The 72,089-nt window shown below is 34.4% G+C and overlaps 1 protein-coding gene and 1 pseudogene across 1 annotated transcript in view; both read left to right on the top strand.

Moving 5' to 3' along the window:
* Nucleotides 1-4,330, top strand: part of LOC107917303 (cytochrome P450 71D9) — a 12,814-nt gene extending 8,484 nt beyond the window's left edge. The window contains exons 3-4 of the mRNA XM_016846669.2: nt 3,231-3,622; nt 3,704-4,330. Of these exons, the coding sequence (XP_016702158.2) occupies nt 3,231-3,622; nt 3,704-4,330 (1,019 nt within the window). The remainder of the gene's footprint in view (nt 1-3,230; nt 3,623-3,703) is intronic.
* Nucleotides 4,331-22,460: 18,130 nt separating this feature from the next.
* On the top strand, nt 22,461-45,666 carry LOC107917304 (premnaspirodiene oxygenase-like; annotated as a pseudogene).
* Nucleotides 45,667-72,089: the final 26,423 nt, after the last annotated feature.

The following is a 72,089-nucleotide window of genomic DNA, read 5'->3' as shown; positions in this document are numbered from 1 at the left end:
ATATAAAATAGAATAGTACTTACAGCCTTGGTGTCGGGGATTCAGTGTGCCTATCTCATCAATTTTCAGATAAACTCAAAAGATTTAGAGTTTTTGAAATCCATTTTCGAAACATTTGTGTTAAAAAAATCGGAGATTATCTCCTTTAAACAGGAAATTTTCAAAAGTCAGATTTTTCCAAAAATACCTTTTTTTTGGCATAAAGTTTTGAAAACCCTTTTTGGACCCGATCCACAGCCGAGTTGTTGCAACCTAGGCTTTGATACCACTAAATGTAGCACCTCAAACCCAGCCCAGACGTTAAGGCCGAATCCGACGTGCCACTTTGAAGTCAAAAACCCGTGTTCCTTTTTAGTGTTTTAAAAAGCCGACTTTTGTCAAACTAACCAAGTTAATGGAAGCTGGGCACCAGGTAGGTATCCATAACAGAGGAGATGAGCCATGAAGGCTGCTTAAGTACCAAGCTCTCCGATTGGATCCAATCCTAGACATGTCCACATCCATTGCCACACTTGGTTATAACAAGTTGAAATTTCTTTGGTAAATCGAATATTCGTGACGTCATGTTATTTTAAAAAAAACAAGTATCGTTTTGAAATCACGCCCTAAGTCTAGCCCATTTGAATTAGTATCCATCAATTTAAAGTTGTTTTTAATAATATAATCCCAGAAAAATCAAATAAGAAAATAAAGTTAAAATGGCCTTATTACAACGCAAAAATTAAATAGTAATTAAAAATAACTTAAGAAAACCAGTCTCTTTTTTCAACCCAAAAGTATTCACCATGGCCACTCTGAATCCCCTTCGGCTCCAAGTCACCCACAACAAGGCTCACCTGTAAGGTTAAAGAAGGGGTGAGTTTGGGGAAACTCAGTGTGTAAGGAAAACCCATTCAAAGCCCAAGTCAGCTCAAGCCCATTGGGCCTAAGCCCATTCAGGTAATAGTGGTACTGGGCCAGAGCCCTTTTCAGATTATAATAAACTGGGCCTTAGCCCCTTATTCAGATAACCGTATGGCCCATAGGCCCATTTCAAAATACATGCAACATTAATAAACATATGCAAGCCCATTTGGGGAGACTACTCAACCCACCAACCACTACACTCCACCCGTACCAGCCATACACTCCATGTGGGGAATAGCTCAGCCCACCCAGCCCAACACTCCATAGTTGCAGCCTTGCTGCTCAGTTAACAGTAAATTGAGGCAAAGCCTCCAGTACGTGGACAAGCCACTTTCAGTACTTCCTCCGTCAATATCCCAGTCCCATGCATCAGATAATAACAACATGGCATGCAGTAAATAACAACAGTCAAACATGTATTTAGGTCAATTTAACCCTAAGGGTATTTCGGTAATTTATCTCCTAGGGGTAAAACTGTAAATTTTCCACTTTTAAAAGTATTTCAGTAATTTATCTATTTTAGGGTTTTTCATGCATATTCCTACATTTCACGTACTAACAGAATCACTACCGAGGGTTCTTACTGAATTGGGCCCGTTGGCCCATCATTCCAATTTTGGCCCATTAAGCCCAAAAATATCGAGGGCACAGAAATCATGCACTTTGCAGTCCAAACATTGCAGCTTACCAAAAACATTAATCAATTTAACTCATAAGCATTCGCACACTCGCAAATCTACAAAATACCGGTTTTCGGCATTTCGGCTTTTCGACTTTTGTCGATTTAGACTAAGAAAGAGGGTGTTAGTTACACACCTGTTTGCGACGATATGCTAACGAGATCCACACACGAACCGCCTACAATTGGATTACTAACCCGTTAATCAAACTATTCAAATACAAACTACGTATTAACCCCTTATAATATACGGCCAACCACACCTACAGATCATAGTAATCTTATAAGAAATCAATAAGCAACTCATTAACAAATTTTTGTTAATGTTTACCACATAATCATAATTTCACTGCAAGCTGTCTTCCTGAGCAATAGTCACTAAATCATTTATAATTGGAGCTACGAAACTCCAAATCAAGTGCCGTTAATTTTCCCTGAAAATAGACTCATATATCTTCTATCCATATAATTTTCAGAATTTTTGGTATAGCCAATCAATACCAGATTTTTCTTAAAGTTTCCCATGTTTCACTGTTTGACTAATCTGACCACTCTTCATTACAAATAAAATTTCTCATTGTACAGAATTCAAAATATTTTCTCATTTATTTCATTTGAAACTAGACTCATTAAGATTTAATTACATAATTTATTCAGCTTCTAATTCATCTTCCACAATTTATGGTTATTTTCCAAAGTCACGTTACTGCTGCTGTCCCAAGCAGATTTATTACCAAATCACTCTTTCACACCTAACTTGCATGCTTGTTATTTAAACATGTATATCACCAATCAATCATCACATATCTATGATTTTACTTAAGTATAATCTCCATTTCATCATTTTAAAGCACAACATGTTAGCTGATTTTTCCCCTTAGCATCTAAGGCACATGCATGCTCATTTGTTTGGCTCAACTTCACCTATCTTCCATTTTTCATCAAAAGAACATGAAACAACAACCAAAAACCAAAATATGCTTCATGAGTTAGGGTAGAATCAGGAAGAACTCATGAACATCAAGATAGAAGCAAAGTACCAAGAATTTACCTTCAATTTTTCCCCCTTCTAGTGACCGAATATTCAAAGGTTTCCTCCCCTATTTTGCTCTCTCTCAAATTCGGCTATAAAGAACAAAGAATGAACAAAAACCTTCATTTACTTCCTTTTTTTATTCTTATCACTGAACATTTTATGACACATAAATGATATACTAATATTTGTGCCAAACTCATGCCATAATTCCAATAAAAATATGCCCATAATGCTTACCATGCCCATCATCCATTAACTATTAAAATGCTAATGCCCATCATCCATTAACTATTAAAATGCTAAAATGCATACATTATCAACTATCCATCACCTTGGCCGGCCACTACATTAAAAGTGGGGAATTTGACATGCAAATCCTCCTACTTTGCACTACTATTTATTTGGCCACTACAAATTAGCCTATAGCATTTTAAAAAATTTTCACATAGGTCCTATTTCATAATTTCACTCCTTTTTTCTTATGGAACAAAAATTAACTAAAATTACCGAGTTCTATCTTAAGCTTGGGCCTTCTAGAGGCCCACTAACATAATTAAACCTATGCCAACATTCACAGAATTCACGAAAATTGGGGCGTTACAAATACAGGATTGGAAATCAACCTTGGAGAAATGTTATGCAACTCATCATATAACATCACTCTAAGGACTGCTTTCGCCGCAAGATCCAAACCACATGATGCATTCATTTCAATTGCGAGGAACCTGGTGGAAGCTGCGGGTGGTTTTAGTATTACTGATCTGTTTTCTTCCATCAAATTGCTTCCCATGATTAGTGGGATGAGAGCCAAACTTGAGAGGTGGCACCAGGATTTGGACGCGATGCTTGAAAGCATTATTGAAGAGCATAGAGCTAGGAATACAAATACGAAAGATAGTGATGACGTAACAGATGATCTCGTTGATGTTCTCCTGAATCTCCAGGATCACGGTGGCCTTGAATTTCCTTTAAGAACTGAAAATATCAAAGCTGTTATCCTGGTTAGTAGATTCATATCTTGCGTGTTTATTTATGTGCATAAAGATGTTCTGTGGTTTTAGCTAAGCAGAACTTCTTTGCAGGACATGCTCATTGCTGGAACTGAGACATCTTCAACTACAATAGAATGGGCGATGTCGGAAATGATAAAAAATCCTAGAATCCTTGAAAAAGCACAAGCCGAGCTGAGGCAAGTCTATGATAGAACGGGGGATGTCAACGAATTAGACCTTCATGAATTGAAGTACTTGAAGTTAGTTATGAAGGAAACTCTAAGGTTACACCCTCCTGTATCTTTGCTACTTCCAAGAGAAAGTAGAGAGAGATGTAAAATTAATGGATATGAGATACCAGCCAAGACCAAAGTGATTGTTAATGCATGGGCCATTGCAAGAGATTCCAACTATTGGAATGAAGCCGAGAGGTTCTATCTAGAGAGATTCATCGATAGTTCAGTTGACTATAAGGGGACCAACTTTGAGTTTATTCCATTTGGTGCTGGAGGGAGGATATGTCCTGGCATGTCATATGGTATGGCTGTGGTTGAGCTTTTCCTTGCACAATTACTTTATCATTTTGATTGGAAGCTTCCTAATGATATGAAGAATGAGGATCTGGATATGACTGAGATCTTTGGTGCTACTGCTAGAAGAAAAAGAGATTTGCGCCTTATTCCTATTCCTTACCACCCACCATCATCTGTTCAATAGTTAGAATAATATCTTATGTAATATTTCTTAATATTTACCGATGTTATCATAATTTGAAATTTAATTGTTTAATAATATTTTTAATTTAAAAATAATTATATGTTATGAATATCTTATTAACTGAATATCCATAAAAATCAAGATAAGTTTTGACTACTTCATTTATACTTCTTATACCTATAAATAAAGATTTTGGAAAAGCTTTGTAAATATCTCGATTGATCAATAAAAATAAGTTCTCTTTTTGCTCTCATGTTCTCTTTGTTCTTTATTTTCTATTTTTTATTTTATAACACGTTATCAGCATGATTCATTTTTAATTATCTTAGTTGTGGATTAAATCAGCGGCAATTTTGCGAACCATTAAGCCTCATCCATAATACCAAAATTCAGCCTTCGACCACTAAAATTACTCTTATTTTTATGTTTTGTTGGCTCCTTTGCTTCTTCAAATGACTATTTTTTGCTCATTTACTTCCCTGATTCTCTATTACTTGCTGCCTTTTGCCGCAGCTGTTTGCAACTTTTTGTAGGAAGTTTTTATCTATTTAATGTTTTATATCTAGATTAACTTTTAATTAAGTGAAATTAACTTGAGATTATTTTAATTAAGTTGTTTACTTCTTATTGAAGTTGGTAAAATAGTATTACTTCGAATGGAAGGTTTGAGTATACACTAAGAGCCTTAACACCAAGATGGACATTGTAATTTGTTGCTTTGGATGGTAAAAAAAATTTTGATCTCAGCATGGATTTTGGATTTATAGAGCACAATTTAAATTGGTAAGGTGCTTCAATTATTTTTTGAGGTATGATTATTATTTTATTTGCTTTAAGCCTGATCAAATTATTAAGTTATATTATTGAATATCGATGGGTGCATAAGGTTTACTAATAAAACTTTATAATGTATTATTTTTAAATGATTGTTTAAATATGTAACACCCCAAATTTTGGGGTTAGAAAATTTTGGGTTTTGTGGTTAGGGTCAGAGAGAGGGGTGTGCTATTGTGTTTAGTCATGCATTTAAGTGTCAAAATGGGCTTGCTAGTATGGTGGTTGAGTGATTGTTAGTGAACAACAAGGTTTTGGGTTTGAGTCTTTGTATGGGCGTTTGGAGAAACATTTTATTACGTTTTGTTTTAAGTTAATAATTTCTACTTATTTTGTTTTATTTTATTTATTTTTATTGTTTCTGGACGTTTCTTTCCCTCTCTTAGCTTCTCTTTTCTTTTGCTCTTCTTTATTTTTTTTGTTGAACGGTTTTGCTTGGGGGTTCTAAAGAACTTCGATTTCTTGGTCCGTGAGTCAGATTCTAGACATCTTAGATCGCAAAATAGGTGTGGGATTCGAATCTTATCTATTTTTATTTTGTGAATCATTGTTTTGACATTTCTTGAGTGTGCTTTAATCCGTACATTATGGGTATTTAGTTGTTGAAAAGTAAGGAGAATACTGCATATTCTGACATACTCTTGTTATTGTAAAGATTGGGGACTGTTTTGATGGCTAAAACAACGTTTTTGGCTTGTTCAAAAGTGGTTTCGTGACCACATGGGTGGCCACACCGGTGTGTGTCGGTTCACACGGCCATGTGCGTTTAGGATTTAGGGTTTTTCGGCAGGTTTTGGCGCCAAACAGTTGTGTGGCCGATTTGGGGATTTTTTCATTTTTCACACGATCATGTCCCTTGGGTACACCAGCGTGTGTGATTGAGAATTAGGGATTTAGTGATTTGGTGCCACACGACCGTGTGGCTAATTTGGGGATTTAGTGTAACAACTCAATTTTGGGCCTAGTCGAAACAGTGGTTTCGGGACCACGAATCCGACGTAGAAAAACTTATTTTATTTTTTGTTCGAAAATTTTAACGTTTGAGCACTCAATTTAGCAAAAATGACTAAATTATAAAAAGTGAAAAGTTGAGTTCTACATGCCAGAGGTATCTAATTTTTATGAAATTTAAAATTGAAGGTCCTTAAATAGTAATTATGCCATTTTATAAGTTAGTGGACAAAAATAGACATGGATTAGGTGAAATTTCATGTTTTATAGAAAAGGGCATTTTTGTAATTTGTCAATTAAAGACAAAATAAGTAAAATAAAAGAAAATTTTAGTCCATCTTCTTCTTGCTTCACCAAAAATTGAAGGGACAAGACATAGCTAGGGTTTGGCCACTTTTAAGCTCGATTGTAAGTCCATTCTATCCCCCTTTTTAATGATTTTCATGTTTTTGAGATCCTTGTAACTTGATCTATCTATTTCTACAACTAATTTAAGAAATAATCAAGGTCTAAAATTTTATCCATGATGGATATTTGTGTATTTTGATGCCTAATGATAGAAAATTTATGTTTGGTGAATGATAAACAACTTTTGCTAGGTGATTTTTGATGAAAATGTCGAAAGGACCAATTTGTAAAAAGGTTATAAAATGTGTGTAAAAGTGTGATTAAATGAAAAACATGGGATATTATAAGCATGAAAGAGGTTCGACTAGGCTTGGGAATCAAAAAAATTGAATCCATTTCATTTTACGAGCCTAGGGACCAAAGTGTAAAAATGTCAAAGTTTAGGGGTAAAAATGTAATTTTTGCCATAATGTGATTTTTGGATTGAATTGAATAATGTGAATAATAAGTGAGTTAAAATTTTCACTATAGATAAAGAGAAACGAGGTTCGGACCTAGATCGGGGGAAAAATAAAGTGTTTGACGATTAGGTCTCATTTCTACTATTTTTGCACCGAGGTAAGTTCGTATGTAAATAATGCATTGTTATATTTATGCTTTAATTACTTTAATATCGTAAGAATGGTGATTTACCCTTTGAGCGTAATCGATGAAGTTTGACAAGCGAGAAATCCCGATTGAACCTTAGGAATAGATAGGATACAAATGTCATGATATTAGGGTTATTTGAGATTATGTGTAAAACCATATCTGGGATATGGCATCGATATGAGACTTAATGTAAGACCATAACTAGGCTATTGGAATTGATACAAGATCCCATATAAGACCATATCTGGGATATGGCATTGGTATGGTATTGTGTGTGTAAGATTCCTGAGTATCCTTTAGTATTCCAAGTGATTCAACGGGAATTTCAACAGGAATGTTAAAGTTATGAAGGGTTATGGTATGTTGTAAATTGGTACAGGAATGTACATAAAACTCATACGTAATGAGCTTGATATGAGGTGAACCCTTGGTAAGGTTGCGATTGAGTAAGTTTGACTATGAGATTTATAATAACATTTATCTTAATTTACCTCATGTTAATTGTATATTAAATGTGTGTTTATGATGCTTATTATTTGCATAGGAACTTACTAAGCTATAGCTTACTCCATTTTCTTTTCCCTTGTCTTATAGTGTCACCAAGCTAGCACGGGGATCGGAGATTGTCGGAAATCCACTCACACTATCAACTTATTATTTTTGGGTACCATTGAATTCAACATTTTAAGTTATGGCATGTATATGGACTTGGTTATTTTGTTATGTGTCGTAATTGAATTGGTCTAATGTGTTGGCCTATATTGGTTGGTAATTCATCTTGTAAATGGCCATTTGAAATTGGCTAATTTTGGTATAAGTATATACATATAATGATGTTTTTCATGGATGTGGGAATTTGCATGATTTGAATTGATATGTGTGTAAAGTTTGTGTATGATAAATGTTAGTATGTGAATAAGGTGTTGATGTCTTGATTATGGCTGAATTGGTTGTATGTATATGCTTGGATTGGTGCTAGATGTTGTTGTGTAAGTATGTACATGGAAGGGTGACAAAATGGCTTGGTAAATAGCCTTGTTTTTGTCTACACAGATAGGTACACGGGCGTGTGTCTAGGCCGTGTGTGACACACGCCTTGCCCTATGGGCGTGTGTTCCGGCCGTGTGTCCCTTCCACCTTAATTGTTGCAAAACAGAATGATTAGAATTGAGCACATAGGTAGAGATATGAGCGTGTGTCTCAGCCGTGTGGATGACACGGCCTCAGGCATGGGCTTGTGCCCTAGGCGTGTGAAGTCTGCACCTATTTTATGAAAAATTATGAAAATTAAATTGACTACACGGCTTAAGCACACGGGCATGTGCCTTGGCTGTGTGACTTCAATTTACTCTTAGATGACAAACAGTGAGTTACACGGGTTAGGGACACGGGTATTTGTGACCACACGGCCTGCCCACATAGACCCGTGACCCCTGTTTAGTGAAAATTTTTTCTAAATGTTGTAAAATTTTCTAAAGTTCTCAGTTTAGTCTCGAACCGCTTCTAATGCATGTTTTGGGCCTAGTAGGTTCATTTTAGGAGCGATATGAATGTATATGAAAAGTTTTAAATTTGGATGGAAATTTACATCTCGGTTTTATATGATTGCTTGTGTATAAGTCTAGTAATGCCTCGTATCCTATTTTGGCATTAGATACAGGTAAGGGGTGTTATATTTAAAGATCCCACACGGGCGTGTGTTTTGGACACACGACCGTGTCTGGTGGACACACGGGCTTATGAGATCTTCACATGGCCGTGTCTGTCCTGTACTCTATTTTAGTACAAATGGATAGTGAGTTACACGGCCATGTCCCTGGTCATACAGGTGTGTTCCTTAGTCACACGGGTGTGTGCTTCATCCACACCGCCATGTGCCCCTCTTCACATGGGCGTTTGACCTCCCACACGGCCTAGGAGTTTCACACGGCTAGAGTATAGGGGCGTGTAGCCTTAAGTCACTTGTATTGATTTTGTGTACGTTTTGATCTGGAATCGTGTTTTTATTTGTTTCGACTCTTGGCTGGGCTTTAGTGAGGGGAATAAGACTTTGCTACAGGTTTCTGTTCATGTGTAATTTGTGACTGATGTGTGTGAGATGTTTGATTCTAAACCCGGTTAACTGGATATGTATGTGTGTGTGCATATCTGTTATGTCTGACTGTCTGTTAAGGTGACACTGTTCTGTGAGATTATATGCATACGAACACTTACATAAAGTAATGTTTTAGGTGGGATTGCGAAGAGAAGGGAGATTGATTCTGATCTGATCTGGCAGTTTAAACTGTAACATATCTATACAGCGGGTTATCGCATTGCACTGTACAACACAAACGCCAGCTCTGCTGCATATTAATATCGGAGTGGCTTGGTCCACATACATGGTGTGTAGGGTTGGATAGGCCTTTGAGGTCCCATGTGGTGTGTTTTGGTTGGATGAGCTTAAACAGCTCTTATAGAGTGTGATCGGGGGACGAAGAGGTGTGTTGGCTAGATAGGTGGGTTTTATTACTTGTCTGCATTTCATACGCATCTATTTGTGTGTTCTGGGTACTAGACTATCTGACTGTAATCTGTCTATCTGTGTGTGATTTGATGTGCTTGAGTGTTATGTTCTGTTGGGATGTTAGTTCCAAGTTTACCTTCTAACTCAGTGAATATTTGTAAATTTGTTGCGCTATTGAATTGAATTTCGTAATTCTGTTTTTAGTCTCGATTAGAACTCACACTAAGCTTGAGTAGCTCACCCCCTTAGTGTTTCCCTTTCAGGTACTTTTCTGAATTCTGACGCTGGACTCGATATGCGGAGGTCTCGAATAGTCTCAGTGAAAAATAAATTTTAGTTTGTACTTTCAGTTTCCATTTTGTCAGTCGGTTTTGAACTGTAAGGTTTTGTAAACACGATGGTACGAGTTCTGTTTTGGGTTTTATATCGTGAATCCTATTTTGTTCATAAATTAAACCTAGCTTAAACTTTTCTATTACTAATGAGAACTTACAAGAGATAAAACTTATATATGAAAAATATTCATTGGTTATGTATTTGTTGTACACTAGAAAATAAGATCCACTCTCAAAATTTTCTATTAATAGATTTTGATTGGATTCAAAGTCTACTACTGGAGTTTTATTTTCTTACTTCTTGATAAAATTGTCAAGACTCAACGCAAAAAAAAAAGGTACATCTTTAAATATTAAATCGACTTGATATATGGTTTAAATATTTAAGATAATCTTTTTTTTTAAGTTTTGATTACATGGGTTACATATTGTTTTTAGCATTTCATTTGTTCATGAAAATAAATATTAACTAATTTATTTATGTAGCTATAGTAGGTTTTATAATTAAATAATATTTTTGGTTAAAATATATCTAGTATGCAAATTTGTGTTAACAAACCAATGAACTTTATGGTTATTCGGATTTGATTTAGTTCAAAGAATTACTAAAAGTAGTAGTTCATACGTTTTATATTATTCTATTTGTTAATTATTTAGAGAAATGACATGAACAATTGTAAATGGAGAGTTCTATAAGCTTGGATGGTTGGATTTTGAATTAAATTTCATGCATGTTTATGATGATGGTTATGAAAAAAATTGTTAGTTTTTCATTATGTTATATTTTTATGTTTGATATGTGACGTTTATTGATATATTTAATATATGTTTGTTTCTATACATGACCTAGGCAGTTATTCTTGGTAGTTAATTGATTATGCAAAACTCTTGTTAAAAGGGTTTTAAAAATATTTTGAATCAAACTTGGGACTTCTCGTATCCGAAGCAAGAATCATACCACTAAACCAAATGTCCCGCATTTGAAGATTTTGAGATTATTCTTGAAGTGAATATTGCATATAATTATTTGGAAATTATATTTATTGACAAAGTGACATTATAGACTTCACATTGATTTAGACATTTCTAGTAGTAAATGTCATAATAGATACATGTGGATACAAAGTAAAAGGAATGATAGTAAAAGTATCAATTTGTTACAGTTTAGTACAATTGAAACACATATTAAAGTAAACCAAAAGTTTACTGATACAAATACATTTACTACTTGGCTGACCAATTAGACAATCCTAAATCATATATGATGTGAAAATTAATTGAGAATTCATATGGAAATTTACTAAAGAGCCAGAAGATTCTTTAATTTAAAGAATTCTCATTTGTTGCTTGTTCTCAATAAAAATTGATTGTTAGAAACTCACTAGTTAAAGTTGAAATTTAATGTCTTGCCTTTCTAAAATGAATATGGGTTCATCCATCCACCGTGTGGATGATTTTGATATTATATGATTTTGGTAAATGCATCTATAAAATAATCACATATGTGTTACCGACTTGCAACATGTTATTTGCAAGATTGCTTGTTTAAATAATTAATTTCAAATCATGCAATTAAGACAATTCATCTTGCTAATACTGGTTAGTTTATATCTCAGTCTTTTACTGATTGAGTTTGAAATTTTTTTTTTAATTTTGTTATTTATGCGCATAATGGTTTAGAGAAATTATTGATTGAACACCTTTGATTAATGTCTAAACCATAACTTATGAGAACTAAACTTCCTCTTTCAATATGGGATTATGTTGATTTATGTGTTGTACACATCAAGCCAATAAGTTATAAATACTCCTTATTACAATTGATTTTTGATCAAGAGATAAATATTTCCTATATTTGAATTTTTGTATGTGTGTATTGTTCCAATTGCTCCACCACAACGCATAAAGATGAGTGAATCCTCAAAGAAAGTTGGGAATATATATTAATTACAAGTCTCTTTGTATTATTAGATGTCTTGAATATATTGGAGATTCAATTATGACATGATTTGTGATTACCATTTTGATTCGATAGGTTTCCAAACATTAGGGGGAGAGAAATTAAATAACTTGTAATGAGTTAGGGGGAGTGTAATTTGAACCAGAAGTTCAACAATGATAACTCATTACAAGTTAATTGTCAGATGTATTTACACACTTAATGAGAAGAATCAAATGTATATACCATATAATATTTTGAACCAAAGCCCTAGTAGGACAATAAGTTAAAATAAATAATAGATTGATCGGTTCCAAAGATTAAAAAATTCTTCTAGATGGTTATACAATAGAGGCGAAAGAGACCTAATACATAACTAATAACTAAAACTCCAGAAGAGATTCAGGTACCTGGAACTAAAGATTAAAATAGTGAAAATAAGAGAACTCGATAAGTTATGTCAATTTGAGAAAATGTGGAACCAGTAATAAAAGTGGTCGACAATGATTTTGTATGTAATATTATTATTGAAATGAAGAAATAAAAAGAGGATATTGAATAAATCTATTGAAAAATATAGATATGGAATATATTGGTCAAATAGAAAGACACAACTCAAGTATAATTAAATTTGTGGAGTTTTTGGACCAGTAATCCAAATATCTAAAGATATAAAGCCAGTGAGGGTGCAAATGAAGTAGCTTTGCAAAAGCGAGATAAAAATATGAAGTTTTTCGCTAAGTTCTAGAATTGATTATGAAAAGATATAATATTCTTTTGTGGTGGATGTAATAACCTTCAGATATATTATTAAACTAACAATTCATAAAAGATTTAACTTTTGTCTGATGGTTGTTGGTACAACCTTTTATAAATCACTAAATAGTAAAGTTTATATTAAAATTCTTGAAGGATTTCAAATGCCAGAAGCAAATTGAATGAAATTATCGGCAAATTGTTCATTTATATGAATTGAAATAATTGAACACATGTGGTAAATTTGACTTAGTCAATAGTAGCAGAAAGAGGATTATAAAATGATCCAAAATACCTATTTGCATTTTTATAGAGGAACCATGATTAAAGTTTGTTATGATTATTGTTGAAACTTCTGAAGAGATCAAAATATCTTTTCCCCAAAATTGTCTCTCACTCACTACTTTCAAAAGAATGTTGATATAAATGCTTAGCAAATACATTCAAATGGTCATTTGAAAAGCTAGTATTTAAGATTGAATACATAGAATATGAGATATTATGTGATGCTTTCACGTATTCTAATTATATCAGTTTTTTGTGCTTCAGCACGCTTGAACCCACGTCCTATTATACTGTCAATCTAGTTAAGACTCAATCAGTAAAATAACTATGTTGAAGTAAATTTTTATTATCATTTACATTAAGAGATTAGATTTGATGCACTCTCAGTACATGAGTCCTATTTACAACTAATGCACCATAATATGTCATCTCATTAATTAACAAAATATTACAAAGGTGAAGGACTTTTCAATAAATACTTAAAAATTTATTTTCATTATTAAGAGGTGAGTGAAGCCTTTTAGAATAATTACTTTTTTTAATAAAGAATAATTAATTTTATCGGTTGTATTTAACATATTTGAAGGGTAAAGAGTATTACCTTATCGTGTTTAATTTCAATTCACTTCAGTCTCTAATTGTTGTTTATTTTTATGAGTGATTATTAATTGGAAAAAAAATTATGATAAAAAAAAATGATATCTGAAGTAAAGATATCTGTCACTTGTAATTTTAAACAAGCAAAGAGATCGGTTAGTTGTTGTAATTTTAAAGTTGAATTGATATGATAAAATCATGGTGGTATATAAAAAAATGAGATTAAAAATATTTAAGGAAGAGAACTTGTAAAGATAAAATTCTATAACAAGGGCAATATGATAAAATTTGTTTTTGAGTAATATTATATTTCGTCAATCAAACATATGAATCTTATATTCTAGTCAAAATGAACCAAATAATATAATCTTACATTCCATCTTTGATATTATTACGAGACATATCTAAAATTTGGTGAACTAAACACACTCTAAGCGTTAACTAATTCGTTAAGCTCTTAGTAGTCCACATGCTTTCTCCAATACCTATATTTCATTTTCACAAGAACAAATGTGATGCAAAGGATTTATATATGTCTCGTTTGATTATTAGTGTCATAATATGAGGAAAATACTTATTTATTACATATGTATTATAATAGTTAGACATAAAATAAAGAATAGCTAGTACAAATTTAAACTTGAAATTAGAAATAAGAGTAAAAACTCTTGTAAAAAATAAGATCTCTTCGAAATAAGCAAAAAAATTTCCCTTCTCTTTACTAAAAATAAATTATGAGAGTGACTAAATATTACCAATTAAAATAATATATTCGTAACTCATACTTAAACATGAACAAAAAATAATACTCCAACCAAATGTAATATTAGTGTTATCCTAAATGATTCTAGCCTCATTCATTTCTTCCACAAATATCCTAATTTTTTTTTGGCACCATCGCGTGCCTGTAAGGTCTAACCTTTACAACTTGAGACTCACATTTTATATGGATTTGATGATCTTGAACTTTTAGGTGGTGGAAACCCTTGTGACATCCAAGAAACCCCCTTACACAAGTCTTGTGCATACATATGAGCTCACTCTATTATCCATTGACACTAGCACTCTTCTGTTATACCCCTATTTGAGTTAAGATACGCAGTGAGCTAGAAAGGTACCCAAATAGTAAGCCTACCACAAGCTAATTAGGAGCTCACTTGCACGTTTTGCCTTTTAGGATGACCATTCGAACATGTACAAATAATAAGCTGACATGACATTACAAATATGATAATATGTTTGACACATCAAATTTTTGAAATATCAAAACTCTACTTAATGAATTTAATAATCACTATTCCATAAAGATTGGAATTTTAAATTTTAAAAAAGTTTAGGGACTAAAAATGACCAAATGAAAGTACATAAATTAAAAATCCATGGGTTAATAGCAGAATTTAACCTAAAAAGATGAGTTAAGTTTATGTATAATTACTAAATCATATTACCATACATCATTAAAAATGAAATCAAATTAATGTAATTTTAAATTGGCATAATGTTAAATTTAGCAGTTAAGTTTTTATTTTATTTTTTAAACTAAAGTTGACCTTTAACCTTAAAAAAAAGAGTTAAATTTGGCCATCAACCTTTTAAAAAGTGTAAAATTATTTTTTTAGTAAAATTACAAACTAAAATGTTAAAATTTTAAACATTGCACCTTGCATAATAATTCACATGTACTTCCATATTTCTTTTTAAATTTTTATGAACTTTTTATACATCCTTTTTATTTTTTAAAATATTTTTATAATTTTTAAATTATTTGTTAACGTGGCATATAAAAAATTGTGTTATGTCAATATAAACAATACGTGTGTTGCCTTATTGGTTGCCATGTCAACTGGATGCGCTTTCCTTCAACAGTAAAAAAACCAATGGCTTTTTGAATGTTGGCACTGTAATGGTAAAAAAATTAAGGGGGGTAACGGTCACTTTTTTTTAACCTATAAATTCTCAAATTTCATTTCTTTCATTCACATTATTCTTTCAACTCTCTCAAACTCTTTCAACTCTCTCAATCTTTTTGTTCTAAATTCATCGATATTCTCATTTAAAAATATTATTATTATTAATTACATCATATTTTATTCGTTTGGATTAATTCCTCATGAATGACCGCCTCTCTAATTCTTTTTGACGACAAACATATTTCCGCCACCCAAGCAGCAATGGTAAGACAAAATTTTAAATTTCGTTATTTTAATTATGTTAAATTTAATTAAATTTTTTTATAATTTGAAATGATTTTTTTTTGTTATAAATAAGCGGATGATCGTATTTTGGAGGGGTTCATACATAATATGGGAAAGCCTCCGATCCCTCAAATTTGTGGCTACTTGCAAGAGGTTGGATTTTTGCATACATCTCGCATGCACGGGGGTTGCAAACTCGATCCTACACTAATCAGCGTGTGTGGGGAAAGATAGAGGACCGAAGCACACACTTTCCACCTTCCATGTGGTGAGTGTACAATCATACTCGAGGATATTGTGTTACAACTCGGTCTGCCGGTGTTGAGCCAATCATCACGTGATCAATGATCGTTCCTGGTAAATTTGACCTTTGCAAAGCAATGTTGGGGAAGGTCCTGAACAAGTTTGATGGTGGTTGGATATTGATCAACTAGTTGGAGGATAATTTCGAAGAGCTTATTAAAGACCCAACATAGGAGGTCATAGAACAATATGCCTAAACATTCATCGTAAGATTAATCAGGGGCATTTTAATGCCCGATAAATCTTGAAATTTGGTGCATGTAAGGTGGCTACTACATCTAGTGGACTTCAATCAATAAGGAAAACTAAGTTGGATATATGTTGTCTTGTCCACATTATATCTGGAGCTGTGTTGAGCCACGATACCGAATATGATGTTGATCGGTGGTTGCCTACTCCTGCTGAAGTCGTGGGCTTGGTGGCGACTACCGTTTTTATGTCTTAAAGTGATTGACCCATACGTGTTCCTGTTGGTGATGAGATAAACATCATTTATTAATAAATACGTAGTTTGTATAGTAAATATTTTTATTTATTATATGTTTCGACTAACATATTGCCTGTACAGGTGGAACCATGAGTCGAGTTATGTGGGATTGTCCTAGGAGCTTAAAGATTTTAGGCTGCTGTTAGATCAACGCTCCGAAACCGAGGTTAATTACTTATTCTTTTGAACCTATATCAATTATGCAATGATTATTAAAAAAAATTGTATGTAACGATAATTACAATTCTGCTTTTCATTTTGAATGGATGTTGTATGCCGACACCGATACCATACCTTGCATCCTGCCAAAAGTGTTTGCTAATCGGGAGATATGGGATGCGAAGGTATCGTTGATAGTGTATGTGACGGTAGAAATTTACGAATTAGATCGGGTGTTATGATAGTTCAGGTGGAGGCAACAGATTTCACCGCCACCACGAGACATAAAGGAGATACACAAGGTGGACATTCGAGGGAAGAACGATAAGGATTGGGTAGAGAAGCACAAGGAGCACATCAAGGCTTGGAATCGTATGATGGAATCCTTACCCATCTGCGAACCATTTTACTCAGTAGAAATGGAGACATATATCGATTACATGACGTGGTTTAAAGTCGCCGAGAAGTTGTATTTGCTATCGCAAGAGGTGAGGAGTAGAAAAATTCAATTGAATAGGTAATGATGACTACTACAGAGCAACGTAAGAGGGGACTCGATTTTACGATGGGTTTCTCATAAACTCTGATAGAAGAAATGCCACTTACGTTTACACAATATCACGGTTAGTTCACTTCACTTATTCCTCTTCATTTCACTAACCCTATGTTTTATTTTTCACAAGCATCGCACTATACACCACCACCGTACGTGGCTGGTTCTTTTATTCCCATAGGTAAATATTTTAGGGTAATGACATCCCCTGTATTCTTCATCGCCATGCTGACGTTGATGCTGACCCAAATGTCTGGCTAGATGCCGACGCATGCATCACCACTAACGACGACACCGATATAGACGCCCATGCAGCAGTCGATGCGAATTTTGATGCCGACGGCAATGGTGATGTGCCCGGAGTTTGGGGTACCTTATGGTTACATGTTGATAGTGACACAAACACCTTCCGCATCATTATTTTATCAGGGTGGCTCATCGACGTAACCATCGATCGTGGGAGTAGAGGATACACGATGAGAGGCTAGGACAACACAATAGTTAACCATAGAGGATGATGATGACACTGGCGTAGCAGGAGAAAAAGCTCAGGGCCCATTTCTAGGTGCGGGTGGAGGTGTTGACGATGCTGACAAGAAAGTCTATAGGCCCGAACCTTCGATCCCCTATAGAAATCCTCCACGCAACCGTCGTCCAATACCTTGTGGCACACATTTTCAACTACGCGATTGATGTATTTTTTTCTAAACAAAGCGACGTAAATATATATGACATAAATAAATCGAGGTTTTTCATTCAAACATCACATTTGTCTTCATTATTATCTAACGTGAATTATGCATACATTAATAAGAAATAAAAAATTTGGAACACCTAAATAATAGAAACATTGTAATGAATATATTATTTGGAAGAAAATAATGCTATCGACATTAAGGCCCCAATGTACCCTTGTATAGAGAACATGTTGTCTTTGTATGCCCTGGGTTTCTACAATACCCACATAATCTCGGTTGCCTATCCCTTTCCCGAATATCCATAATGTTCCTTATCTAGGAGGAATTTGGGTAACCTTTGGGGATGCCATGTAGGTCCTTGTTCGGCACCAACTCGTACGATGCACTGGACACCAGCAGCCACATACTCTCATATGGGACAAGTGGGAATTCAGGAATCCACACTGTAAATGCGTTCTAATCGATAGATGTCATTGATGTAAGGCGCGTACTTAATTTGTACATTCCCACATGCCGTAATTACATGTGCACATGAGAATCAAAGTGCTTGGAATCTCTTACAATTGAAAGTCCCTGTTGTGAGTTTCACACGATATGATGCCCATGACATGTCGTGGTCGTGCCTAGCATATTTCGTGACTAAAAAATTGAGATTTTGACGCAAGTGGGGCACATGCTCTGTGACTTGAAATCACCACCGACTGATAGGTTGATGTTCATTATGTAGGGGAAAAAGTTTATATGCCCTGGATTACGGATCTGGATTCGGAGCATTGTTCAATGCATCATCATTAGATCCGTAAGGTTCCAACTTCGTTGGAACTAGCTCCGATTCAGAAAATAGTACCACTTCTGAACCATCTTAACTGTGCTGCTGGATCAGCTCAGGGTTTGACTCTACCCAATCAACTGCATCTACTACCCCTTATTCCTCACCTGTACATTCTTTGTAGGGCTGCATCTTCTTTCTCATCTACTTCTTTATTATCACCTTCGAGCAGGGGGTTCTGGTCCCAATCGAAATAAGTAGGTCACCGGTTCTCCTACAACCTATGTGCTCGTCAAAAAATGCACTAGTTTGATGTCCGATGCATGTCAATGATCCCTTTATATACCTTCTTCCACCCAATGACATCAACTTAGTGCCGAAGTTGAAATTGAAGCATTGATTGAATATTAAGCTCGAGTGTCCAAATTTGGGTTATGCTTAAACCCTGATCTGTATTGGCCACCAAATTTTAGATTCGTGTCGGAGATCAATTAGTGTCTGCCCATAGGTGTTTCGGGAACATTGTAGTAGCCGCTTTGTAATAGGGCGGTGAACCCACTACAAAACCGTGTAGTAGGACTTCCTACTTCAACTTCGGCTCCTGTATTCACCGCAATGATGGTCAAAGATGGGCCAGATCCATCAGCCTCGGCGAACTCGACATATAAGTCCATTACAACATTTCTACTTGAGTAGTGCAATGATATCACCTTCTCAAGATGGACCTCGCTAGCCACGTTGAATATCTCATACCTATAGAGGTCAATAGAGGCAAGAAATCTACATTGCAACTCCAAAATTGTTTCCCAAGTCGGTCCTCTGACTTTCCTCCTGATTCTGGCCTATAGCTTACATAATTAAATGGTAGGATTGAATGCCAATTCCACAGACTTCGCTCCTACAAACACCACCCCGGCTTTGTGCTATAGGTTTGACTGTCGTAGTAAATAATGGATTTCATTCGTTAGCTCATTTTAATATCGGTCACGAATTGAATTAACAAAAGCAAAAAAATAAGTAGAGGAATGTCCAAAGAAGTACACACAACTCTCACAACACAACTATTCGATGTTTGATATTAATTTCCTGCGTGTCTAAGTTATGAAAATTGCGTCTGTTGTATAGGAAAATAATATAGGGAGAAAGGGAATATGTGCTTCAAAATTCATTTATGAATGCATGCATTCGTTGAATTTTGTATGATGTAAGTGCACTGGAGTATTCAAAACGTGTTCAGAAGTCATATAATTTCATCCCACTCGTGCTCCCCTAATATTTTATGCCTCATAACGTGCTCCTCAGGTATTTTGCAAAGTTACTTTAACATTCAGTAGGAAAGCAGCAGGAAAGCTCCCTCAGTTCAGTGTGCTTTCTCTAACATTTTTCTTCTGCCAAACATTAAAAGTGCCCGTCACTTCGTATTTTTTATCACTTTAACCACATTTTTTACTATATTCATCAACTCGTTTAGCACATTTTCAACGACAGAAAATTTTTACTTTGTAAACAAACCCTTCCTTGTGCCTAAAAAAGAGTCTCACACACCGAGCTTTATTGTCCCTCAAACATCTTCATCCCTCTTCTCCATCCCTCCTCTATAAAATATTTTCTTAATATTCGAGGTATTATTAAGTCGTCAGTAATGCGATATTGCTCCAAGATGCACACATTTCATATATCCTGCTGAGATGAGACTATTTCTTCTAAAACCTATCCTAGGGAAGTTGGGTTTCGGGTGATTTTACTTTATGTGTGGAGGTCTACATAGAGGTCTCAATCGACTATTGTTATATGGTCATGGATCCGAGAATAACGGGGGAGCTAGTTGACTATCTTTATACGACACGAACTCAATCTTTTCAGATACCCAAAAATGATTCCCTATAAATACCATACAGAAGTTTGAGGGCATAATCATACAAAAAAACTCAAGGGATTCCCGCGATAATCAACATATTTTTTCTCCATTTTCAAGCAACAGGTATCTTTAACATTCCTTCTTATTTGAAGGCCAACATCGTTGTGGACGTAAGAGGACTCTCAGGCGAGGGGTGATTGTTGCGGTGCAGTAAAGGTGATGCTCCTTTTGGGGCGACGAAAGTTGTCGTTATTAAACAACCTATTAATAACTACAACTGCTATCATGCCAACCCGAGTTTGACCTCTACTGTGCCAAACATCCGCTCTCCACCTGAGAGCCCTCTTGTGTCCACCTCAGTGTTAGCTTTCAGATAAGAATGAAAGGTTAAAGATATAGATTGCTTAGAAATAGAAAAAAGATTATGTTGATTACATTGGAAGTCCCCAAAGTTTTTCCTTAGGATTATGGTATCAATCTTATGTATGATATATAGGGCATCATTTGCAAGTATCCAAAAACCTTGAACTCTTGATCACGTAATGATCATCACTTGGCCCCCCAGTTATACTTGAACCCGTGACCGCATCACGATCGTCGACTGGGACCTCCACTTAGACTTCAACCCCTAATCGTATCAAGCATTATTACCCCAGAATTGATTTCCCCACGATGGGTTTCTGAGGTGATGGTCCTATCCCGCCATGATATATGAAAAGTATGTGTTTTGAGACGCGTTATCACATTCTTGACCCTCAAATCTACCAATGAACTTTCGCGGTTTCAGCCGAAAACCCTAAAGCCTTTCAAAATACCCTAAACAACCCTAAACCTATAACCTAAAACCCGTACCCTACAAATGTTCTAAACCCTAACCTTAGGAGAGAGAAAGGGAAAATGCAAAAACAACCTATTTTCCTAAATAAAAAAGGGCCTACACACCTAATTAGAAAAAAGGGTCTTTTTGGTTAATTTAGCAAAAAAATAAATAAAGGCCAAATTGATAGAAGATGTAAATATTAAGGGTTAAATTTAACATTATACCTTATTAATTTAATGATGATGTGTATCATCTAATTAGACGACAGGAAACTCTGCCGCTTGAGTTTAAACATCGTCTTTGTTCATCATAGAATATGGATTGGGATTCATACACGTTAGAAAAGGTTGTCTAACAGAAATCTAAAGGTGTTGCCTGAAATACCTTCGAATACCACGTCTTTTGATCAGTTCAATGTCTTTTTGGCGTCGCAATGTTGACATATCAGGTCCTGAAAATTTGAGAGATTCAGTTAATGTTAGTATAATAATGCTTGAAGTTTGAGCGACTATGCATGTTTTTCTACGAGTCTGCTTGAAATTTTAAGATGGTTTGCCTTATATGCAGATTATATAGATGGAATTTCATGTTCAATGCCTCACTTTGATTATCTTTAGTCCAAAATGAGTTTTTCTTTCATTTTAGAAGTCGAGTATTATCTATTTATCTTCAATGGTTGTTTCTATGTGATACGCCATTTCTTTTTAAACCTATCTTCCATTTAATTGGAATACAACTGTATTTTTTCGGATATCATTTTCAATTATTCTTTTGGGTAGTTTGCTTAAAATAAAAGAGTTGAAGTATCTTAGCTGGTGTATCATTATAAATCTCTGCTATAAATATTTAAACCAAGTTGCATTAATGAAGACACATGAAGATATTGATAAAAGAAAAGGATTCTCCATGGTTATGCCTCTTATACGATATTCCCAGATTCTAGCCATAAAAGAAATTAATTTTTTGCATGTGCCGTTAAGGAAGATTATGTTTATTTAAACCATCCATACAAAATGTCAGTTTTGACAGACAAGTAGGTATCAAGATTCTGCAAGTGTATAAATAACAGTTTTCTATAGTTTTACCATGGATAACCAATTCAAGATGCTCCCATTGTGCTTCACCTTCCTTGTCTTCATTTTCTTGGTGTTGAAGCTATGGATGAGATCCAAAATAAAGGACTCGCCCAAGAATCTACCCCCTGCACCATGGAAGCTACCTCTAATAGGCCACTTGCACCTTTTAATGTTCTCTCTCCCCCATCACCGCTTGACCGAATTAGCCAAAAGGTATGGTTCCCTGATGCACCTACAGCTTGGTGAATTATCACACATTGTTGTTTCTTCTCCAGAGGCTGCTAAAGAAGTGATGAAAACACATGATATCAGTTTTGCTACCAGGCCTTATCTTCTTGGTGCAGAAATCATAGCATATAATTTTTCTGATATTGGTTTTGCACCATATGGAGACTATTGGAGGCAGCTTCGAAAAGTTTGCACATTGGAGCTGTTAAGTATGAAACGTGTACAATCATTCCGATCAATCAGAGAATAGCAGGTATCATGTTTAATTCGATCCATCTATTCTAACACAGGATTAGAAATCAACCTTGGAGAAATGTTATGCAACTCATCATATAACATCACTCTAAGGACTGCTTTCGCCGCAAGATGCAAGCAACATGCTGCATTCATTTCAATTGCGAGGAAACTGGTGGAAGCTGCGAGTGGTTTTAGTACTACTGATCTGTTTCCTTCCGTCAAATTGCTTCCCATGATCAGTGGGATGAGAGCCAAACTTGAGAGGTGGCACCATGATTTGGACGCGATGCTTGAAACCATCATTGAAGAACATAGAGCTGGCAATGCAAATCTGAAGGACAGTGATGACGTAACAGATGATCTCGTTGATGTTCTTCTGAATCTCCAGGATCACGGGGGCCTTGAATTTCCCTTAAGAACTGACAATATCAAAGCTGTCATCCTGGTTAGTAGATTCATATCTTGCGTGTTTATTTATGTGCATAACGATGTTCTGTGGTTTTAGCTGAGTAGAACTTCTTTTCAGGACATGCTCATTGCTGGAACTGAGACATCTTCAACTGCAGTAGAATGGGCAATGTCGGAATTGATAAAAAATCCTAGAATCCTAGAAAAAGCACAAGCCGAGGTGAGGCAAGTCTATGATAGAACAGGGGATGTCAACGAATCAGACCTTCATGAATTGAAGTACTTGAAGTTAGTTATGAAGGAAACTCTAAGGTTACACCCTCCTCTACCTTTTCTACTTCCAAGAGAAAGTAGGAAGAGATGTGAAATTAATAGATATGAGATACCAGCCAAGACCAAAGTGATTGTTAATGCATGGGCCATTGGAAGAGATTCCAACTATTGGAATGAAGCCGAGAGGTTCTATCCAGAGAGATTCATCGATAGTTCAGTTGAGTATAAGGGGACCAACTTCGAGTTTATTCCATTTGGTGCTGGAAGGAGGATATGTCCTGGCATATCAATGGTATGGCTGTGGTTGAGCTTTCCCTTGCACAATTACTTTATCATTTTGATTGGAAGCTCCCTAATGGTTTGAAGAATGAGGATCTGGATATGACTGAGACCTTTGGTGCTACTTCTAGAAGAAAAAGAGATTTGCGCCTTATTCCTATTCCTTACTGTTGTTCCAATAGGGTCGGAAGCGTGTAAATTATTGTACTAAAAAATCACACAAAGTTCAATTCCCAGGAAAGAGAGGTGGATCACATGGATCTCTTAAATACCAAGTCTTTCCTTAGACAGAATATCCCTTCTATAGCAATTTAATAGCACAATTAAATACTACTATTATACCATCAAATATTAAAAAAAATAGGACAAGAAAGAACACAAGAGTTTTAACGAGGTTCGGTAAATTATACCTACGTCCTCGGGCACTAACACCAGATGATAACTTTACTATCTCCAAAATATTACAAACAAATAGAATTCCTTAAGAATTCTCAAATGGGAGAAGAGAGAAAACTAAGAGAGAAAGATTGGTTGGGATGGTTGAAATGAAAAATGAAAAGGCCTATTTATAGTTGAAGTTCAGGGACTAACTTGCAAATGGCCTAAAAATTAGGGACCAAAATTACAATTATCCCAACCAATCTTTCTCTCTTAGTTTTCTCTCTTCTCCCATTTGAGAATTCTTAAGGAATTCTATTTGTTTGTAATATTTTGGAGATAGTAAAGTTATCATCTAGTGTTAGTGCCCGAGGACGTAGGTATAATTTACCGAACCTCGTTAAAACTCTTGTGTTCTTTCTTGTCCTATTTTTCTTTCAATATTTGAGGGTATAATAGTAGTATTTAATTGTGCTATTAAATTACTATAGAAGGGATATTCTGTCTAAGGAAAGACTTGGTATTTAAGAGATCCATGTGATCCACCTCTCTTTCCTGGGAATTGAACTTTGTGTGATTTTTTAGTACAATAATTTACACGCTTCCGACCCTATTGGAACAACACTTACCACCCACCATCATCAATTCAATAGTTAGAATAATATCTTATTGTTATAAAATAAAGATAGATGGAGAGAATAAAAAATAAAGAAAATATGAAAGCAATATAGAATGTACTTTATTAATCAAAGGGATGATTACAATGCTTCATCAAAGTCTATATTTATAGGCATAAGAAATATAAAAAAAATAGAGATCTAATTCCAATAACTATTAGAATTTAAAGTATATCAAAACTTTATCTTAATTAATCATGATAGACATTGACTTAATAAGATATTCATAACACTCCCCATTGGATGTCCATTGGTATATAATTTGCTCGTTAAAACCTTATTAGAAAAACTCTGTGGGATAAAAACCTAATGAAGGAAAAAGAGTACACGAACTATAATACGCATAATATGTTACCTCATTAAAAACCTTACCAGGAAAACTCAATGGGACAAAACCTCGGTTAAAGGAGAAAGAGTGAAACACGTATTTACTCCCTTTCATGAACACATCATATATTTTCTCATTATTTTACGTATTCAATCTTGAATACTAGTTTTTCAAGTGGCTATTTAAATGTATTTGATAAGTATTTATATTATCATTCTTTTAAAAATCATTAGTGAGGGAAATTTGGGGGAAATATATTTTGATCTCTTCAGGAGATTCAACAATAAGCATAACAAACTTTAATAATGATTCTTTTATAAAAATACAAATAAGTATTTTTGATCATTTTATAATCCTCCTTCAACTACTATTCACTAAGTCAAATTTACCACATATGTTCAAATTATTTCACTTCATATAAATGAACAATTTCTCGAGAATTTTAATATGCTTCTAGCACCCTAAATCTTTCAAGGATTTTAATATAAACCTTACTATATAGTGATTCATAAAAGGTTGTAACAATAACCATTAGATGCGAGTTAAATCTTTTATAAATTATCAATTTAATAATATATCTAAAGGTTATTGCATCCACCACAAAAGAATATTATATATTTTCATAATCAATGCCAAGACCTAGCGAAAAACATCATATTTTTATTCTGCTTTTGCAAAACTACTTCAATTGTACCCTCCTTGGCTTTATACCTTTAGTATTTGGACTACAGGTCCAAAAACTCCACGAATTTAATTGTACTTGAGTTGTATCTTTCTGTTTTAATCAATTTATTCAATATCTATATTTCTCAATAGATTTATTCAAGATCCTCCTTTTATTTCATTATTTCAATAATAATATTGCATGCAAAATCATTGTTGACCAATTTTATTATTCGGTTCCCCAATTTCTCGAATTGACATAACTTATCGAAATCTCTTATTTTCATTATTTTACAATTCATTTTTAGGTAGCTAAATCTCTTCTGGAGTTTTACTTATTAGTTATGTCTTGCGTCTCTTTTGAAGCACCCGCCTCTGTTATATGACCATCTAGAAGAATTTTCATCTTTGGAAGCGATCAATCTATTATTTATTCTAACTAATTGTCCTACTGGCACTTTGATTCAAATTAAAATATTAGATGGTATATAACAATTGGTTATTCTCATTAAGTTTGTAAATACATCCAACAGTTAACTTGTAATGAGTTATCCTTATTGAACTTCTAGTTCAAATTACTCTCCCCATTATAAGTTATTATTTCTCTACCCCTAATGTCGGGAACACTATCAAATCAAAATTGTAATTACAAATCATGTCATAATTGAATTTCCAATGCATTAAAAACATCTAATAATACAAAGAAACTTATAATTAATATATATTCCCAACTTTCTTTGAGGGTTCAGTCATCTTTGTGTGTTGTGGTGGAGCAATTAGAACATATACATACATATAAAAATTCAAAGATGAGAAATATTTAGCTCTTGATCAAAAACCAATTGTAATAGGGAGTATTTATAACTTATTGGCTTGATGCGTACAACACGTAAATCAACATAACTCAAGTTGAAATAGGAAGTTTAGTTCTCATAAGTAATGGTTTAGACATTGATCAGAGGTGTTCAATTAATAATTTATCTAAACCATTATGCGCTAACTTTTACAAAAGTTTTTCAAACTCAATCAATAAAAGATTGAGATATAAACTTATTAGTATTTGCAAGATGAGTTTTAATTGCATTATCTAAAATTAATTATTTAAATAAGCAATCTTGCAAACAATAGGTTGCAACTTGATAACACAAATGTGATTATTTTGTAGATGCATCTACCAAAATCATATAATATCAAAACCATCCACATGGTGGATGAATGAGCCCATATTTGTTTTAGAAATGCAAGACATTAAATCTCAACTTTAGCTAGTAAGTTTCTAATAATCAATTTTCATTGAGAACAAGTAACATATAAGAATTCTTTTAAATTAAAGTATCTTCAGGTTCTTTAATGAATGTCCATATGAATTCTTAATTAATTTTTGCATCATATATGATCTAGGATGGTCTAACTGGTCACGCCAAGTAATAAATGCATTTGTATCAGTAAACTTCTTGTGTACTTTAACATGTGTTTCAATTGTACTAAATTGTAACAAATTAATAATTTTACTATCATTCCTTTTACTTTGTATTCACATGTAAGCGCTATTATGACATTTACTACTGGAAATGTCTAAATTAATGTGAATATTATAATGTCACTAAGTCAACAAAATAAATATAATTTCCAAACAATTATATGCAATATTTGCTTCAGGGAATATACCAAAATCTTCAAATATTTAAAAAAAATACAACTTTAGGTGCATCCAACCATAACGAGCTTTAGATAGAATTATCATATTTTATTGCTCATAAATAGATCTTTCACAGTCAAATATTTTGCTTCCAACCCCTTAATCGGGATGATGATAAAAGAAGATTACAAAGATTATAAAATAAATATAAATTAATAACTCAATCCTCTTTTTTTCATCCTTTCAAAATAGATATTTATAGCAATAGTGATTCATATGAAATATAATATTTTCCTCATTCACAATCTCAATATACGATCCATTATAAATATCATTTAAAACCAATGGGTTTACCATCACAAGATATCAATATATTTGCTCTTCTAGAGCTTTTAACTAATTTTGTACTATCAAATATTGGAATAATATTTGTTTGTTTTAGTACCAAATAAGATAAATACTTTCTATCTATAATGATAGAAATTATTACTACATTCTAATATCCTTCCTCAAATAATATTAACAAAAATACTATATTTAGGCATATGTCACATATGTGGCCAATAATCTTTCATATCACATTGATAACATAAGTTATCTTTACCCTTTAAAGAGTTATCTTGAGAACTCTCATTGTTCCCTTATTTATTACTATGTTCCCACTTTTAGTGGTCCATGATTATATCTTTTATTTTCTTTATGTTTACATTCACTTCAAGGAATGCAATAAATCTAGTGGGATAGACTTCTATATGCCTCCATTGATTCTTTATTTCATAATCACCATCGTAAAACATGTGTGGATTTTAAATCAAAATCTATCTATTCATGTTGTCATGATTAGTCTCCAATCACATCCTAATTACAACATCATAATCTCTATATTTTCATTTTTCATAATTGTTATGTACTGCTACATTCATTTTAGGGAATGAAGCAAAACTAGTGGGAAGAATTTCATAGTTTTTCATCAGTAACTATTATTTTGCTTAGCCACTAAAAGGTATGAGATCATTTAAAAAATAGTGTTAAAGTCATTTTCACAATATTGCTATTGTAGGAGCACATTAGATATTTCAATCATATAGTGTAATGTATTCCTTCGGGGAATATATATAATACAAATACATGAGTATCTTATGTGTAACAACCCGATTTTTCAGTGGTGTCGAAAATAGTGTTTTGAGGTCACCAAATCTAACGAGTAAGCTCATAAATTTTATTATTTAGTATTTATGAGTCAAATGTGGTTTTAAAAAGATTTTTGAATTAGTAATTTGTGTTTTATAATGATTTATTAGGTCAAGTGGTTTTAGAAAATGAGGTATTGAGACCTCATTTCTATAAAATGAGCCATAAATATTTTTATAAATATTTACGCAGTGTAATTAAGGTAGTATTAAAATTTTGTTGAAGAATTTTAACGTTTTGATGGTTAATTAATTAAAAAGGACTAAAATGAAAAAATGTGCAAAACTTACTAATTATAAGAAATAAGTGATTAAACGGCTTACTTATTAAACAAGGGAAGAATTAAGGAGTAAATATGCCTAAATGAAAGGCATGAGGCAGCATAACAAAGAAAAATAATAAAATAATGTGATTTAATGGCAAAATGGTAAATTGTTTGAAATTAAACATACAAATTAGAAATTAAAAGGTTTCTAGGCAATTCTTCTTCAATTTTCTGTCCAAAAATGTCATAGAAGAGCTCTTTTAAGTTGGTTTTCATCTTTTTCCTTCATGTGAGTTCAATTCTTACTCTTTTCTTGTAATTTTTATGTTTTTGAGATTGTTACAATTTGGTACAACTAAATCTTACCTTAGTTTTTGATTTTATTAGAAATATTGAAGGTTACCATTGATTAATAATAGATTTTTTTGATAAATAACAGGGACTTAGAGCTTTAATTTTGTTGTATGATGATTCTATAAAGTGATTTTGTTAAATATTGATTTTAGGATCAAATTGTAAAAAAGATTAAAATATTAAGGTTTGCTAGTAAATTTTTGTTTTATTAAGGGCTGTGTGATGACCTAAAATATTTAGATAAATGATTAATTGAGAAAAAATTAGCTAATTTGATAGATTAACTAGTTAATGGATTAAATTGCAAAAGTTGTAAAAGTTTGAGATAATTGTGTAAATTTTAAAAATTGAAGGGTATTAATTGCAAAATGAATTGGAACTAAAATATATGCTAATGAATGAGTAATTTTATATTTTAGATCAAGATCCCATAGATACTCCTGTAAAAGGAAAATAGCGGAATAGTACTTGAACTTCTGCAAACATTACAATTCAATTTAGGTAAGTTTGTACGGTTAAACTTTAATATTTATTGATTTGATTAATGGTACTATTTATTTATTCAATTTTTTAAAATGAATTATTTTTGGAATTATAATTTTAAATTGAATATATATTCGGGTTAAATGGAATTATTGTTGGATTTAAGTACATTCGTTATGTGGCGAATGATGGTATTGGAGGAAAATAATGGCAAATTACCCAAGTAAACCATGTGTTTTACTTTCTGTTTAGCTCTTTCAAGCTTCTGTTTAGCTCATATGAGTTTCTGTTCAGCTTTTACGAGCTTCTGTTCAGCTCTTAGGAGTTTCTGTTCAGCTCTTACGAGCTTCTATTCAACTTTTATGAGTTTCCGTTTAGCTCTTATGAGCTTCTATTCAACTCTTAAGGGTTTCTGTTTAGCTCTTATGAGCTTCTGTTTAACTCTCATAAGCTTCTGTTCAGCTTTCAGGCTTCTGAAAATGATGTACTCTTATGCATAAGTTGTTCATCAATTTGGGAAAGATTTGGTAAGGTGATTTATATATTGAAATCGAAAGACATATTAATTATTTTTTGTATTGACTTGAAACAAGTGTATTCATCGATTTAAGTTGTGGTTGATAGGGATTTTACATGAATGATTTTATTTAATCAATTTGTTATAGTAGGTTCTGTAAGATTTATGTTTAACCCGCTAAACTTACTAAGCTTCATTAAGCTTACTTGTGTTGTTTAATGTCTTTGTAGATTTTTGAGAGGTTGGAAGACAGAATCAGCACTCAAGTCACACTATCCAACTTATTTTGGTAGTTTTTGTAACGTTCAATATGATTTATATGGCATATGTAGGGTTTGTGTGGATTTGATCGAAAGTTGTCTTGTGTAAATGTTATGAATTATATTTTGTTTATATAATTAACTTATATATATTGGTTTGAAAATGAGGCAAATTTGTGATATTGGTATAAGTGATATGTTTGTATGTATTTAAATTGTGGTAAACTTTAGTAGAATTTTTAGATGGATTAAATAGGTAAGTTTGGTTATTTGGGTATATGTGATGATACGTTAAGTTTAAAACATGATTTTGGCTTGTTTTGATTGCTTTGTTGTGCTTTATTGATATGTTAAAATGTTGTGTTTAGGTTGATACCAAAATGGGTGAGAAATGTGGCCTTGAAATGGCCTATTTTTGTCCACACGGGCAGAGACATGGACATGTGTCTCAGCCGTGTGTCCCCTGTAACTTAGAAATTTGTACAAGTCAGTATACTCAAAATTGTTCAGACGTCCTATCACACGAGTGTATGGTTTGGCCGTGTGTCCCCTGCATCTCATGAATTGCAAAACTGAATGCTCAAATTATTGACACGGCCTAGCACATGGGCATGTGGCTTGGCCGTTGATCCCTGCACCTTAATAATACAAGTCAGTATGCTCACACGGCTTAGCAGAGGGGTGTGTGGCTTGGCCGTGTGACCCAAGTCAGAGAGCTCTCAAGTTTGGACATGGGCCGGGACACAACCATGTGCCCTATTTTGAATGCCCACACAGCCTGAGGGCCACACGGGCGTGTGCCCCCTACACCTTTGAAAATTTGTGATGTTTTTTGAAAAATTCTCTAAGTACCCGATTCAGTCCCGACTTATTTCAAATGTATATTTTAGGTCTCGGGGGCTCATATAAGGGACTTTATGATTGATTTATGATATGAATACTATATGATGAGAAATATTTGTTTACTTGATCTGTCAATTCCGGTAATATTTCGTAACCCTATTTCGGCGACGGATACGGGTTAGGGGTGTTACATCATGTTATTTATATATATCGTTAGGTTTTATTCAACATATATCTTCTTGATATGAAAAATAATATTATATTTTTATAAAATTTTGCATCACAAGGAACTAAAATATAAGCTCTTAAAGAGCTTTTTACAGTTTGATGCAATATTTAGCTCTTCAAGAGCATATAATTATTTCATTGTATAATCTTAATAAATGCTTAATTTATTTTAAATAAAATCTTATTTATTCATATAAAAATAAAATGAGTAGATATAAATAAAATCTTATTTATTCATATAAAAATAAAATGAGTAGATATAAATAAAACATATATTAAACGTAACAAATAATAAATTCATGTCACTAATAAATCATTGTGGTTAGGTAATATATATTATATATCATACCACAACAGAATACAAAATATTATAATGTCAAATTAAAATAACTTTACAGTTATAAAAGTTTGAACATAAACATTGTAATGGGCCAATTTAGCCCGGGCCCGTGCAAACAAAAACCCAAAAATCATTACAATAATAATAATAAATTTATTACAGTCCAGTTTTTACAGTCCAAAACTAATACACCAAGCCCAATGAACCCAGAAGCCCAAACACGATAGCCCAACTACAAGAACAAGGCCCAAGTGGCCCAAAATCAAAACACTTTCGGGAACCATAGGTCACCCTCTTGTGCCTCAACAGCCTCGCAGTAGCCCTCATCCTCATCTTCTGCACCGTACGCTCCGTACCACCCCTACACGCCTCTGTACGCCACCCTCATGCCTCCACGTCGCCCCGTACTTGCAAACAAACACAAGAAAACAACAACAGCACATACCCAATGAAAAAAAGAAAGAATTTTGTATTTTTATTTTTATTTCTACCATTTTAGGCTATAAAGCCAGAATTTTAGTCTTTGTAAAAGGGCCGAAATACGAATGCAATAAGCACCTTACACGAATTCAATACAAAGCGATCAAATACAGAGAAGTTGAATATTCTTAAAAGGTTGTTCCTTTTTTATTTTTTACGCCTCTATTTTCTTTTTTTATTTTGAAATCTATCATAAAAAACATAAAAAGAAAGCAAAAGAGAAGTTTACCTCGCGAATCTGCCGTTGAATCCTCCTTGCTTCGTCGAAATCGAAGGTGAAGGAGGAATCTCGAGGCTGAAAATTGTTTTCAAAAGGCAAAGGAGCCTGCGGTTGGGAGACGGTGGAGTCGAGAGCCAAACAATTTGGCTGAAGTCGGCTGAGGGAAAAGAAAGTTAGGGTTAGAGTGGCTGAATAGCCAAAATTTCAACCCTTTTAAAGGGCCGAATACGGCGTCGTTTGAGCCTGGTTCTGTGGCTCCTGAAACTGCATCGTATGGATTTAACCCTACCCAATCTGTCCTCTTTACCCCTGGGATCCGCGTGTTTTTGCGGTGAGGGAATATTTTCAACATAGGTCCCTCCTATTTTGCGCTGTATTTCAATCAGTTATTTTATATTTCTTTTGGTTTTTTAAATTCGCCCTACAATTTGTGCGTGTCTGCGAGTTAGTCCGCATTTAAACGCTGTGTTGCGAGGACTGGTATATTTCTAGTTTAGATCCCTCTGCATTTGTGCGCATCGCACGTTGGTCCTTATTATTATTATTATTATTAGCTTAATTCTAATTTAGTCTCTTTATTTTATAGTCTTCTTTACTCTTAATTATTTATTTGTACAATTGTTTTGAATTTTTTTATTATTATATTATGTTAATATTTTGTATGATATTTTCTATTTTTTATGTATATATTTGTACATGCATAACTTTATTTCGTTTCACAAAATCATCACTTTAAATTTCCTTTTTGCATTAAGCTATTTTAATACCCTCATATAAGCTCTTGTTTAAATACTATTATATTTATATTTATATTTTGTATTAAAGCTGATTTTATTTCATATATATATTGTTATCAACCTCATATTATTTTTATGTATATGATTTCTTAAACTTATTCTTGTATTTTATTATATAGTCTTACATAACACATCTTTTAAATTATTATTATATACGTGTATATTTATTGATACCTATACCTGATTTACATAATATTAAATCTATGTATTTTATACATATAGTTTTTTTATATATATATAAGCTTGTTCTTAAATCTACTATGTAATATAATAAAATTAATTTAATCTTATACATATTAGCATTTTTTTGTTATTTCCACATGTGATTGCTTTTAAAATTATATATATATATATATGTGTATGCTTTTAATCCTTTATATATAATATAGTTTCTAAAATTTTATTTTATCATGCATCCTGGCTACCTATTCATGCTTATATATTATGAAATTCTCCTTCGTTGTACGTTCTTTCTAGAATGTTTCGACATCTTGTACATAATTTGATTTTAAAACATATATTTTGTAACATGTATCTTAATAATATTTCTAGTTTGTTTGTTTTTTACAAATTATTTTAAATCCATCAATTCATCATTGTTTTAAGATTGTCTTATATCATTTTAACTTCTAATTGCTATTTTGTTGCATCGATTGTTTTATGTTGTGCCATGTATATTATCGTTGCATATTATTTATTCATTCTATTGTCATTATTTTCCATGCATGATTGAAATCGAGTTATATTTCCAAGTTAGTCATACTTAGTTGTGAGTGTTTGTTAGTTGATTAAATAAATTGTATTATCTTTATTTTTCCATTGTCGTATTTTTACGCGTACACATATTACCCCATTCATCGTTTTCCACTTGATTTTTTAAATGTGGTTTTATAAAATCTAAATTTTATGATTAATTTCATTTTATTTCAAATTGAATTAATGCGTTTTAAGCTAGTTTCACAACTATTAAAAATCCCTTAAACGAAGGTGATGTGTGATACTTGGCAATGCGTGGAATCGTGCCCTAACGTGTTGGGTTGCAATTTTTCGTTTGCTCAAAGTAATCGAACGTCCCTTTAGATTTTCACCCATGTCTTTTAAAGATCCCTTAAACGAAGGAGATGTGCGATATTTGGAAATTCGCGGAATCGTGCCCTAACGTGCTGGGTTGCAATTCCTCGTCTGCTTGAAATAATCAAATATCCCTTCAAAATTTCACTCATATCCTTTAAAAATCCTTTAAAACGAAGGCAATGCTCAGTGTTGGACAATTCGGGAAGCATGCCCTATCGTGATGGGTTGTGATTTCTCGATTGTTCAAAACAATCGAAGATTCCTTTAGGTTTTCACTCATGTCTATTAAAAACCTTTCAAAACGAAGGCAATGTTCGATGTTCGGCAATTTGAGAATCGTGCCCTATCATGCTGGGTTGCGCATTTTCATTTGTTCGAGACAATCGAAGATCCCTTTGGGATTTCACTCGTATTTTCTAAGGCAAGACAATGTTTGGAAATTCGAGGAATCGTGCCCTACTGTGCTGGGTTTTGATTTTTCGTGGGATTAAATGGTTGGGCATCCTTTTGTAATTTCTGAATTATAAACTTTCGAAGGTCGAAACAAGAAGATTTTTTGCAACTAACTCAGATTACTCAAAGAAAAAGAACCACATTTCAAAAACATCTTTAAATTTTAGACATAAGGACATTATTTAATCGATTCGGTACCAATTTTGGGCGTAGTGAGGGTACTAATCCTTCCTCATGCGTAACCGACTCCCGAACCCATTTTCTCAAAAGTTCGTAGACCAAAATCGTTGTTTTAGTAAACCAAAAATGTTTTATTAAAATAATCAAATTCTTAGGTGATCCGATTGCACCAAAACAAAAGGATCGGTGGCGACTCCATATTTCTATTTTTCAAAAGTCGATTCCTCCATTTTTCATTAAACCTAAAAATTTTCAAAAGAAAAGGATGGTTTCGACAAACATTTTCTAACGTCCACCTCTTATTACATAATTTTATCTCAGATTTTATAATGATATGAAATTATCACAGACAGGTTGAATACCCCAAAGTTCATGACAAGTAAGTATTTTTACTCACATTCCGCAATAATCATATATCTTAATCAAAATCAAAATTAAACCAATAAGTTCTATTAAAAATGAAAAAAATATTTATCTCCACATAAAAATCTCAATAACTAAATGTGTGAAGGGTTTTATAAATTCATAGAGATACGGATAGTGAATTATATAAATTGAACTTTTTAATATAAATCAAATCAAATTTCAAAAGAAGTCGATTAGATTGACTTACATTGTAATGCCCCAAAATCTTAAGAATTTAATTGTGACAATCTGTAGTAATTAAATTTCTATATCTCTGGTTTTGTGCTCTTGTTTTGTGTTTAAGGTCTAGGGTTCTAATTGCATCGTTTTAAAGTTTTGTTATTTTTCAAAAATAACCTTTATCCATGTGTTATGTAGTTAACTGCAATTCTGGGTAAATCGGTGTCAAGAATGAGCTTGATGGTTCACCGGTTAAGCATCTATCTGTATTCTGTCTAGTTCCAAGTTCAACTCTTATCGTATGCATTAGGAAATATTTTTTTTGCAAATGCCGGAAGGTGGGATGGTCGTTAACTTAAAATAGTCTGAAGAAATTCTATCCTATCTTCTTCCTTTTTCTAAGTTTGGTCCTTTTTTTTTGTTTTGCTATTCTTTTATTTTAGCTTTTTACGGTATTTGGTTCTGCATTACTCGAGAATTCGTCCTTGCCTGTGAGGTCTATTGTGCGATTATTGTGTAAGTTCTGTCGTTATCTCATTCGTTTTGCGAGTTTCGTTATGTTAACACTATTCTGTTGAAGCAAGATTTTGCTTGTTTGCTTGAACATTCTGTTTAAACCCTTAATTGGTTGTTTTTAGGCGAGGATATTACAAGAGACGTTACTCCATTGCGTTAGCCTATTTTCCTCTGTTTCGTGTGCGGTAAGTATGCGAATTGAGTTGGGGTTGCGTAAAAACTTTTGACATGATCTTGACGATAGGATGAATTTTAGTATATTATTGAAAATGATGGTTTAATTGATTATTGGATGGTTAATTAGGTTCTGGGTAGTCTCCGCATTATTTTTCGTCAAACAAAACCAGGTGCGTTCTGGAAACCTTAAATTTTGCAAGTTTCGGTCGCTGAAAATAGTGGCTGTCCACGCCACACGGCCAGGCACACGGGCGTGTGTGTAGGCCATGTTAGCCACATGGCTTGGTTGCAGGCCGTGTGAGTGATCGTGTAACTCACTGTTCATTGACTTAAGGCCATATGGGCAAGGCATACAGGCATGTGTCTAGGCCGTGTGTGGTTATATTAGTCCAGGGTTCACACGGGCAACAAACACGGGCATGGGTCAAGGCTGTATAACTCACTATTTGTGGTATAAGACCACACGGCCAAGGACACGGGCGTGTGTGTAGGTCGTGTAACTTACTGTTTATGGCATAAGACCACACGACCAAGGACACAAGTGTGTGTCTAGGCCATGTAACTCACTGTTTGTGGTATAAAGCCACACGACCAGAGACATGGGCGCATGCCCAAGCCGTGTGAACCATACGGCCAAGGACACGGCCGTGTGTCCAGGCCGTGTGGTGTACATAAAAAGGCCCGAATACGTTTTTTAGGCCGTAAATGATACCTAAAGCTACTTTTGATGTTTCCATGGTATGAATGGTTTGAACTGATGATCTTTGCACGAATTCTATACCATACGTACACTATGATATTTAGTCTGATATTGAGTTGTACTGTCTACTTGTGGATATTAGTTCTTTGCATACGCGTGGGTTGGGATATTAAGAAGAATGAAGTGATCTATTCTAAACTAGTGGCTAAGCCACCATATGTTCATTCTGATTCCAGCGTTTCACCGTATTACAATCTAGTAACTAAGTTGTGTTTCTGTACACATGTCAGATAGACACTCTGTGGTGTGAATGGATAGATGGGTGTTTTAAACCCCACATGGTATGATGGGATGGACAAAGATGGTGTGTATTAGGTAGGACGTTAGGAATATCTGCATCTGACTCTGATCTGTTCTGTACTGATATATGTTTCTGTATCTAAAATCACTCTGTCTTGGATCTGAACTAGTAATTTTTCTGTATAAATCAAATCTTGGGATACAGACACTGTTTGGTAAATGTGTTTATGTGAACAAACTTCTTTATGCACTGAGTTTAGAACTCACTTTATTGTTGGTTAGACTGCATGTGGTACTCAGTCTTGAAAGGGCTGGTGCCACGGAAGCTCGGTCAAGCTTTTATCTTCTTTAAGTTACTATTTTAGGAAGTTTGATAAACTTTGATAGTAGGACTTTGAAATATTTTATACTTAACTAATATTTGTGATGATTATTATGTGAAGTATGGTTTAGTAGTATAGTGTTATATATGCGACATTTGAGGATCGATGATGTAACTTTCTAAACTTAGGTTGGACATCTAGGTTGGGTTCAGGGTATTACATTTAGTGGTATCAAAGCCAAGTTTGTCAACACTCGGACTATGTTTGGGCTCATAATGTATGAGGAAAGTAGTTTAGTGATAACTTAGTATCCGAATTAATATGGAAACACTGAAACTTTAGTAAATGACCGAGCCTCTAACGCTGACCTTGTAAGTATTTTTGTTCTGTTGTAAAGATAGTAATACCCAAATTGTTTTTTGGTTAAATGTTTTGATGTGAACTGGTGAAATCATTCTGTTGGATGTGTGAACTGATCTGTGTACTCTGACATTGTAACTAGTTGCCATAATAAGTTCGTGCGATAGTCGTGGGCATGGTATTCGAAGGCGTTAAGGGCACTGAGGAGGAGCTCAAGCAGAGTCATCCTCTGTGGGTAGTATGTACAATATGGAGACTAGCGAGATTGTTGGTACTCCCACTACAGAGACAAAGTCCAAGACTCAGGTGGCTGGGGACGACGCACTGTCCCAGGCCATGATTCTAGCACTAGAGAGGGTTGCAGGGACCTATTTGGGATCAGGAAGCTAAAGGTTGGTTACTGAACGACTCTGGTCGAATGTGGCTGAATTATTCAAGGGTGTCATTAGAGTCGCTCCTACTATTGCTGAATATTGGCTCGAGGCTACCGAGTGTATATGATAGATCTCAACTGTACTCACACTCAGAAATTAAGGGGTGTTGTGTCCCTATTCTGGGACGAAGCCTATTAGTGGTGGCTAACAGTCGAACAAGGTGCTCAGCCCAAACAGGTTAACTAGGATTATTTCAAGAACACTATGGAGGCGAATTATGTTAAGGCTCACCAACGTGAGTTTATGAGCCTATTTTAAGGCAATCAGTATGTGGCCGAATATGAAGCTGAGTTTCTGCAAATTCTGATAGCTCCTTAGAAGGAACGGGTTTTTATGGTCCTAGTTGACAAAGCAAAGATAGCGGAAGAAGTGAAGCGTATTGAGCATGAGTGGCGTGATCATGAGAAGGAATAGAATAAGATTAAGAGGGATTCGGGTCCTTTTGGTTCTGGTCAGCTTCCTAAGAAGCAGGCGAGATTTGATAGGCTGCCAAGAGAAGAGGCACCAGTTGTAGTGACTGAGATTCAGCTGTGCATTGATTGTGGGAGGTGCCATCCTGGCAAGTGCTAGAGGAAGTTAGGAACGTGCTTCTGTTTCGGGTCGGTGGAGCATCGAGTTAGGGATTTCCCCCATCAACTAGAGCTAGTGCCAGCTGTGGTACAGACTCTGGCTCCAAATTTTGTTCGGCCTCTGAAAGAGGTTCAGTAATCATTTAGAGGTTGTGGTACTAATAGGGGTGGTAATGGATCTGGAAGAGTACAGAGAGCACTGGGTAGAGGTGTAGGTCAGACTGAGGCTTGTTAGCTGGCACTAGTTTATACGGCGAGATGCCGCGAGGAGAGTGATAATGCTGATGTCATTGCAGGTACCTTCTTTGCTCATTCTCTTCCGTATTATGCTTTCATTGATATTAGTTCTACTTACTCGTACAAAGCTAATGTTGTTTGTAACAGTCCGGTTTTGACCCTAGTCGAAATAATGGTTTTGGGACCACAAATCTGAGGTAGATAAATGTTTTAATATTACTTTCCATGCTTAAAATATGTGAATTAGCATGTATGAAAGTTTTGTCTAAAAATTTAATCGTTTGTGTGTTTAATTTTGAAAAAGGACTTAATTGCGTAAAATGTAAAAGTTGTGTGCTAGATGTTAAAAGTGTTTATTTGACTTGGCTTATTAAATGAGAGGTTCTTATGTTGTTATTTGACCATTGAACATATGAATGGACATTAATGGCCTTGTTATTAATGTTTTAAATGTTATAAAGCTAACGACGAAATGGTAAATGATGAATTAATATATGTTAAATAAAAAAATGCATGAAATAAGCCGTTAGTTCATCTTTTTAGCCAAGAATAGCAAAGAAAAAGAAAAGAGAAATCTTGTCTAGGGTTTGGAACTTTGAATTGGTCAATTAGGTATGCATTTTGCTCGGTTTTTAATTATTTCTATGTTTTATGTAATCGTTGCTTCATATACTATCAAGTCCATGCCTCAATTTTTGATTTTAATGATGATTTTGAAATATGCCATGGATGAATTCATGAGTTTTGTGTTGTTAAATGGTGAAATATGAGAGCTTGGTGTTGGGTTTACATGTTTTGTCTTTGGATTTTTGATGAATTTGAGCAATTTGGGCTAAATTATAAAAATGTTATTTTGAGGGACTAAAATATGAAATAAATGGAATGTGTAGACTGATATGAGAGCTATGAAAATTTTGCTAAGCTTGTGTACAAGCAAATTATGTGTATTTTATGATTTTGTGACTTAAGGACTAAAGTGTCGAAATGTGAAAATGTGAGGGCTAATTTGCAAAATGCCCTAAATATGTGTCTATGGGTTGTTTTGAATGATTTAGTGAATAAAAGGGTTAATTTTGAATACATATAGATCAAGAAAAGAGGAATTCAGACTTAGACCGAGGGAAGTCGAAGATTGTAGAGTACATAGTCCGAGTCGACAATTCAGAGTACGAGGTAAGTTCGTACATAGAACATGATGTTGTAAGTAAATATTGTTGTTATGATTATACATAGATGTATATATAATTGAGCGGGATGAAATTGATGATAAACCAATGGTGTTTGGCACTAAGTGTGCGACTTAATTTAGCTTCGGCTATATGAGGCACTAAGTGTGCGATACCGACTTACCTTCGGTTAATAGAGATGGCACTAAGTGTGTCGAACTGTACTAGCTTTGGCTAACTGTTACAGCATTAATTGTCCAGATGTTCAAAGCATGAATAATTTACGGAAAGTTTTAAAACATTTAAATGAAAGGTGAGAATGAAATTGAATAAGTACGGGAATATTCAGGTATGTACAATACCTATGTGGTAGATGATATTATGTATGTAAAGCTCAATATTTTGGTATGAATATATGGATTATGTAGTATAGATTTAATAGATGATTTAAGAATTTGTAAGTACTTATGTATTGATGATTTTTGGTACAAACTTACTAAGCTTTTGAAAGCTTACTTCGTGTGTGTTTGCATTGTTTTATAGATATCGAAGCTACTGCAAGCTCGGGGATCATTAAGGATTATCACCACACTATCGAACCTCATTTTGGAACTTTTAAAATGTATATTTTGAAGTATGGCATGTATAGGCTAGTAGTTGTGAGATTATGTTTTGAGATGTATATATTTAGCCATGTGATTTGGCTAGTTTATATTTGAACTTATAGTTTGATAATAATATATAATGTCCGATGCCAATGTTCAAGTTTTGGTATGTTTTTGGTTGGTTAAAATAGATGGTAAAAATGGCAAGTTTGGCAAGCTTATAGCATGTGTTTGAATGATGTAGTGATCATTTGGTTAGGCATGATGATGGTTTAAGTTTTGGTATGAATTAAGTGATGAAATGAGAATGGAAATGATTTGTAATGTTTTAGCATGAATTATGTATGTTTGGTATAGATATTGGCTGAAATGGTTGAACAAATATGCTGGATTTGGTGATTGTAGGTTTGATCCAATTGGGGTGGAAAATTGGCTATTCAAATGGCCTATTTTTGTCCACAAGAGTAGAGACACGAGCATGTGTCTTAGTCGTATGTGACACACGGCTATGTGGCACGGTCGTGTGTCCCCTGGGGTACCCTACAATTGTAAGTCAGGCTCGACCACGGCTAAGGCACACGATCGTGTGGCTAGCCCTGTGGCCCAAGTCAGATTCGACCATGGCCAAAGCACACGGGCGTGTCTTGTGGTCGTGTGAACGAATCAGTATGTATGCCCTGTTATGACACGGTCTAGACACACGAGCGTGTCTAAAGCCGTGTGAGGTACACGGCTTGTTCACATGGGCGTGTGATCTGTACTTGTTTGAAAAATGTGTAAGTTTAGAAAATTTTTGTATGCATTTGGTTTAGTCCCGACCCCTTTTCTAAATCATGTTTAAGGTTTCGATGACCTATATGAGGGACTCTATTTTGATGTTTGATCTCTGATGATATGATGTTTACTAAATGAATGTTAGATGTTCTGATTTGTCCAGTAATGCCTTTAACCCTAGTCCAGCGATGGATACGGGTTAGGGGTGTTAGATTTTATTAGTATCAGAACTATGGTTTAGTCGGTTCTAGGACTACCATAGCGTATGTGAGTCCAGCTATACATGTCATATTTATGAATTATGATAGTGTGATGAATCTTGACATTGAAATGTGCTTTTATACAGCAAATAGATCTCGAAAGAGCCGTAACGAACAATGTTGAAAGTAATGCGTCTGCTCCCACGCAAGGGACGGTGCAAGTTGATTCTCGACCGGCTACGAGTAGCCGTGATGGTGAGGCTAAACAAACCTTCTATCAGATAATGAATGATTGGTTCACCCAATATATTAGAACCTCCGGTTGTACAACAACCTTCACCCCCGGTTAATTCCCCTCAAGTTTCTGTTATGCCACCAGTGAATCCAGTTTAGTTAAGTAGACCACCAGTTGAAAAGATTAGAATATATGGGGCCGAAGAGTTCTGAGTTACAACGAGCGATGATGCTGGAAAAGTCGAGTTCTCGTTAGAGAACATGATAAGAGTGTTTGAAGAATTATCATTAAATCCTGAAGAATATATAAAACGTGTCGTTTCACTTCTGAGAGATATGGCGTACCATTGGTGGAAGACCTTAACATCTGTGGTTCCGAGTGAATGGGTTACTTGGGATTCCTTTCAAGCTGAATTCTAGAAGAAATATATCAATTAGAGATTCATTGATCAAAAATGAAAAAAGTTTCTTGAGCTTAAACAAGGCCATATGTCTATTACAGAATATAAGTGGGAATTTGTAAGATTAAGCTAGTATGCTCGTGAATGTGTATCTACGGAAGTAATAATGTGCAAAAGATTTGAAGATGGTTTGAACTGGGATATTCGTCTGTTAGTCGGGATTCTGGAAGTCAAAGAATTTGTATGCTTGTTGAACGAGTATGTAATACTGAAGATCTAGGGAAAGAGAAAAAAAAGCTGATTTTGAAGATAGAGAGGTACAAAAGAGATCATCAGGCAAATCATTTCAATCTGGATCAAAGAAGTTTAGAGATGATAGCAGTTGTTCAAAGACTAGTGTAGAACAATCGAACAGAGATCGTGTTAGATCGCAATCGAATTTCAAATCTTCAGCTACGTATGTTGCTAGTGTTCATAATGCAAATAATGAAAAGCCTGAGTGTGATCAATGTGGAAGATGACATTTTGGAGAGTACTGAGGAAAGAGTAATAACCAAGCTTGTTACAGTTGTGGTTCACAAAATCATTTTATAAAAGATTGCCCCGATTTAGCTGAAAAAGATATTGTTCAGAGTCTGAGACAAAGTGGTAACGTTTTTTGTGGTAGACCTCCCAGAAATTTGAGAAATATAAGCGGTAGTCAAAAAAGGAACAAAAAACACAGTTGTTAGATCTAAGGCTCGTGCACCTGCTAGAGCTTCTGCTATTCGAGCTCGCGAGGAAGCTTCATCACTAGATGTGATTACGGGTACATTTACTCTCTATGATACTTCTGTGATTGCTTTGATAGATCCCGGATCGACACATTCGTATATATGCATAAACTTAGTGAACAGTAAGACTTTGCCTGTAGAGTCTACTGAATTTGTAATTAGAGTTTCAAACCACCTAGGCAGATGTGTTTTGGTTGATAAAGTATGCAAGAATTGTCCGTTAATGTTTCAAGACACTTGTTTTCTAGTTAATCTAATGTTGTTACCTTTTGATGAATTTGATGTAATTTTGGGTATGGATTGGTTAACTTTGCATGATGCTATGGTGAAATGCAAATGGAAAATTATTGGTTTGAGATGTAAGAACAATGAAATAGTCAGAATTGAATCAAGTGATTTGAATTGATTGCCTGCTGTAATATCTTCGATGAAAGCTTTAAGTATTGTGAAAGAGGGTTATAAAGCTTATTTTGCATATGTTATTGATTCGAGAGTGTCAGAAAAGAAAGTTGAATTAGTTCCTATTGTGTGTGAGTTCCCTGATGTATTTCCTGAAGGACTTCCGGGATTACCTCCGGTTAGAGAGGTAGAATTTGGTATTGAATTGGTAACTGGTACTACTCCAATTTCAATAGCTCCATACAGAATGGCTCCGATCGGGTTAAAAGAATTAAAGTCTCAGTTGCAAGAGTTGACCGATAGAGGGTTTGCTAGATCGAGTTTCTCACCTTAGGGTGCTCCTATTCTATTTGTAAAAAAGAAAGATGGTACGATGAGAATGTGTATCGATTATTGACAGTTGAATAAAGTGACTATCAAGAATAAGTATCCTCTACCCCGAATTGATGATTTGTTTGATCAGTTGAAAGGAGCTGCTGTGTTTTCGAAAATTGATCTGAGATCAGCCTATTATCAATTGCAAGTGAAAGATTCAGATATTCCAAAAACTGCTTTCAAAACGAGGTATGGCCACTATTTCCTAGTTATGCCTTTTGGATTAACTAACGCACCTGCTATCTTTGTGGATTTGATTAATAGAATTTTCAGACCGTATTTAGATCAATTTGTTGTTATATTTATTGATGACATATTGATTTATTCACGTGATGAATTCGAACATGCCAAGCATTTGAGATTAGTGCTACAGATTTTACGAGATAAGCAATTGTATGCGAAATTTAGTAAATGTGAGTTCTGGTTACGAGAAGTTGGTTTCCTGAGTCATATTGTATCAGCATCTGGTATCCTGGTTGATCCGAACAAAATTTCAGCTATTCTGAGGAATGTTTTTAAAGTCCACAGTTTTCTAGGACTAGCTGGTTATTATAGAATATTTGTGAAAGGTTTTTCGATGATTGTAACTCCGTTGACAAAACGCTACAGAAAAATGTCAAGTTTGAGTGGTCCAAAAAGTGTCAGAATAGCTTTGATCAGTTGAAAACCTTGTTGACTGAAGCTCCGATATTGGTACAACCCGAATCGGGTAAAGAATTTGTGATCTACAGTGATACTTCATTGATTGGTTTGGGATGTGTTTTGATGCAAGAAGGCAAAGTCATTGCTTATGCTTTAAGATAGTTGAAGCCGCACGAAAAGAATTATCCGACGCACGATCTTGAATTAGCTACGATTGTGTTTTCTTTAAAGATTTGGCGCCATTACTTGTTTGGTGAGAAGTGTCATGTATACTCTGATAATAAGAGTTTGAAGTATTTGATGACTTAGAAATATCTGAATCTGTGATAGAGAAGATGGTTAGAACTGCTAAAAGATTATGAACTTGTGATTGATTATCATTTGGGAAAAGAAAATGTTGTTGCTGATGCATTGAGTAGAAAATTGTTGTTTGCTTTGTGTGCGGTGAATGCTCATTTCATTCTATCGGATAATGGTTCAGTTTTAGCTGAATTAAAAGCAAGACCTTTATTCTTACAGCAGATTATTGAAGCACAGCAGATTATTGAAGCACAGAAGATTGATAATGAGATTTTAGCTAAACGAGCGCAATGCGATGTAGAGTTTGATTCAGAATTCAGAGTTGTCAAAGATGATTGTTTGAGATTTTGAGATCGAATTTTTGTTCTGAGAAATCTAAAATTAATTCAAATGATTCTGAGTGAAGCTCATAGTAGTCGTTTATCTATGCATCTAGGTAGTACGAAAATGTATAATGATCTGAAAATTAATGGTCCGGAATGAAAAGAGATATCTCTGAATTTGTTTCTAAATGTTAGATCTGTCAACAAGTTAAAGCTGAACATCAGATGCCATCAGGATTGTTACAACCGATTATGGTTCTAGAGTGGAAATGGGATCGTGTGACCATGGATTTTGTTTTGAGTTTGCCCTTGCCTCTGAGAAAGAAAGATGCAATTTGGGTTATAGTTGATCGTTTGACAAAATCAGCTCATTTTTTTGCTGTTCGATCCGATTGCTCACTTGATAAATTAGCTGAGTTATATATTTTAGATATCGTGAGATTGCATGGTGTGCCATTGTCTATAGAGTCAAACAGAGATCCGAGATTCACATCACCATTTTGGAAGAAGTTGCAAGATGCTCTGGGTACTAAATTACACTTTAGTACTGCTTTTCATCTGCAAACAGACTGTCAATCTCAAGTTTGAAGGTACGTGGGAACAGTATTTGACTTTGATTGAATTCACTTATAATAACAGTTTTCAATCGAGTATCAAAATGGCACCGTACGAAGCTTTATATGGTCGCAAATGCCGTACACTTTTGTATTGGACAGAGCTCAGCAAAAATAAGATTCACGGGGTTAATTTGATAAAAGAAAATGAACAGAAAGTGAAGGTGATCCGAGATAGTTTGAAAGCAGCTTCCAATCATCAGAAATCATATGCGGATTTGAAAAGAAAAGACATTGAGTTTGAGATCGGCGATAAAGTGCTTTTGAAAGTATCTCTGTGGAAGAAAGTGTTTCGGTTCGGTAGAAAAGGCAAATTGAGTCCAAGGTTCATCGAGCCGTATGCGATTACTGAGGGTATTAGGCAGATAGCATCTAGATTGTTTTTGCCACCAGAGTTAGAAAGTATTCATAATGTGTTTCACGTATCGATGCTTTGATGATACAGATCCGATCCTTTGCATTTGATTTCCCCGTCTGAGATTGAATTCAGTCTGATATGACTTACGAAGAAAAGCCAATCCGCATCTTAGATCGCGAGGTTAAAGATCTACGAAATAAGAAAATTTCGTTAGTAAAAGTGATGTGGCATCGACATGGTATTGAAGAGGCCACGTGGGAGCCTGAAGATGCTATGAGACGACAATATCCAAATCTGTTTAACGGTAAAATTTTCGAGGATGAAAATCCCTAATGGGGGAGAACTGTAACAATCTGGTTTTGACCCTAGTCAGAATAGTGGTTTCGAGACCACAAATCTGAGGCAGATAAATGATTTAATATTATTTTCCATGCTTAAAATGTGTGAATTAGCATGTGTGAAAGTTTTGTCTGAAAATTTAATCGTTTGTTTGTTTAATTTTGAAAAAGGACTTAATCGCGTAAAATGTAAAAGCTGTATGCTAGATGTTAAAAGTGCCTATTTGACTTGGCTTATTAAATGAGAGGTCCTTATGTTGTTATTTGACCATTGAACTTATGGATGGACATTAATGGCCTTGTTATTAATGTTTTAAATGTTATAAAGCTAAGGGCAAAAAGGTAAATGATGAATTAATATATGTTAAATAAAAAAATGCATGAAATAAGCCATTAGTTCATCTTATTAGCAGAAAATAGCAAATAAAAAGAAAAAAGAAAGTTCATCTAGGGTTCATAACTTTGAATTGGTGAATTAGGTATGTATTTTGCTTAGTTTTTTATTATTTCTACGTTTTTGTAATCGTTGTTTCGTATACTATCAAGCCCATGCCTCAATTTCTGATTTTGATGATGATTTTAAAATATTATGTGCATGAATTCATGAGTTTTCTATTGTTAAATGGTGAAATATGAGAGCTTGGTGTTGGGTTTACATGTTTTGTCTTTAGATTTTTGATGAATTTGAGCAATTTGGGCTAAATTGTAAAAATGTTATTTTGTGGGACTAAAATGTGAAATAAATGGAATGTGTAGACTAATATGAGAGCTATGAAAGTTCAGCTAAGCTAGTGTACTAGCAAATTATGTGTATTTTGTGATTTTGTGAATTAGGGACTAAATTGTCGAAATGTGAAAATGTGAGGGCTAGTTTGTAAAATGCCCTAAATATGTGTCTATGGATTGTTTTGAATGATTTAGTGAATAAAAGGGTTAATTTTGAATACATATAGATCAAGAAAAGAGGAATTCAGACTTAGACCGAGGGAAGTCGAAGATTGTAGAGTAAATAGTCCGAGTCGACAATTCAGAGTACGAGGTAAGTTCGTACATAGAACATGATGTTGTAAGTAAATATTGTTGTTATGATTATACATAGATGTATATATAATTGAGCGGGATGAAATTGATGATAAACCAATGGTGTTTGGCACTAAGTGTGCGACTTAATTTAGCTTCGGCTATATGAGGCACTAAGTGTGCGATACCGACTTACCTTCGGTTAATAGAGATGGCACTAAGTGTGTCGAACTGTACTAGCTTTGGCTAACTGTTACAGCATTAATTGTCCAGATGTTTAAAGCATGAATAATTTACGGAAAGTTTTAAAACATTTAAATGAAAGGTGAGAATGAAATTGAATAAGTACGGGAATATTCAGGTATGTACAATACCTATGTGGTAGATGATATTATGTATGTAAAGCTCAATATTTTGGTATGAATATATGGATTATGTAGTATAGATTTAATAGATGATTTAAGAATTTGTAAGTACTTATGTATTGATGATTTCTGGTATAAACTTGCTAAGCTTTTGAAAGCTTACTTCGTGTGTGTTTGCATTGTTTTATAGATATCGAAGCTACTGCAAGCTCGGGGATCATTAAGGATTATCACCACACTATCGAACCTCATTTTGGAACTTTTAAAATGTATATTTTGAAGTATGGCATGTATAGGCTAGTAGTTGTGAGATTATGTTTTGAGATGTATATATTTAGCCATGTGATTTGGCTAGTTTATATTTGAACTTATAGTTTGATAATAATATATAATGTCCGATGCCAATGTTCAAGTTTTGGTATGTTTTTGGTTGGTTAAAATAGATGGTAAAAATGGCAAGTTTGGCAAGCTTATAGCATGTGTTTGAATGATGTAGTGATCATTTGGTTAGGCATGATGATGGTTTAAGTTTTTGTATGAATTAAGTGATGAAATGAGAATGGAAATGATTTGTAATGTTTTAGCATGAATTATGTATGTTTGGTATAGATATTGGCTGAAATGGTTGAACAAATATGCTGGATTTGGTGATTGTAGGTTTGATCCAATTGGGGTGGAAAATTGGCTATTCAAATGGCCTATTTTTGTCCACAAGAGTAGAGACACGAGCATGTGTCTTAGTCGTATGTGACACACGGCTATGTGGCACGGCCGTGTGTCCCCTGGGGTACCCTACAATTGTAAGTCAGGCTCGACCACGGCTAAGGCACACGATCGTGTGGCTAGCCCTGTGGCCCAAGTCAGATTCGACCATGGCCAAAGCACACGGGCGTGTCTTGTGGTCGTGTGAACGAATCAGTATGTATGCCCTGTTATGACACGGTCTAGACACACGGGCGTGTCTAAAGCCGTGTGAGGTACACGGCTTGTTCACATGGGCGTTTGACTTGTACTTGTTTGAAAAATGTTTAAGTTTAGAAAATTTTTGTATGCATTTGGTTTAGTCTCGACCCTTTTTCTAAAGCATGTTTAAGGTCTCGATGACCTATATGAGGGACCCTATATTGATGTTTGATCTCTGATGATATGATGTTTACTAAATAAATGTTAGATGTTTCAATTTGTCCAGTAATGCCTTTAACCCTAGTCCGGCGACAGATACGGGTTAGGGGTGTTACATTGTTTCTGTAAATCTGGGTTTAACCGCTAAAAATACTTCTAGAGAATTTTCTGTGTTTAGTCATTTGGGTCAGTCAGTTCAAGTTGATAAAGTATACATGCGGATATCCCTAGAGCGCCAGCTTATGGTATTTCCAAATGATTTAATGGAATTACCCTTTAATGAGTTTGATTTAATTTTGGGAATGGATTGGCTCGTTGAGTATCGTGTCAGTCTAGATTGTGGAACCAAGAAAGTTACTCTGAGATAGAAGGAGAGTGATGAAGTGGTCATGGTTGGAGAACGTTGAGATTACCTCTCTAATAATATCTCTGATCTTGTAGCAGATAAGTTAGTCCAAAAGGGGTACGAGGTATACCTTGCTTACGTATCCAATTCTGTTTCTGCAAAACTTTCAGTGGGAGATATCCGCAACATGAGGGAGTTTCAGGACGTCTTTCTCGAGGAATTACTTGAAGTTTAGAATTGATCTGTTATCAGGTATTTCTCTGGTGTCTATTGCGCCCTACTGCGTGGCACCGAAAAAGCTGGTCAAACTAAAAGTACACCTTCAAGAACTCCTTAAATAGGGATTCATTCGATCGAGTGTGTCTTCATGGGGAGCACCGGTACTATTTGTTAAGAAGAAAGACAGATCGATGAGAATGTGCATAGACTATAAAAAATTGAACAAGTTGACAATCAAGAATAAGTACCCGTTGCCGAGGATTGACACATTGTTTGACCAATTTTGAGGAGTATCCATCTTCTCTAAAATCGATCTACGCTCTGGTTACCATCAACTCAAGGTCAAAGAGACTGATGTGTACTAAACTGCTTTAAGGACTCATTACAGACATTACGAGTTCCTGATAATGCCTTTCGGTTTAACAAATGCCCCAGCGGTGTTTATGGATTTAATGAATCGGGCTTTCCAACCGTACTTGGATCAATTTGTAGTGGTTTTTATCGATGATATTCTAATCTACTCTAAAACTAAAACTGAGCATGGTGACCATTTTTGCATTGTACTTTAGATAATCTGAGAAAAATAGTTGTATGCCAAGTTCAGTAAATGCGAGTTTTGGTTATAGGAAGCCATTTTCTGGGTCATGTGGTGACGGCTGAGGGGATAAGAGTTGATCTCAAGAAAATAAAAGTTGTTGATGACTGGAAAAAATAGAAAAATGTATCTGAGCTTCATAGCTTCCTGGGTTTAGCCGGTTACTACTGTAGGTTCTTAGAAGGATTTTCTTTAATTGTGTCACCTCTGACGAAGTTGCTGCGTAAGAATGCTCCATTCTTGTGGTCTAAGGCACAACAGTCTAGTTTCGATAAGCTCAAGTCCGTTCTGACACAAGCTCCTACTTTACTTCAACCAGAATCGGGTCGAGAGTGTGTAGTATATAGTGATGCGTCACATGTCAGGTTAGGATGTGTTCTGATGCAAGACAATAAGGTTATTGCTTACGTGTCATGGCAACTTAAGACACATGAAGGTAACTATCCTATGTAGGATCTTGAGTTGGCCACGGTAGTGTTTGCTTTGAAAATCTAGAGACATTATCTGTATGGTGAAAGGTGTATTATTTACACCGATCATAAGAGTCTCAAATATTTGTTAACTCAAAAAGAGTTAAATCTTCGATAGTGCAGATGGGATGAGTTACTTAAAGATTCTGATTCACGATAAAGTACCATCCGGGCAAGGCTAATATGGTAGCTGATGTCCTTATCCGTAGAGTGGTGACTGACCTGAGAGCAATGTTATCTCGCTTGAGTTTAAATGTTAGCTCGCCTGAGTTTAGTTGAAGATGGAGGGCTGTTACTATAATTACAGGTTAAACCGATTTGGGTAGAGCAGATTTGAGCTAAACAGTTGAGCGATGAGTCCTTAGTTCCGCGTTTACAACATGTTGATTCAAACGAGACTTCTAATTTTAGCTTGAACAGCGATAATATGTTGTGCTTCAAAGGTCAGATTTTTGTACCTAATGATAAAGAGTTGATGCGATCAATCCTTCAGGAGGCGCATAGTAGTCCCTATGCTATGCATCCTGGTGGGAACAAAATGTACCGGGATCTTCGAGAGCTCTATCGGTGGTTTGGGCTGAAATAGGAAGTAGTCACTTTTGTGTTCCACTATCTGACGTGTCAAAAGGTTAAGGTAGAACATCAGTTGCCCTCTGGATTGCTTCAGCTAGTTAAGATTCCTCAGTGGAAGTGGGAGTGGGTAACAATGGATTTTGTTAATAGGTTGTCTTTAACCCCCACTAAGAAATATTCAATTTAGGTCATCGTTGATCGATTGACCAAATCCACCTAATTTATACCCATCAAGACAGATTACTCCTTACAGAAGTTAGCTAAACTATACATTGCCGAAATTGTGAGATTACACGGAATCCCAGTCTCAATCATCTTCAATAGAGATCCACGATTTACGTCTTGGTTCTGGAAGAAACTCTATGAGGCTTTAGGCACCCAATTTAATTTCAACACTGCATACCGCCCTTAGGCTGACTGACAGTCAGAGCGAGTTATTCAGATCCTAGAGGATATGCTTTGGGGTTGCGTGATAGAATTCTGGGGTAGCTGGGAGGAGTATCTACTGTTGGTTGGGTTTGTATACAATAATAGCTTTCAGTCTAGTATTCAGATGGCTCCATACGAAGCTTTGTATGGTCGTAGGTGCCGTATTTTGTTATGTTAGATAGAAATAAGTGAAGATTGGATTCTAGGTCCTGAGTTAGTTACTGAAACTAAAAATACTGTGAGGGTAATGCGAGACTGTCTTAAAGCTGCATATGATCGACAAAAGTCCTATGTTGATTTAAAAAGAAAAGGCAACGAGTTTTTTGTTGGTGATCAAGTTTTCTTGAGAGTATCACTGTGGAAATAGGTCCTCTGATTTGGACGCAAGGGAAAGCTGATCATGAGGTTCATTGGGCCTTACAATATCTTAAAGCGTGTCGGACTCGTTACATGCCAGTTAGAACTACCGCAAGAGTTGGATCAAATTCATGATGTGTTTCATGTCTCAATGCTGAGACAGTATCGGTTAGGTCCGTCAGATATTGTTACTATCGATGAGATCGAATTGCGATCGAATTTAACATTCGAAGAGGAACCTGTCCAGATCTTGGGGTGTGATTTTAAGGTACTCAGGAAGAAAACTGTTCCTCTAGTAAAAGTTCGGTGGCGGAACCATGGTACTGAGGAAGCCACGTGGGAACCTGAAGAATCAATTTGCCGGTTGTATCCGTATTTGTTTGGCTCAAGTAAAATTTCGAGGTCAAAATTTATTTTAGGGGGAGAGAGTTGTAACGCCCTAAAATTTTAAGAATTTAATCGTGAGAATTTGCAATAATTATATCTCTGGTTCTATGCTCTACTTTTTTGTTTAAGGTCTAAGGTTCGAGTTGCATCATTTTAAAGCTTTGTTATTTTTAAAGAATAACCTTTATTCATGTGTTATGTAGTTAAGTGAAATTTTGGGTAAATTGGTGTCAAGAATGAGCCTGCTAGTTCACTAGTTAAGCATCTATCTATATTCTATCTAGGTCTGAGTTCAAGTCTCATTATATGTATTAGGAAATTTTTTTTTTCAAATGTCGAAAGGTGGAATGGTGGTTAACTTAAAATAGTTTGAAGAAATTCTATCATTTCTTTTTTTTTTTTAAGTTTGGTTTTTTTTTTGGTTTTTCTTTTATTTTTTTTTTCTTTTTACGATATTTGATTCTACATTAATCGGGAATTTTTCGTTGCCTGTGAGGTTGACTGTGCGACTATTGTGTAAGTTCCATCATTATATCCTTTCCTTTTGTGAGTTTCGTTATGTTAACACTATTATGTCGAAATGGATTTTTCTCGTTTGCTTGAACGTTCTGTTTAAACCCTTGATTGGTTGTTTTAGGCAATGATATTACAAGAGACATTATTCCGCTACGTTAGCCTATTTTCCTCTATTTCGTGCGCAGTAAATATGCGAATTAAGTTGGGGTTGCGTCAAAACTTTCGACATGATCTTGACGATAGGATGAATTTTAGTAAATTATTGAAAATGATGGTTTAATTGATTATTGGATGGTTAATTAGGTTCTGGGTAGTCTCCGCATTGTTTTCTGTCAAAGCGAAACTAGATATGTACCGGAAACCATAAATTTTGTAAGTTTTGGTCACCAGAAATGGTGGTTGTCGATGCCACATGGCCAAGCACACGGGCGTGTGTCCAGGCCGTGTGGGTGATCGTGTAACTCATTGTTCATCGACTAGAGGCCACACGAGCAACGCACATGGGCGTGTGTCTAGGCCGTGTGTAGCTATATTAGTGCAAGGTTCATATGGGCAACGGACACGGGCATGTGTCTGGGTCGTGTAACTCACTGTTTATGGTATAAGACCACATGGCCAAGGACACAGGTGTGTGTTTGGGCCGTGTAACTCACTATTTGTAGTGTAAGACCACACGGTCAGGGACATGGGTGTGTGCCCAAGCCGTGAAAACCACATGGGGAAGGACACGACCGTGTGTCCAGGCGATGTGGTGTACATAAAAGGGCCTAAATACATTTTTAAGGCTGTAAATGTTACCTAAAGCTGGTTTTGATGTTTCAATGGTATGAATGGTCTGAACTGATGATCTTCGCATGAATTATATATCGTACGTACACTGTGATATTTATTTTGATATTGAGTTGTACTATCTACTTGTGGATATTGGTTCTATGCATACGTATGGGTTGGGATATTAAGAAGAATGAAGTGATCTGTTCTAATCTAGTGGCTAAGCAACCATATGTTCACTCTGATTCTGGCGTTTCGCCATATTACTATCTAGCAGCTAAGTTATGTTTTTGTACACGTGTCAGATAGACACTATGTGATGTGTAGGGATGGGTGGGTATTTTTAACCCCACATGGTGTGATGGGATGGACGAAGATGGTGTGTAGCGGGTGGGAGGTTAGGAATATCTGTATCTGACTCTGATCTGTTCTGTATATGAAACTGATATATGTTTCTGTACCTAAAATCACTCTGTCTTGGATCTGAACTAGCAATGTTTCTGTATCAAATCAAATCTTGGAATACAAACACTGTTTGGTAAATGTGTTTATATGAATAAACTTCTTTATGCACTGAGTTTACAACTCACTCTATTGTTGGTTGGACTGCAGGTAGCACTCAGTCTTGAACAGGTCAGCGCCATAGAATCTCGGCCAAGATCTTATCTTCTTTAATTTACTATTTTAGAAAGTTCGATAAACTTTGATAGTAGGACTTTGAAAGATTATATACTTAACTAATATTTGTGATGATTATTATGCGAAGTATGGTTTAGCAGTATTGTGTTATATGTGTAGCATTTGAGGATCGATGATGTAACTCTCTAAACTTGGGCTGGACATCTAGGTCGGGTTTAGGGTGTTACATTCATTACCATGGATGAGAAGTAGTTATTATAAACATATTTTGTAATGAAGAAAAATAGATCATCCCCAAGCAAATATCAAAAAACAAACTTTGAGAGTGAATCTTACTTCTCAATTTCATATAGATAAACGGTATCAAATCTTTTATCATCCTTAAGAACAAAAAGTAAAATAAGTTAATCAAAAAAATGATAACTTATAATAAGAGAAGAATGAAAAATAATACTCAAATATGAAACATTAAATAAAAGAAACTTCCTGTAAAAACTTTGCATCTTGCCGTCAAAGATATTGAAAATCATGAAGGATAAATTTGATCGACGAACTATCACTTTGAGCAAGATCGTGCTGATAACGTGTTTAAAATAAAGAGAGTTGGAGAGAATAAAGAACAATGAAAATATAAAAGCAATAGAGAATGTACTTTATTAATCAAATGGATGATTACAATGTTTCATCAAAGTCTCTATTTATAGGCATATGAAGTATAAAAGAAGTAGAGATCTAATTCTAATAACTATTAGAATTTAAAGTACACCAAAACTTTATCTTCATCATGTTGGACATCCACTTAATAAGATATTCATAACACTTATGTAATATTTCTTAATATTTAACGATGTTATCATAATTTGAAATTAAATTGTTTAATAATATTTTCAATTTAAAAATAATTATATATATTTAATAATCTATTATTATTCTGATCATATATGTTTTTTTTTGCGCTTCAGCACACTTGAATCCACATCCCAAAAAATAACTATGTTCTTAAAAGTAAATTCTTATTATCATTTACATTAAAAGTTTATAATTGATGCACTCTCTGTGTATGAGTCCTAGATGCACTCTCTGTGTATGAGTCCTATATGCACAATCAATATATCATAACATGCCATATCATTAATTAACAAAGTATACTTTCTAATAAACACTTAAAATTTTATTTAGATCTAATTAAAACTAACTATAATTTTTTATATTTATCTTTGAACAACCACATTAAAATCTTTTGATTTAGGGTTTTCAAAAATTTTAAGAAAAAGACTATACCTAATAATTTGTTTTTTAAATTTATTGGAAGTGATATACCATCTATGGAGATTGAACAGTGACGAGAGGAGACCTACTCTATACTTCAAAGATAAAAACTGCATTGCTGTTATGCGAATATCTAAATTCCGTCATCTATTTCTCATAAACTCTTTTATAAAGTGTAAAGGTTCAAGCTTCCCACCACCACCAAACTTCGACCTCTTTTGTTGTTTGTACATTAACTCAAGCTTTTAAATCTTCCTTAGGTATATGTTTTTTTAAATATTTTTAAAAATCTTAAATAAAAAAATTTTCGTTTCATTATTAAGAGGTGAGTGAAGCCTTTTAGAATAATTATTTTTTTAATAAAGAATAATTAATTTATCAGTTGTATTTAACATATTTGAAGGGTAAAGAGTATTACCTTATCGTATTTAATTTCAATTCACTTTAATCTCTAATTGATGTTTATTTTTATGAGTGATTATTAATTGGGAAAAATAATTATGATAAAAAATGATATGTGAAGTAAAGATACCTGTCACTTGTCGTAATTTTAAACAAGCAAAGAGATCGGTTAGTTGTTGTAAAGTTGAATTGATATGATAAAACCAAGCTGTAATATAAATAAATTTATTAAGTTATTATAATTTTATGGAAAAATTGAGACTAAAACTATTTAAGGAAGAGAACTTGTAAAGATAAAATGGGCAATATAATAAAATTTGTTTTTAAGGTAATATTGTATTTCGTCAACCAAAAACATAAATCTTACATTTCAGTTAAAATAAACCAAACAATATAATCTTACATTCCATCCGTACTCTTATTACGAGACATAATCTAAAACTCAATGAACCAAACACACCCTAAGTGTTAATTGATTTGTTAAGCTATTAGTAGTCCACACGCTTTCTTCAATACCCATATTTCATTTTCACAAGAACAAACGTGATGCAAAGGATTTATATTTGTCTCGTTTATTTACTAGTGTAATAATACGAGGAAAAAACTTATTTATTACATATGTATTATAATAGTTAGGCATTAAATAAAGAATAGTTGGTACAAATGTAAACTTGAAATTAGAAGTATGAGTAAAAACTCTTGTAAAAAATAAGATCTCTTCAAAACAAGTAAAAAAATTTCCTCTCTTTATGCAAAAAAATTTATGAGAGTGACTAAGTATTACCAATTGAAATAATTTATTCGTAACTAATATACTTAAACATGGACAAAAAATAATACTCCAAATTAGTGTTATCCTAAATGACTCTAACCTCATTCATTTCTTCCACAAGTCTCCCAATCTCAATATTTTTTGCACCATCACATACCTATAAGGTCTGAGCTTTACAACTTGAGACTCATCTTTTATATGGATTTGATGATCTTGAAATTTAAGTGGTGGAAACCCTTATAGAAGTTAAAAAAACAATGTGATTTTTCAGCACCAAGTATGAAAGATCACTAGATAACTTAAGTGAGTGAATATCCAACTCCTTTGTAGTTTAGATTTTAGTTATTAATAGTGTAAAAGCTTGCAAAGAATAGTCGAGATGTTGCTAAATTGCTTACATGTAAGAACAAAAACTGCACTTGCAAGCAACCCATTCAATTGATATTTATTTTTACCTAGAGAAAATTTTACGGTGAGCTTATTGCAACCCCAAAGAACAAGGTCAAACTCCATAAGCCGTTATACTCTCAAAACCAAGTCATACTCCATTAATGGTAAAACCAAAAAATAAGTACATTGTGAAAGACCTTGTGACATCCAAGAAACCCCCTTACACAAGTCTTGTGCATACATATTAGCTTAGTCTATTATCCACTAACAGCTGGACTCCTCTGTTATACCCCCATTTGAGCTAAAACACGTGGTGAGCTAGAAAAGAAGCCAAATAGTAAGCCTGCAATAAGCTAACCAGGAGGTCACCTGCGTGTTTTCCCTTTCAGGATGACCATCCAAACAGGTGCAGATCATCTATTTTCCAGGTCTCAAAGTCTTCATTGGGAACGTGAAGTAGTTAATTACCAAATACCATGTAGGCTTAATTGTTCCATACCATCAAGTCAGAATAAATGACAAGATTTGTCTCATTATAAACATCCTTGTCCCATCGAAGTCATCCACCCCACACGTTCCATAATGATGATTTAATGGCAAGTCCAACATGTTAACATGAACTTACGCGAAACCCTCACCTATAAACACACCTAGGAACAAGAAATGATCAAATCTCAAATATACCAAGCTTACATTATGTTAATTCACATTTAACCCTCAACCTTTATACTCTGATCATTTTCACTCTTTATAACCTCTGACTCTTCGCCCCAATTAGGTGAACTGACCTTCACAAAAATTAACACTCTCTATTTCATATCTCCTCTTTGTTGTATTATTGTATCAACAATTGGTGCAATGAGTATGGAAAATATGGCTCCACAATCTCAAAATGGAAACCTTTTCAACCAAACCAACCAGACCAATGACCTCACCAATTAGACCAACTTTTTTGCTCCACTCGTCACCCCCATTTCATCTGCCTCAAGAACTCCTACTGACTTGAACTTTACCCAAACTCTTTCTCCTTCTAACCCTGTAGGAACACTTTTGTAGTATGCAAGTTCTCTTCTCTCCATTCTAAAGCAACTGAGAAAAGCCTTAAAGGATCCCCACGTCTCTAGCCCAGTTGTTCTTACTGCATTAACAAGCATCACTCGCCAAACTACTCTCATCCCACCAGCTACTACGAAGTATCAACAACCACAAGGTGTTCCTACCCCTGGTTTTTGGACCAAATAGCTTGTTGTTTGTAAGAGGTTGTAACCTGCCTTACAACTACTTTATCAACCCGTTTTTAGTCAAATTAGAACAGTAGTTTTGTGACCACAAATATGAAGTCAAAATATTTATTTTATTATTTTAATAAGGTCTACTACATGATAGATTAATTACATGAAAGTTTCGTAAAGAAATTTTACCGTTTAAATGCTTAATTTGGTAAAAAGGACTAAATCACGTAAACTGCAAAAGTGTTATTCTATTAGTTAAAGGTGTCAAATAGCTTTGGCTTTTAAATATGTTGGCCTTAAGTGGTAATTAAACCATTTGAATTATGGGGTGGACAATTATGGGCATATAATAGGTGTTTTAAATGGTTTATTAGTAAGGTTAATTTGGTAATTTGGTTATTATGATATAATAAATAAAAAAAACAATTTTATGTCCATCTTTATGTCTTCAATCAATTTTAAGAAGAAGAAATAGCCATGGGAGAAGCTTTGCATTCGGCTTAGGTATTTTTTCTCAATTAGATCAAGAAAAGCGAAATACAGACCGGGATCGGGGAAAAGATAAAGTTATTGACTAATTGACTCGATTCACTATTTTAGCATCTGAAGTAAGTTCGTATGTATTAATCATTGTAATAATTATGTTTTTAGTGCTTTGATATTGCATAAATTATATATACGAGACTACAGATATGTTTGACGACAAATCGATTATTTATGGCACTTAATGTGTGATACGACATAGCTTTAGTTATATATGGCACTTAGTGTGCAATTCGACATAGCTTTGGCTATATATGGCACTTAGTGTGCGATTCAACATAGTTTCGGCTATATATGGCACTTAGTGTGTGATTTGAGATAGCTTTGGCTATGTGTGGCACTTAGTGTGCGAGATATCGAGTGTGGCACTTAGTATGTGAGATATCAAGTATGGCACTTAGTGTGCAAGGCATTGAGTAATCAACGGCATTTCATGTATGTATGAACTTGTTATGGATAGGTACAGGTATGTACATGTATATTATGAGCTTAAAATCGAAGAAGTTAAAAAATTTGTATATAAACTTATGAATAAGCAGTTGAAAGGTTTGTTAGTAATCTTAAATTACATGATAATATGTTTAGATTGATGAATGTTGTATTTGTAATTAGTTAAGTTTATATCATACGAGCTTACTAAGCTATGAAGCTTACTTTGTGTTATTTTTCTATGTTTTATAATGAATCAAGGCTAGCTCAAATCTGGGAGTCGTAGGGAACATCATCACACTATTAAACATCTATTTTGGTACTTTTGAAGTTATGTATATATGGTATATGACATGTATAGGCTTGTGTCATTTTGGTATGTTTGATGAACATGTAATTAGGCCATTTGAGTTAAATTGTGATGATGAATTTGTTAAGGTATAATGATGTGAAAATGGCTTTTTTTTAGTTAGGTAATTGACCTATTTTGAGTGAATGATGTTGAATTGATAATGCATATTGGAATGGTTTAACCATATGAATTATATATGTGAATTATGTATAATAAGGCAAGTTGAATTGATAGGTATTTGAATAGGTAAATGGCATTGAATTGAGTATTGAAATGGTTGAAATGGTTGAAATGGATATAGTATGATTGTGTATTGGTTGATGACTTTTGGCTCCACATTTGTGCGTTGAAATGGTACTAATTGGGTTTGTATAAGTATGTGCAAAATGGGTGGCAAAATGGCTTGGTGAAATGGCCTATTTTTGTTCACACGGGTAGAGACACGGGCGTGTGTCTCAGCCGTGTGTGACACACGGTCATGTTGCATGGCTGTGTGTCCCCTGGTAATGAAATTGAATTAAAGTCAGTATGCTCCACACGGTCTCACACACGAGCGTGTGACTGGCCGTGTGGTACAAGTCAATATAATTTCTAATTGGCACATGGCCTAGCACACGGGCGTGTGACTTGGCCATGTTGCATAAGTCAGTATACCCTACAGTTTTGGCATAGGCTAGCACACAGCCTGGCATACGGGCATGTGTGGCCACTTTGAAGGGCACACTGGCTAGACACACGGGCGTGTGGTTGGCCGTGTGACCCATGTCAGTATGTATGCCCTGTTTCCACACGGCCTAAGATACGAGCGTGTCTGGAGCCGTGTGAGGCACAGGGCCTGTTCACATAGGTGTGTGACCCCTGTATGACTGAAATTTTTTTTAAGTTTCGAAAATTTTCATATGTTATCGATTTAGTCCCGAACCACTTCTGAAGCATGTTTAAGGCTTCGTAGGCCCTTATAAGGGACAATGTGATTATGTTGAATGATTTATGAGAATGAATGCTTTATGTTTGATAAATGTATGCTATATGTTGTGAATTGATCGGTAATACCTCGTAAACTTACTCTGGCGATAGATACGGGTTAGGGGTGTTACAACTACACTATTTTCACCAACTATAACCTCTATCCCACTAGATCAAGGCTCTCATCAACAAGCTTCAGGCCCTTAACCCAATGACTTTAAAACCCAAGAGTAGCTACGACGTTTAGAAGAGTAGTTTTCCTAATAAAAGCATTTCTTTAAAGAATAGGAAGAGTTGCAACACATCCTTGATTAAAGGAAAACCTAGAATAAGCAACATTGATAAACGCCAAATTATACATATTTTTACCCCAAATACCTAGAATATTTATGGATGTTAATTACTAGATTTATGGATTTTCGGGCTCTTAATTCGGTTATTTCATGTTTTGTACTCAGGATAGCACCAAGAGTCAAAAGGAGCCATAAAGGGACAAAACGGACCAAATTGAGAAGATGACACGGCCTAAGCCTTGCCACACGGGCAGCTCACACGCCCGTGTCTTTCGAGGGTGTCGACCAAGGTGTTTACGATTCACACGGCCTGGCCATTGACCCACATACCCGTGTGCAATTTAACGGATCGAACACTGCCTGGAAATCACGTCACACGGCCGTGGCACACAGGCGTGTCCCTTTTTCAAAGAGTTGTATTTTACACAGAAAAAGATACTTAGGGAGGAAGAAAGCCAATCCAAAACCTATATAAACACCCTAAGTATGACTTAGAAGTGGGGCTCTCTCCAGAACTTTTCTAGAGTACAGAACCGCACGCCGGAAATTACTTGAAGAAAGCCAGATGATCCATCCCAAAAGCCGGAGCTACTCCAAGACTGAAGATCTCTCTCAGAATTCCTTTAAGGGTTTTAGAGTTTTCTTTATGTTTGTTATTTTCATACTTTTGAGATGTACTTTTATTTTATTATGAACTAAACCCCTTAGATACCTAAGGGGGTTGAAACCTATGATGGATCTTGTTATTATTACCTGAACTGTATGATAAATACTTGATTTGTTCTTAATTATGTGTTTTTAATGCTTGAGTTAATATTCTGGGTATTAATTCATTATTTGATATACTTATGCAGAGGAGAAAAAGTCCCTGTCTAAGAGTAGATTTGGCATAATTAAGTGAAGTTGATCGAACGCCTAAAAATAGGGTTACGCGATTTTGCCGGATTAGTGTGAAACCTAATATGGGAGTCCATAGATCGATTTACTACTTCCCTAGGGGTTTTAATTAAGAAAGATATTTTGATTAATTCAACTGAGGGTTAGACGTTATTAGTCTCGAAAAAGATAATAATATAGGTTAGGGAGTCTCACGGATCAAGTCAAGTGAATAAATCATCTGGTTCAGAGTCAGATAACAAGTGAAATCTAGGTGGATTCCTCCTTGGGTGTCATCTTTATCAATTACTTTTCTTCAAGCCTTTTTTCCAAATTGTCTCTTTGCTTTAGTTTAATTAGTTAATTAAGTTTATTTAATTAGTTTAATAAACAACCCCTCCTTATCTCTAGGTTAAATAATAAAAAGATAGTTATTACTAGTACTTTTAGTTCCCTTGGGTACGATATCCTAGTCTTGCCATTACTATACTATTGTTCGATAGGTGCGCTTGCCTTTTCGTCATGATAATAGTTAGTTTAGGTTTGATCTTCATTATAAATATTTATTACTTGTTACGAATCACGCGATCAAACATATTGTTAAGCTAAGAGTTGTTTGGGAAGTCCTAAGCGAGAAAACCTAGGTCGTTAAGAAGACAAAGCTTAGTCTACATTCCATGGAGAATGCAGACATAATAATTTGAATGGCCTTCATAGGAATAATATTGACCTTCTGGCAGTATCCTAGCATTCCCAAGGCAACAACAACATTTTGGTAAAAGAATAGCTAAAAGCCTTCAGGGAAGAGTTGATGTAGTTGTTGGAAAAAATCCAGTTTGAAAACAGTTTTCTTACATATCTGCAATGTTCAAACTTGGTTATAGGAAGTGACTTAGTCATCATATCTGCAGGATTTTCATGAGTACTAATTTTTCTCACAACAATATCAACACGAGCAATAATATCACGAACAAAATGATACCGAATATCAATGTGTTTTGTTCTCTCATGAAACATTTGATCTTTTGTAAGAAAGATGGCACTCTGACTGTCACAAAATACTGTGCTGATTTGAAGGTCTTCATTGAGTTCACTAAATAGTCCCTTCAACCAAATAGCTTCTTTACAAGCCTCAGTAATCACCATGTACTCAGCTTCAGTGGTAGACAAAGCGACTGTAGTTTGCAAAGTGGCTTTCCAACTAATTGCACAACCTTGATTGTAAAGACGTAACCTGTGAGAGATCTTCTTCTATCAAGGTCTCTAGCAAAATCAGCATCAACATACCCTATAACTCCATCTTTAGTTCTTCCAAACTGTAAACAAACATCAGTAGTGCCTCGTAAGTATCTTAAAATCCACTGAACTGCTTTCCAATGTTCTTTACCGGGATTTTCCATATATCTGCTAACTGCACTGACTGCATATGATAAATCTGGACGTGAACAAACCATAGCATACATGAGAGATCCCACTGCACTAGAGTATGGAACATGTGACATGTACTCAATCTCATCATCTGATTGAGGAGACAAGGCCGATGAAAGTCTGAAATAGGCTGCTAAAGGAGTACTAACAGGCTTAGCACTCTGCATATTGAACCTGTAAAGAACTTTCTCAATGTACCCCTTCTGACTTAGGTACAATTTACTTGCTTTTCTATCTCTGAGAATCTCCATACCAAGTATCTTCTTTGCTGTTCCTAAATCTTTCATCTCAAATTCTTCACTTAGTTGGGCTTTAACCTTTCTTATCTCTCCTTTATCTTTTGTTGCTATCAACATGTCATCAACATAAAGAAGTAGATACACAAAAGAACCATCACTGTTTTTCTTAAAGTAAACACAACTGTCTAAACTACTTCTTTTGAAATCATGAGAAGTCATAAAGGAATCAAACTTCTTGTACCACTGTCTTGGTGACTATTTCAAACCGTAAAGGGACTTTCTCAGCAAGCAAACATAGTCCTCTTTTTCCGAGACTATAAAACCCTCTGGTTGTTGCATGTAAATATCTTCCTCAAGTTCTCCATGCAGAAATGCAGCTTTTACATCTAACTACTCAAGCTCCAAATCATGCATGGCCACAATACCAAGCAAAGCTCAAATCGAACTATGCTTAACAACTGGAGAGAACACATCTATGAAGTCCACTCCTGGAATTTGACTGTAACCCTTTGTAACAAGCCTTGCTTTATATCTGGGTTCTTCAACTCCTAAAGTCCCTTCTTTCTTTTTAAACACCCATTTACAATGAACAGCCTTTTTACCTTTAGGAAGTTTCACAAGGTCCCATGTTCTATTTTTGTGGAGTGATTCCATCTCTTCTTGCATAGCAAACATCCACTTTTCTGAGTCTTCACAGCTAACCGCCTCAGAATAATTAGATGGCTCTTGATTCGCATTTATATCTTCAGTCACATTTAAAGCATAAGCAACTAGATCAACCTCGGCATACTTCTTTGGAGGTTTAATTTCTCTTCTAGTTCTGTTTTTGGCGATAGAGTATTGTGGTGAAAAAGCAACTCTATTCTCAATTTTTGTTCTGGCTTGAGGAGTTGACTCTATATTAATCTGATGCTCCACCTGCTTTTGATTTTCTTTATTGGAAGAGTCTTTAAGAGATAAGTTAGGTAGCATAGCAGTTTCATCAAAAACAACATCTCTGCTAATCACAACTTTTCTATTTTCAGGACACCATAACTTATACCCTTTTACACTAGCTTTACAACCAAGAAAAATGCATTTAATAGATCTCGGTTCCAATTTTCCATTATCAACATGAGCATACGCAGGACACCCCAAAATCTTTAAATCAGAATAATTAGCAGGATTACCAGACCATACCTCTTGTGGAGTCTTTTTCTCAATGGCAACGGATGGAGATCGGTTGATCAAAAAACATGTAGTAGAGGCCGCTTCTGCCCAAAATGCCTTCGGTAAGTTGGCATTTGACAACATACATCGAACCTTCTCCATGATCGTTCTGTTCATTCGTTCTACAACGCCGTTTTGCTGTGGAGTATGACGAACTGTCAAGTGTCTCATGATCCCTTCTGACTTGCACAATCTATTAAACTCATCAGAACAAAACTCTAAGCCATTGTCTGTGTGGAGATATTTTATCTGTTTTCCCTTTTGTTTTTCAATCATAATTTTCCAAGACTTAAATGCGGAAAACACATCACTTTTCTACTTCAGGAAAAACGCCCAAACTTTTCTGGAAAAATCATCAATAAATGTTAGCATATAATTAGCTCCACCTCTCGAAGGCACTCTGGATGGCCCCCACAGATCAGAATGAATGTACTCCAACGTTCCCTTCGTGTTATGGATTCCTCTAGTGAATCGAACTCTCTTTTTCTTCCCAAAAACACAGTGCTCACAGAAATTCAGTTTGCAAATTCTTTGCCCATTAAGAAGTCCTCTTTTGCTTAATTCTGCCATGCCATTCTCACTCATATGCCCCAGGCGCATATGCCAAAGTTTAGTAATATCATCATCTGACAAGGAAGAGGAAGCGACAGCTGCATCATCAGTAACAGTAGAACCTTGTAAAACATATAACTTGGCAATCTTTCTCTGCCCTTTCATCACAACAAGAGACCCTTTCAGCTGTGTATCTGTACCATTTTCAATCAAGAGTACTCAACGAAATTAAATTTCTTTTCAATTTTGGAACATGCCGCACGTCACTAAGTATTCTGACAACTCCATCAAACATCTTAACTTTAATTGTTCCAACACCTGCGATTTTACACGAAGCATTATTTCCCATCAAAACAACACCTTCAGATACTGTTTCGTAAGTTGTAAACCAATCCCGATTGGAACTCATGTGGAAGGTGCAGCCTGAATCAAGTATCCACTCCTCGCTTACTTTAGAATCATTGACAGAAGTGACTAGAAGTTCACCATCGCTGTAGTCTTCTACAACATCAGCTTCACCGGAATTTTCTGGTTGTTTTCCCTTTTGATTCGCAGCCTCCCTTTTAATCTTATTTTGTAGCTTATAGCACTCAGATTTAATGTGCCCTTTCTTCTTGTAGAATTTACAAGTTTTACCTCTGTTTGAAGACTTCAATCTACCCTGAGATTTACCACGATGATTTCGTTCCTGTGTCCTACCACGATCATCATCAGCATTCTGATCTTGTCTCCCACGAACAATGAGACCCTCTCCCTGAGAGTCGGGTTTAACCACAAGATACTTCATCTTATCATACGAGGTTAAAGAATCATAAACCTCATCAACTGTGAGAGACTCACAGCTATATAAAATCGTGTCTCTAAAGGTTGAATAAGACAGGGGCAACGAACAAAGTAGAATCAAACCTAGATCTTCCTTATCATACTGAACCTCCATGGCCTCCAAGTTTGAGAGAATTTCTTTAAACACTGTTAAGTGTTCGTGTACAGACGCATCTTCCTCCAAACGATGAGCATAAAGGCGCTGCTTCATATGCAACTTGGTTGTTAGAGTTTTCGACATACATATTTGTTCTAGCCTCTTCCATAATGCAGCGGCAATTTTCTTTTTCATCACATCCTACAAAATTTTGTTGGATAAATGCAGATGTAATTGTGTTAATGCCTTTCGATCCTTACGCTTCTTCTCTTCATCTGTTAATGTCGAAGGCAGCTTATCTATCCCTAGCAGGGCATCCTCTAGATCCATCTGTGCAAGAACTGCTTGCATCTTAATTTGCCACAACGCAAATCTAGTGTTGCGATCCAACAGCGGAATTTCATACTTCAAAGACGTCATTACCGTGATCGAGATGAATAACCCAGACGCTCTGATACCAATTTGTGAAAAATAAAATAAAATAAAATAAAGAACACAAAAATTTTACGTGGAAACCCTTTCGGGAAAAAACCACGGGCAGAGGAGAAGAAAATTCAGTATGTCGAAAAATTTGACTCAAAATACAAGAGGAATAGACTATTTCTATTTATAGGCTTGCAAAGCCATATTCTAGTAGGATTGAAATACCTTATCCTAATCAATATAACATAGATGGAGTTTAATAAGGTTTAAAAACCTTATTCTAAAATAAAATAAAAGAAGTAGTCTAGTTCTATATGGATTTTACTTTTATTTTATTTTCCATCGTATTTTATTTAAATAAGAATTTGGGTCACTTAATTCTAACAACTAGTACTTTTGGTTCCCTTGGGTACGATATCCCGGTCTTGCCATTACTATACTATTGTTCGATAGGTGCGCTTGCCTTTTCGTCGTGATAATAGTTAGTTTAGGTTTGATCTTCATTATAAATATTTATTACTTGTTACGAATCACGCGATCAAACATATTGTTAAGCTAAGAGTTGTTTGGGAGGTCCTAAGCGAGAAAACCCAGGTCGTTAAGAAGACGAAGCTTATTCTACATTCCGTGGAGAATGCAAACATAATAATTTGAATCTCCTTCATAGGAATAATATAGACCTTCTGGTAGTATCCTAGCATTCTCAAGGCAACAACAACATTTTTGTAAAAGAATAGCTAAAAGCCTTCAGGGAAGAGTTGATGTAGTTGTTGGAAAAAATCCAATTTGAAAACAGTTTTCTTACATAACAAAAAATTAAAATTTTGAAAATCAACCTGGTTTGTAATATTTATAACAATAAACCTTAAACCGAAATCATACCTATGTTTTCAGATAAACGGATCCTTGATGTTTCTTGGCTTCAACCAAATGATCTTTTTCGTTATTCTCGTACCACGAATTGCTATGAATGTGGGATCGAACCAATTGAATCAAAAGACAGAACTAGAAAAATTTTATTTTTTCTTTTTTGGGTGAAAACGAAAATTCTCTCTTCTTTAATAGAAACCAGTAGAATTGTTATTCTAGAAAAATATATTTGATAATTGAGAATAAATTCTCTCTATTTTTAGTTGAGTAACAATCTCTCAAAGTTGTGTAAATAGCTCTACCGGCGTCATCTATTTTTAGAAAGAGAAAGTCAAACCTCTGTTGAGTTGTAGAAGTTTATTTCAACTAGAAAAGCTTCCTAATTAGAGTAGGAGTAGGGTGGATGACATCCCCTAGTATTCCTACTAGGGTTGCTGCCCTTTCATATTCCATGAGGGGATTTTGGGCCTCTCTCATAATGAATCCAATTACAAGTGCTTCCTAGACTTTTCTTAAAATTTGATCCAACCTGATTCTGTTTTTATATTTCGCAAAATAAACTTCAATATATTTATATTAAATAAATTTTTCATCTCAATTTTACCCTGGTAAAATCATGACAGTTTGACCCCTGGTAAATTTTTGAGAAAATATGTTTAATATTTGTAATAGCTCGTTTTTCAGAGACAGTGGTTTCAAGATCACAAATCTGATGAGTGGTTTGTAAATATTAAAATTATTTTTAATATTTACGAGTCAAATATAGTATGATAAATTTTTATTTGATAATTTATGTTATTTGAATGGATAATTAGGTTCAAGTGGTAAATGCTTAAAGTTGAGTGATTTTGGGAAATAAGGTTTCGGCACCTTTTTTCTATAAATCGAGCCCATAAATATTTTATTAAATGTTTACGGAGTGTTATTAATGTTATATTAAAATTTGGTTAAGAAATTTTAACGTTTAAATAATTAATTAAATGAAAAGTACTAAATTGTAAAAGATGCAAAAGTTTACTTTTATATGATAAAGGGGTCAAATGACTATGAAATCTTAAATTAAAGGACTTAGTGGATAATTATATCAAGTTCATCGATAGACGATTATGGGCATGGTTTTATCATTTTATAAGTTAGTAACATAAGGGTAAAATGGTAATTAAATAATAAATTAAGTTTAAAAAAAGATGAAAACAATGTCATCTTCCCCCAAAGGAATTAGCAGCGGATTCCTACCTGAATTAAAAGCCAAAGCTTTCGGCTAAGTTAAAATCTCGTGCATGGTGTGTTTTCGAGCCTATTTTTAGTAATTTTTATATTTTTAATTTTGTATTAGTTTAATCTATCTAGCTCGGGGTCAATTTGTAAAACTGTTAAAGGTTTAGGGATTTTCCATGAATTATTTTAAGGTGTTTGGTTTTTTTAATTGATAAATTATTAAAGTTTGTAATTAAATATAACTATTTTCTTAAGTGGTTTTTGATGACTTTGATGTTTAAGGATTAATTTGTTAAAAATGTAAAATTTATTGGATTTAATTTGAAATTTTCATGAATATAGGTTGTTTAGGAATCCTATAAAATGTGGCTAATATGAATTTTAGCTAAAAATGATAAATTTGCATATTTTGGGTTTAGGGACTAAATTGCATAAAAGGTAAAATATTGGAGATAATTATTTAAATTTCTCATTGATGAGGATTATAAATTTTATTAATTATATTGAGTTATTTGAATGGTTTAATTGAATGAAAATTATTATTTTGACCAAGAAACGAATCAAACGTATCTAAATTGAAGAAAAGCTAATGTGTCGAGTTATGGTGTTGTAATATTGAATGTTGATTGACGAAAATAAACAATAGAATTGAGTTGTACCGGCAATATCATAGCAAGCCTTGAGCCTAGTAGGTTTCGTGTTAGGCTTCATGCTGATGTATCGTATCAGGCCTTGAGCCTATCAAGCTTCCTCAAAGTCTTCCCCCTGAAAACGTAGGACTTCAACAAAGTAATACACTTGATTTTTCACTCAATACACTTAAAAGAAACATTCTTCAATGAACAAGAATAAGTGCTCTTAGTTCAGTATATCAATTATGCAAGTCTTATCAATTTATAAAGGATCAAGACTTACTAACGTAATACGTCAATTATAAGCAATCTTCCCATGAAACAAACAAGATAATAAATATAAAGAATATTCTTTCATTTTTCCAGTAGTATTTCATGTATTAAGTATTCTTTTGTAGTTTAGAAATTATTTAATTTCTTAAGAAACCATTTCATGATGCAAGTAATGTTTCATATGTTTCATGTATTAAGTAATTCTTCCATGATTTATGAATTACTTAATTCTTTAGACACGATTTCATGATTCAAGTAATATTTAATGTATTAAGTAATTATCCCATGATTTCGGAATTACTTAATTTCATAGAAAAATTTTCATGTATTAAGTAATTTTTCCATGATTTATGAATAATTTAATTTTTTTAAAAACCAACAGTTTATATATTAAGTAACACTTTCTAATTTTATGAATTACTTAATTTCTTGGAAACCTTTTCATGTTTTAAGTAACATTTTGTGTATTAAGTAATTCTTTCATAATTTAAGAATAACTTAATTTCTTAGAAACTACTTCATGTTTTACGTAATATTCGTTTATGTTTTAAGTAATTTTACATGATTTAAGAATTATTTAATTTCTTAGAAACTTTTTTATGTTAGAAAATTTTCATGTATTAAGTGATTCGTTTATAATTTACGAATTACTTAACTTTTAAAAAAATCTTTTCATGTTTTAAGCAACATTTCATGTATTAAGTAATTATTCCTTAATTTAAGTAATTTTTAGAAACATTTTTCATATTAAGTAATTCTTCTATTATTCACTAATTACTTAATTTTTTTTAAACTTTATTTTATATTTTAAGTATTTACTTAATTATTTTTAAACAATTTCACTTGAAACCAAGATATCTGGGTTTTTTTTTTCTTTTAAGAAATTCAATGGTTTAGATTTTAATTTTTTTTATCTAACGGTGACTATATTTTTAAGGAAGCCCACATTATATTTTAGAGGCTCTTTTTAGAATTTTCCAACCCCTACTTTTTTTTATAAACAAGAGTAGTCACTCTGTCTAATCTAGCTAGGAATTCTAAGCTTTGATGCCACTGCTGACCTTAGGTCTGAAATATTGAAAATGGTAAGAGAGCAATGAAACGAAAGAAAAATAAGAGAGAATCACCAATAGATGGTTGGAAGAATACCAAACAACGGTAGCTCAGCCATAAAACAAAAGTTACTTCATTACCATATTCCAAGATTGTAGCCATAAAAATTTTCAATTTTACCATGTGCTGCCCAGCAAGGTTAAGTTTATAAAACGCATCCATACAAATAACAGTTTTTTTGTTGGAAGCCTAGTAAACATATAATCCAAATAACTTTATTACTAACACAATTATTAGACAATAATACCAATATTTTCTTTCTCACGATTACTAGCTGCTGCTAGTATTTTACACTTGGCTGATACTTCACATGCACACACATACCTTACTTACATGTATAGCATAGTTAACCGATTTAGAAGCAGCCGCCACACTTCTTATCTTCATGAAACTTCAAACTAGCCGTAATTCTTATCCATTAGCTTAGAGTTTGTAGAATCATGCCGAACCAAGCTTGCCGCCTTTCCTTGCTTTGCCAAGTTGTTCGTGTTAAAGGTGGCAACAAACAGCAGTATGTATGTTACCCGGATAAAATAAAGAAGCTACATTTATACGTATGTTATCCGGATGAAGTATGTTTTTGTAACAAGCGATCTGTATATGATTTGACAAAAAACTTTTTGACTAGATGAAGTTGGTCAAGTACTTTCCAGTTTTAGACAGGTTATAGGTTATCATTAGGATGTATTTAATGTTTGTTCACTTCTACAAGTTAAATTTATTGTTCTTCAAATGTAATAGTTCTTTATCTGTACATCATATATGGATGATCAATGTAAGGAGAACAACCAATTTTGTTCTCTCAATTTCTCATCCTTTTTGCTTTTGTTCGTTTGGTTTTAACTTTCAAGTCCTTGAATCTCAAACTTACTTCATTCTTTTTCCGGAATTATTGCTTTGTTGCTTTAGCTTCAACAAGAGTCTCATATTTT

The sequence above is a fragment of the Gossypium hirsutum genome, chromosome A01, assembly GCF_007990345.1.
Source record: "Gossypium hirsutum isolate 1008001.06 chromosome A01, Gossypium_hirsutum_v2.1, whole genome shotgun sequence".
NCBI classification, from domain to species: domain Eukaryota; kingdom Viridiplantae; phylum Streptophyta; class Magnoliopsida; order Malvales; family Malvaceae; genus Gossypium; species Gossypium hirsutum.
This window is presented reverse-complemented; position numbering and strand designations above follow the sequence as displayed.